Source organism: Lycium barbarum, chromosome 4 (genome assembly GCF_019175385.1).
Source record: "Lycium barbarum isolate Lr01 chromosome 4, ASM1917538v2, whole genome shotgun sequence".
Classification (NCBI taxonomy): Eukaryota; Viridiplantae; Streptophyta; class Magnoliopsida; order Solanales; family Solanaceae; genus Lycium; species Lycium barbarum.
In genome coordinates, this window is record NC_083340.1 from 131,109,372 (window position 1) to 131,181,460 (window position 72,089).

The window sequence follows — 72,089 nt, forward strand, 5'->3', positions numbered from 1 at the left end:
ATCACACCAACATGGTATTCTCATTTTTTGACAATTTTTTATTCATTTCTCTACAAAATTTATATCTATATCTATATCTATATCTATATCTATATTCTATATATATATATATATAATATAAAGCTAAGCCAAAGAAGAGTGATGTGGCACCTCTCTTTGGCCAAGGATCCTATTTATCTTTTTTCTCCTTTTTCATTTTTTTATTTATGAATTATGTTAAAAAAAATTACTCCTTTAATTCTCTTAATCATATCTTAATTCTGTTAAATGTGCTACATTTAACTCTCTTAATAACATTTATCATGCAGACGGTTAGATGCTGCTAAATGACTTCAGTATTGTATTTTAATTTTATTTTTCTTACCTTTCTCATTTTCTTGACTTTTTAATTGATTTGTTTTCTCTTCCTTTAAAATTGATTGCTTATTTATTGTTGTTTGAAACGGTTGAGGTGGCAATGAGGAGTTGTAATTCTTGAGGGCAACTAATTGTAGCATTCAACGAGGAAACAAATGGTTATTTTTAGCCAAAATAAAATTTCTCTTAACCCACTCTATAAATTGGGATTCACATACACACACACAAAAAAAAGACCAGTTCATATCATTGAAACGACAAATTAGAAAAGAATAATCGACACCAATGTTTGGTGATAGCGGAGACTGCAAAATTTTCCTTCTTCCTCAACGTTGGTACTTTTATTTTTACGTTTAATTATGGATAGGTTGTGGTACTACTATATCGGATTTTTCATTTACCAATTGCAAGCTATGTTCCTACCCTATAGATTATTTTTCTTGCTCTAAAAAATAAGTTAAGTTTATCATTTTCTCGACTTACTTTGTTGTATTGTATTATTTGTTATTTTTTAAATTTTGGGTCTATTGATTTATTGCAGAGTTGAATGACAACAAAATATAACTTTCGTGGCAAGTTTATAAGGATTGCTGGTTATTCTTTAGTGTGTGTCTTGCCTGACGTTATTTATTCAGAACATGCACTATTTCGGAGGTTCAAGTTTGGACGTTATTTGTGACGAACATGAAAGACATGCTCTACCACAGTATTCATAGAGAACAAATTGGATGATTTCACTAGGTCAGAAGGATGCATATTATGGTAGGATGAATCGTTCGGAGAGACATGTGAATATATATTGTTTATGAATTTGCCAACATATCACTTGGTCCTATCACTAACCGATCAAAGGAACTTATGTATACATGTGATTCGTTCTCTTTAGAGAAGAATTTAGAATATATTGCTTTTGGAATATATGAGAAAATAACTTGCAATGTTTTAGTTCCTGTATCATGAATATCAATACATTAATTAATTTATATAGTATTATTTTTGTGCTAATATTCGTTAAATGTTTCATTTTCCTTTTACTAAATGTGATCTTCCTATTCTTTTTTCTTAGTGATACAAAAAAAAGATGTTAGATATACACACAGTGAGGCTGAAAATAATAAGTTAATGAGGTAATTTTTTACTTTGAGATAATTTGAAGAATCTTGACATCCAGAAGGAAGAAAAAAAAAAAGAGAAAAAGAAATAGAGTCCAAAAGTAATAATGATTTTCATCACCCAATAAACTCATTTTTTCTCCACTAAAAGAAAATAATGAATTTGATTAAAAATTTTAGTTTCAATTATCATTAAACTTATGTACACAAATATGCATTTAGAAATAGGAGTTTGGATTGTTGCTTCACTCTCTCAAAGTATTCTATTTCCTGCTTTATCATTCTTTCTCCAACCTATTAAAAAAATTCTTTATTTCCTTTTACACTTTAGTATTGAAACACGATTTGTTTTGATCCAGATAAGGATCAATTATTTCTCTAAACATTCGCTTCTATGTCACATTACAAGGACTAAAATTATTTACAAACATGTTATGTCTATTTTTTCTTTCTTATTAGTATTTTAATTTGTTTATTTCAAATACAAAGTATGTATCCTTAAAGAACAAGACTTCACCGTGCAAGTTTAAAAATTTTGTGTTGCAAGGGCAAGAGATGGTGTTCCTAATGATGTTCTTTTGCCAATCCAAAAGTTTGTATTTCATTTATGTAAATTTTCTTCTTCTCAATAGACAAATAAATTATAATTTGAATGTCTTTATTCGAATAAATTTTAAAATGAAATTTATGTAAATAAATTAAATTGTTGTTTAATGTTAAATTTTTAAAATCTTTGATAATCTCTCTTACCGAAATAACACTTAAATAAGCCTCATTAGAAATATACAATTCATTATATTCACATGAAAGTATATGTTCTAATTAAATTAAATTTCTGAATTAACCCAAATGCACTTTATTTATACTCCTAAGTCTTTTTCTCTCATAAAAAGATATATATATATATATATATATATATATATATATATATATATATATATATATATATATATATATATATATATATATATTACATCAATTCGTTTTAAGACTGCTAATGGTTTTTCACAAATTTGTTTTTGCATTTAACGACCGCGCGAAGCGCGGATAAGTATACTAGTTTTTAAATAATTTCCCATTCTACAATAATTTCCCACTCTACTCTTGGTAACAAGTTTTTATTAAGACATAAATGTTATGACATGTTTAAAATCACAAGTTGAAAAGTTTCATAACCATACATATGTTATGGCATATTTAGGACATCAAGTTTCAAAAGTTATTATTTATTTTACTCCTAGCCCATCAAAATGAGTCACATAACATGAAATTGATGGAGAGAAAAAGGAGAGGTTTCCACTTGGCCTTAACCGAGTTTTTCATTTAACTTTATGAACTATTAGACCCATCGCTTTGTTTCCTATAAATCATAATTACCTGCAGGTTATATCCAAAAGTTACAACTATTGGTCATGTTGCAATTAATACCTATAGTAAAATTAGCAGGCGTGCTTCAGCATTAAGTTGGTTAGTGTATATAGAGGTCTCCATCAATTATATAGCATCACTTTTGCAAGGACTTTGAACAAGAAGAAAGAATTAAAAAAATGAAGTTAGTAAGAAGTCAAAGTCAAAAGCACAAAAATGGGGCAGAGTCAAACGAGAACAAGCGTGCTTTAGATTTGATTGCTTCTTAATTGGGTTTCACCGCGAAGAGTGTGTTTTGGTATGGAGGTAAAATATTTTCCGAATATCTCATACTTGGGTGATTAAAATTTGCAAAATATTTTCTCTAGGAAATAAGTCATCAAAAATGAGAAAAATAACTTCTTTAATGAAGATAAGAAAACAAGTTTCACAAGTAGCATTTCAAGTTCATTGTCATATTTGCACCCCTTAATGCCCTCAACCCTACCCCTTGACCACTCCATCCCCTGCCACCAGGGGCGGATATTTAGGGTATTTTGTGGGGGTAGTGAGGTTCCCGGGAATTTAGTAACTTTTATTCAGATCTTATATTTATATTGAGAATCCACTAAATATTTAATAAATTTCTAGTTGGCAACCCAGTATAAAATGAGTTGTTAGCTCAGTGACAAAGGTGTATGTACCCTAATTAAGCATTGTTGCACCCACCTTGACAAGGGTTTGAATCCCTTGACCACCATAATTGACTTATTTTTTTTATTTTGGTTTACAAAATCACGCAAGGCTTTACTTGTCTCTTTTTTCTTTTTTAGTTTGAGATCGTTGGGAACCCATAAGCTTGAAATCTTCAATCTGCATCAGTCTGCCACCCACGACCTCCTACTTCCCACCCCCATCCCACATATATAGTGCTTATCAAAATTATATATAAATGCTTTGGGGACAAATTCTTCTTATTTATTTACTGAATATTAAAAAATACATAGGAAAATACTATTTTTCTCAAAAAAATATTTTCCATCCTACCAAACACCCCAAATGTGAATATCCTTATAGATTTATTGAAAGGTTGCTTGTTTCTTGCGTGTCATATGACATATGCAAACATTATGGAAGCGTGCGGAATAGTAATGCAGCTTTTCCCTCCAAATGACGCCACAAGTTTTAGCAGATGTGCATTTTGACCCTTCAAGTGAGTACTCATTCTTTCTACCATGTCAATATCACTATATAGATTAATGTGAATTTACATATTGACAAATCCGTTAAAATAACGTCTAGATTACTACAAGCAATGCCGTTGGCTGGGTGCTAATCAAGAACAAGGGTTGTTGACATGCTATGGGATATTCTGAATTTGAATGTTGTGAATGTTGAATGAGTTTATGAGAAAGTAGATACTAAAATGTATATCTAACTCACGATATATGCGCGCGTGCGTTATATATATATATATGTTTACCCAGAATTTCGATAACAATTAAATTTGTAAGTGAGGTATAGGATATGTGGATGAACTTTAATCTATTTGGTTGGTATGAAATGTCTATGGATTTGTTTGTAGTTATGTATATACGTGTTTGTGCATTGTGAATGTGTACTATGATTGATGATTTATGCCAAAATATATATTAAGTAATATATTGAAAGGATAAGCAAAGCTAAGGAAGAACACCACAAAATAAAGACCAATATCTTTGAGAGAGAGCTTCTATATATTTGACTATTACAGTGTTGAGATCTGAAAAAAGCTAACTCCAAAAAGAGGAAGAATGTCCTCTATTTATAGGTATGCCTTATGGGCCATGAATACAATACAAAAGCCTTTATGAATAAAGAAACCCTAAAAAAGATAAGATAGGACCGTACAGTCTGACACCCGTACAATCGTTAGTGCAAATGGCATAACGGTTTCTTGATGCGTGGCAACCTCGCAATCGGATAACCGGACCAACGGACACGTTGATTTTGGTTCGGCGTATCCGGACCAACGGACACGCTTTTCTTGTCTCGGGTCAATTACATCCGGTACGACACCCTGGTGTGAAGAAAAGATCGAACATGCTTGTGCTCATTTGGACTTACCCTCGGCTCCGGTCTCAGGGATCACACATTGACCCGATTTTTACCCTATACAGATAGTCCCCACACTTTTCGGATCGTAACTTTATTGGAGTAACGGGAAATGGATAAGTCCCAAAACCGGTAGTTCCACAAGCTCGTTCTTATCTTCAAATTTGGCGCGAACCGTTATGTCACGTCCTTCTGACTTCGGCCACGTGTCTCGCCTCGAGTGGTTGGCCTCGGGAACCGCCTTAACCCACATCACTTCAAGTCATATCCCATTAATTCTGGGACACGTGTCGCCTCTCGATTGGTCGTTCTCTGTAACTGCTACAGTGGACCGTCTATATAAGGCCCAAAGCTGCTCATTTTTCACTTTACATTTTCACTTCTCATTCTCTACTTTTTACTTCTTACCTCTTTGATCATAAGCCTCTTTGTTCACTTCTTCATTTGTTCTGAATCTTCAAGGTTTTTTGCATCAAGGTTCAAATTGAGTCTCCAATCCTTCTAATGTTCCTCTTTCATTGTTTAGTTCTTGTCTTGAAACTTTCATCTGCCTCTTCAAATCCTCAAATTTTCATACCCATTCTTTCATCTTTAAAATGTCAGCCAACACCGATTCTGCTTCCCAGGACATTCCCTCGGTTTCTTCTCCGGGTGCCTAGCCTATTTCAAAACCCAAAGGTAAGACCTTTGTGGAACCGACTGCCCTGAACATAGTACCGTCCAGACCCAATTACAACCATGAATTTGACGTTGAGAAGCCGGTACAAATCGCGGATAGGGGTTTCGACGTGAGGCGGTATCCTTCATCAATTACAGAGGATATCCTCCCTCGGGTCCGGGCCGATTGTGGATGAGATAAGCATCCGATGCAAGTGTTCACTCCGGGACCCGACGAGTCCATTACCGACAACAAAGAAGGGTTCCTGTACATTTACACGTATCCATTCACGCTCAAACTTGATCATCCAATTGATCCGGTTATTCTCGAGATGTGCCGGACGTACAATGTGTGGTTAGCCTAAATCAGGCCAATCATCTAGAGGATCGTGGCCTGCCTCGCCTATTGTCTAACAATGCCAACAAGGAATTCACGTTGGCACATCTCATCCGATTGTATAGCCCTCGGATCTTCCAAGGAGGCGTAATAAAAGTCACCAAACGAGGTTGGAACCCAATTCTTTCCAAACTCGAGGAGGATAGAGGTCGAGGATGGTTGGAACGTTATGTCCGGGTAAGGACAGCAGACATTGTTCTAGTTGATTATATGCCCTTTCCGAAAAAGTGAAATAATAGTCGTAAGTTTCTCAGTTATCTTCCCTCTATAGTTGTCTTTCTTCTATACTTTGTCCAAATTTGCTTTCTTTCATGCATATGTAAATTTTTTATTTTTTTTAGACGAGGCATGGATACCTTCAGCTGTCCGGAACCTCCCCGAGTGGGTCGAGTAAATCATTAGCCAACACTTTTACGGTGAACGGACATGGGCGGACCTGTCCCGTGTTCCGGAGAAAGAAACTACTATTCCACCCTCGTCTAGAGCGGAGGAAGGAACTGCTATTCTGACCCCGAACACAGGTGAGGAAGAAGATGTTCTTTTTCTGATTCCTCTAAGGTCCATTGAATTTATCGACATTTCAGGTGATGCTTCACCCGAAGCGGCACCCTTGGTGAAGAGGCCTAGAAGATCTGGCCCATCGTCGGACACCGAGGCTGATCAAAGGGCTGGATCAGCCCCGGATAACGAGGCTATAATGGTTACAAGCTCACTGCCTAGTACCGACCAAGTTACTACATCCGAGGCACCCGCATCTACCGAGGTTGCTGGAGCCGTTCCGGTTTCTCCTGCTCCTGCATCGAGGTCCGATAACCTGGATGACATGTTCTCGGATATCCCTCCTGCAACCGAGAAAGCCGCCGGGTTTGTCCATCTTCCTATTCCTCGGGCCACAAGGGCGGCTAGCCGATTCACTGAAACGGGTGCGAGGGACACCCTTGTAGGTATTTTCCCGGCCCCTAGTGTAGAACCGAGAAGGACGAGGTCGGTTGTGGTCACCGTCCCCGAGGATTGTAGTTTTTTATCCCGCCATGTGGGGGTTGCAAGTTATCTAAGGCCTCTTAATTCGGATTCGAATAAGGAAAAATGGCCAGGGTTCCTTGGCAGTGCCTTATAAACGAAGGCATGCATGCAGGCAACCAGGTAAACTTTATGCTCGTCTTTCCATAATATTGATGTGCGATTTTGAATTCTTCTGTATTCAATTTCTTAACTCGATTTGCTTCTTCTTCTGCAGAATGTTGTGCTCGTTAATGAAGGCTTTGTCCGTGCCCAACACGAGGTTGATAACTTAAAGGGCCAACTGAATGCCCAGGGCTGAGAAACGAAGAAGTTCCAACTCCTCCTGTAGGAGAAAGAGGATCGACTAAGTCGGGCCGCTGCTCTTCCCAACCTTCAATCCGAGCTCGAAGCGGCAAAGGCCGAAAATCTTCGCTTAAAGGCCGAGTTGGTCGATATGATTGAAAAGAATCGGCTTCTTGAGGCGGATAATATCGGTCTTAATCGAGACAATGCCAATTTTATTATGAGGCTTGGTGAACTCGAGGCCACTATTTCCCAACTTCGGAGTGAACTTGACTCGTTCAAGGCTGATGCCGTGAGGATGGCAGAAAGGCATCACTAGCTTGAATTCGAGAGTGCCAATGACAAGGAGAAACTGAGGGTGGCAGAGGAGAAAGTCGAGACTCGAGCTTGGATCAGTGATGAACTCAAGATCAAGCTCGAGGAGGCTACTGAGGCCAATGATTTGCTTAAGGTTGAGTCTGAATCGGCTAATCAAATTCGAATAGCTCTTCTTGAAGTGAGATCCGAGCTAGAGGCTAGATTGAAAAGAGCTGAGGCTGATCTAGAAGAGTCTCTTAAAAATATGGAGGCTGCCGAGGCTCGTTCTACGATTCTGATCGGGTATGAGCGGTGGGAATCTCAGAGGGTTACCCTCGAACAGGTTGAAAAAGGGTTAGGGGACCTCCAGGCCCAGATACTGGAAGCCAAAGAAGTCGAGGAGAGGGCCAAGAAAGCCCTTGATGCCGATTCTAAAGACTCCAAGCAAATGGTTTCCGAGAACTCCGGTTCCAACCACACCGGGTAGATTAGGGCCTGTACGAGTCTTCATTTTGTTTTTTGTTTTTGACTTGTGTGAAAAGTCTAAGTGTAAAGCCTTAGTTTATATATGAAATGCATATTTCCCTTTTGGCTGTTATTTTCTTCATTATTTTATCCGAATGTATGTTATGACATTTGCCGTAAATTTTTTTCCCGTAATAAATAATCAAGGTTCAGAGCTACCTCTTTTGTCCGAATTGCGGCTGCCTTAACTCATTGATTATTGGCTTTTACTTCGTTCGGTAGGTTTTTGACCGAGGATTTTATCGAATGGTTTGCCCGAGGGGATTATTTATGCTTCGTGAATTCAGACGTCTTCGAATCACATTGGGCATTTTGGGTCGAGGTTTTTAAATTGTTTGAACCTTTTCCGACCGTTTACTTATAATAGATTAGGTTCGGATACCTGAATCCCTGCCTTTGTCAAGTTTTGAGACGGCAGTCCCCACTCGAGGGTGTTGCCTTTGTCAAGTTTTGAGGCGGCAGTCCCCACTCGAGGGTGTTAAAAGATTTTGGGCTCGGTTCATCTCGACCTTGCTGCCTTTGCCAAATTTTGATAATAGTTCCCGGTATAGTGTATTTACTACAAAGATGTGTCTGAGACGTATGCTTTCATAACACTTTTTTATATATAGCCAGTGTTCGTACATAAAATGCGGATTTCATCCGTTTCCTTATGTTTTTCCCGTAGCAAATACTAACTGGACATGACTCGTTTTTGATCATTTGGTCCTTACATTGAAACCTAACACAGAAGGTCTGGGTTTACACAAAAATAAGAGGCATAAAATTTTGAAGACCTTTCCAGGATAACACTTAAGAGTGTTTCTTCATCTGCTTTGGTGCGTTGAACTCATTCTACCTTTCCGGGATAGGCCTTGATGTGAGTATGATAGTCCCCTAGTGTTTATCCGAGCAGCATGATCGGGTAAGCACTATTAAGTCTCTACTCGAGGGACAGACCCTCCGTTTCCGGGTATTTTGCCTTGTTTTCATAAAGTAACACGTTGTACTTGTTGCCTCGTTAAAAACCTTGTCGGAAAACCCACTTCGAGACAAAACTGTACTAAGGAAAAGAATGCAACACGTGTTTTCAGACCTAACTTCATTCCCTCGGGGCTTATTTCGGTACCACTTCTGCAAAAAAGGATAGGTTAATAAAAAATTATCACAAAGGTCACCGTCCCATACCTTAGCAATAGTATTTCTTCAAATGAGAAACATTCCAGTTATTGCGCATCCGTCGCCCACCCATGGATTCCAGTTAGTACGACCCTTTGCCAGTTACTCCGGTTATCTTGTACAGGCCTTCCTAGTTCGGACCCAACTTCCCATCATCGGGGTTCTTGGTATTCAAAGTAACTTTCCGAAGTACCAAGTCCCCTGTTGTGAAATGTTGAAGATTGGCCCTTCGGTTGTAGTACCTCTCCATCCGTTGCTTTTGAGCCGCTAAACGGACCAACGCATTTTTGCGTAGTTCATCCGCCAGGTCGAGTTTTACGGCCATAACCTCCTCGTTTGCCCCGCTGGTGACGTATTTAAACCGGAGGCTCGATTCGCCAACTTCTACAGGAATCAGAGCTTCGGCCCCGTAGACCAACAAAAAAGGTGTTTCTCCCATGCTCGATTTTGACGTAGTTCTGTAAGCCCATAATACTTCCGGCAGTACTTCCCTCTATTTATATTTCGATGTTTCAAGTCTTTTTCTTAGATTTTGAATTATTATTTTGTTCGTAGATTCCGCTTGTCCGTTTGCACTCACGTGATATGGAGTCGATACTATCTCCTTGATCTTCAACCCTTTGAGGAAATTATTGACTTTGCTGCCAACGAACTGAGGGCCGTTATCACAGGTTATTCGGTCAGGATGCCGAAACGATAGATAATATAGTCCCATATGAAGTCAATGACCTCCTTTTCTCTAATATTTTTGAAGGTCTGCGCTTCAACCAATTTTGAGAAGTAGTCAGTCATAAACAGAATGAAACGAGCCTTACCTGGTGCCTATGGCAGAGGACCGATGATGTCCATTCCCCACTTCATGAACGGCTAAGGTGATATCACCGGGTGCAGCAACTCCCCGAGTTGATGAATCATCGGGGCATGCCTTTGACACCCGTCGCATTTCCAAACAAAATTCTTCGCATCATCCTCCATCCGGTTCCAGTAATAACCGGTTCTGATAATTTTTCGAACCAAGGCTTTCGCACCGGAGTTATTACCGTAGGTACTGGAGTGGACCTCTCTCATCACATAATCTGTCTCTCCGGGACCCAAACACTTGGCCAAAGGTCCGAAGAAAGATTGCCGATACAATTGAGCGTCTATTAAGCAGAACCGAGCTGCTTTGGTCCGGAGTGATCGTGATTCTTTTGGGTCGCTCGGGAGCTTCCCATCTTGCAAGTAGTCGATATATCTGTTGCGCCAATCCCAAGTTAGACCCATTGTGTTTATCTCGGCCTGCCCGTTTTCTACCGCCGAATTCATCAATTGCATTACAGTACCGGGGTTGATTTCCTCCGCTTCAACTGAAGAGCCCAAATTGGCCAATGCATCGGCTTTGTTATTCTGCTCCCTGGGTTAGGGGTGGGCACAGTTTGGGCCAATTCGTAAACCAAACCGTTTGGTTTGGATATTTGGATTATGGGTTGGACTTCGGATTTTATTTTTAAAATTTATGGATTTCGGATTGGATATAGATTTAGTACTATGATTTTTGGATATCCGAAAATTCAAAAAATTTATACCCTTTGTCTAGCTCCAACTATATCATATGTGCCCAGTACTAATAAGTCTAGTTTCTAAAGGTCCAATAGATTAGTACCTAAGGCCCTACCTATTAAAATATTAATCCAATATGCAACTCTCTACTATCAAATATAATACAGGGTTTTCTTACTTCTCAAGTCTCAAAAGTCTCATGTTAGTGTCACGCACGGCAGAGTTCTTTGTTATTTTTTCAGATGACTACTTAGATTTTATTTTGTTTATTTTCACTTTTGCAGAATGCTTTTATTTGGTATCAATTTACTATGTTGTTCATGACTTGGATTTGTTAATAGTAATTTGAACTGGAAGGCTTTTTTACTGAGCAATTAAGATTTGGATTTACCTCTGTGGAACTAACACATGAATTTCGTTCCTAATAAGTTTGCCTTAAGTCAAAAGTTAAATCTGAAAATCCAAAATATCCAAACCGAATAATCCGAAATCGAACTTAAAATATCCAATCCAATCCGAACTTATTTGGATTGGATTTGGATTGTAATTTTTTCAATCCGAAAACGGAATATCCAAACCGAAAATTTCATATTCAATCCGATGGCCCGAACGCCCACCCCTACCCTGGGTACGTGTTGCATGGTCCATTCTTTAAACCGGTGTAGTATCACCTGAGTTTTCTCCAAGTATCTTTGCATACGCTCATCCTTGACCTCAAAGACGCCATTCACCTGGTTCACGACTAAGAGAGAGTCGCATTTTGCTTTGATTATTTCGGCTCCCAAAATCCGAGCCAATTCCAAACCTGCAATTATAGCCTCATACTCGCCTTCATTGTTAGTCAATTTTATAGTTCTAATCGATTATCTAATGGTATCACCGGCGGGGGTCTTAAGAACAATGCCCAACCCGAAACCTTTTAGGTTCGAAACCCCGTCTGTGTGTAGAGACCAGATACCCGAAGCCTTTTCCGAGGTTAGCAAAAGCTCTTTCTCGACCTCGGGAATCATGACGGGGGTAAAGTCTTCCACAAAATCAGCTAAGATTTGAGATTTAATAGTTGTTCTAGGCTTATACTCGATATCATATCCGCTAATCTCTACGGCTCATTTGGTCAGTCTACCTGATAACTCCGGTTTATGCATGACATTTTTTAGTGGGTAAGTAGTTACTATATATATATTGGATGGCATTGAAAGTAAGGTTTTAGCTTTCTTGATACACTTACCAATGCCAAGGCCAACTTTTCGAGGTGTGGATAACGAGTCTCCACATCCCCTAAAGTCCTACTCACATAATATATTGGGAATTGCGTACCTGTTTTTTCTCGGACCAAAACAGGGCTTACCGCTACCTCGGACACGGCAAGGTACAGAAACAACTGTTCATCTGCCTTCGGTGTGTGCAGCAGGGGAGGGCTCAATAAGTACCTTTTTAATTCCTGCAAAGCCTTTTGACACTCCAGTGTCCAGATGAAGTCATTCTTCTTTCTCAGTAATGAGAAGAAACGGTGGCTTTTATCCGAAGACCTGGAAATGAAACGGTTCAGAGCTGCTATCCTTCCGGTGAGCCTCTACACGGCCTTGACGTTGTTCACCACCTCAATATCCTCAATGGCTTTGATCTTGTCCAGGTTGATTTCAATTCCCCGGTTCGACACCATGAAGCGCAAAAATTTGTTTGATTGGACACCGAAGGCGTATTTCTCCGGGTTAAGCTTCATGTTGTATTTGCGAAGTACATCAAAGGTATCCTGCAAATGTTTTAAATGGTCCTCTATTTCCAGGGACTTGACTAGCATGTCATCAATATAAACTTCCATTGTTTTCCCTATCTGTTCTTTGAACATTCCATTAACTAGGCTTTGGTAAGTTTCTCTGGCATTTTTTTATCCCGAATGGCATGACATTATAACAGTATGTCCCGTATCGGGTGTTATACCCCATTTTAACCGGGTTGAAGCGGAGTATAACATATTGGTGATTCCTAAATTGCTTTGTTTTAAGGAGTCGCCACCTAATTGATTTTTACGGTGAATTAGGACACCTAATTATTAACTAAGGTAAAGTTAAAACTAAACCTCTGTTAATGGTCTGCTTAACCAGTGTGATTCTAGGTAAGGGTTCTATATCATCCTAAAGGGAAGGAGTTAGGCATCCTTTAGAATTCGTTAAACACGGTTATCCGGGCCAAACTTAGGTTAATTAATCAATGTTGGATATAGTATCAAATTTTAAGAAAACATTGTTTATGCGGATAAGACTTGTAAAATATAGCAATTTATGCAAAAGAGAATTTTAATTGTCATTTTATAAAAAAAAGACTTCAAGTAATAAGGTTGTCAAAATGGGACTAGTAATTCGCATAAGATGGATTTTTAGAATGCTATTTGAAATAGAAGTTTATAAATATTGTTAAGATTTAAAATAAAATACTAAATGAACTTATGAAGAAGAATATAATAATTTGTATAAAAGGAGGCTTCAAATGCCATATAATTTGTAAATATTATTAATGTTGAAATATAAGAAAAATGATGTTTAAAATGAAATTTGTAGAAAATGTAATAATTCACGTAAAAGAAATTGCAAATGTCATACGAAAATAGCTTATAAATGTTGCAAAGATTTTAATTAATGATGCTAATAGAACTCGCATGAAATGTATAAGCAAAAAAAAGAAAACGCGGATTTGCGTAATGCTTTAACAAATATTTGAAACAAACTAAACGATGATGTATTGATTGACTTTGCTTTTTAGAAGTTCAAAGTATTCTTTAATTCCTATTTGCATGTTAGTGATGTTTCAAAATTCTCAAGATAACAATATGTGAATCCTTTAATTTAGAAATGTATGGTCATGTCATTTGTTTTTGCAAATTAATTATTTCAAATAAAAAGCATGAAGAGAAGGGAATAATTTGTGAAATTGATTGTTAGTTCTCTCTTAAGTTAACTACCCATAGCTAAGGTTAATCCACTAATTCCTCTAAAGTTCATCTAAATTAAGAAAATAACACAAAAAAAAAAAAAGAGTTAATCATACAATACAAATTAAATGCACAAAATAAATAGAGGAATATATAATTTAAATAGGCTCGGCCCATTTTGAGACTGTTGTTTGCTGTTGGGCTTCGGCCCAGCAGTCCCTTTTGGATTTGGGCCACTGCTGGGCTTCGGCCCAGCAAATCTTTTATCACTGGGCTGCTGCTGCTGCTGTTGGAATTGGGCCTGATGGAAAATGACTTGAGAGCTGAGTGGTGTTAGGCTTTTAGCCCAACCAAATGCAGAGGAAAACGAGTCCCTCGGACTCGTATACGATGATTATGCATGAAACGAAAGAAAAGATTAGTGTATAATCAATATATAAGGCCATATATAATATAAGCTTCAAGCAAGTGAATCAACATCTTGTATACATACTATGTATGCCGGAATAAACACCATGTAGACATATTCGCGCAGATTTCAGTTCGCGTTTTGAAGTGTTTTAAAAAAAAGTGCACCTCATACTTCGGTATACCTTGAATATACGAGTCCCATTATACCCGGAGGGCACCATGAGGCTGTATACTTCAGGTATACCTGAATATATCATTCTATAATTGGACATAGAGCATTTAAAAGAAACAATACAAACCAGTCAAAACTCAAATTCAATTATCATACTATATTCTTATCTCTCAAAGCAATGCAAAATTTGAGGAATAAAACAGGATACTGATAAGGTCTGGTGTTTATGATCAACAAGATATCCAAAGGGAGATGCAATGCCGCAGACAAACAGGCAGTTTCATAATAATGCCAAATCAAACAGAGACCATTTATATCGTGAGAACTAACCTCAATAAGCATTACTAATATTAAACAGGAAGCATATCACATATTACAGGCTTATAAGCATTCATACCAAACTATTATCCCTTATAGGTCAAGCTGTATTCTATACCAATTTCGAATCAGTTGATAGCAAACAGGCAGTATTCATTAAAATATCACATCAGAGGCACTCCAATTCCAGGGGATAGACTACATAGCTAGACTGATCCATTTAGGAACTTAAGCACATAAACAAAGTCGATCTATTCATATTCATACCACCCCTGCAACCAAACCTCCTTCTAATCGGATAACCTATGACTAAAGTCTGCCACGAACTCAACATTGTGTAAAGAAAGCAATACTGACTAGAATAGAATCAAAACCCAAATGAAACACTTTATGAATCAGGTCAATTTCTCAATATGCGAGATTTTGTTTTTAGACATGTCTCGATTGACAGATATCAGTTGAAATAAAAAAAGAAAACAAACATAAAATCCATGCTTATCACAGTTCACAGCAGAAGCAGTGACCAAATGAAATAAGATTCCTTTGGAAAAGTTGCTTAGTTCTTAGGCAGTTTTGACAAGGAACAGAGACAGTGGAATCAGATAGCAAAACAAAGCTAAGAGAGCCCTATTACAACTCAATATACTAATCCCAATTGAGCCTATATTTAGACTTAAGAAGAATATTTGATAATGCCTTATCTACGATGGCAAAGAATACTCAAGCAGCAGCAATTTTCCCAAATTTGTTAACGCACTTAAGAAATCATTCTGAAATACTGCCATAAACACTCAAAAGAGACAACACACACAAAAGACAAGACAAACAGATTTGTAGACTGGATTCACATTTAACAGTGAGCAGGGTTGAACTAACTGCCTAGCAACAGAGGAAAATATCAGAGAAGAAAGGGAAGGCATAATATGACAGGAAACAAAACAAACAGAGTCTTAAATATTAGGCAGGATGTTTTGACTAAATGTACCACTAAATTGTAGGTAGTTAATTCCTCAATATGACAACTGAGGGAAGAAACATTTGGATTAAAAAAAAAACATTTTTTAGTAAATAAGAACTGATGGTTTGGATCATTCAGTCAAAAAAAAGAAATGGGGAAGAAAGGAATATAGACAACAGAGCCAGTTCATTATGGTTTCTCACTATGATGGACTCCTGATAAACATGTAACCAGGACAGAAATGTATCGCTTTTATACAGGTTTAAACAAGGATCAACATATGTCTTGATTTCGAATATGGAACGACTAAGTTCATGACGCGTTAATCAAGCTAAAAAAAAACGAGAATTAAGGGATTAGTCGGGGCTCAAAGAGCCTCGGACACCCGGTGCTTAATAAAAAAAAACGAGAATTAAGCTAACTAAACTGGGACAAACACAATAATCTTTATTATCCAACTAAACAATTCTCATCCTATATAACTATAAGATACTCTAATTCAAACAGTAATCCAGACAGGCATTAAATATACACTAATAACGTACTAACAGTGTACTAAACATAAATTAAAACGAAATTTAAAGGATAGAAGCTAGGGATCACACTGACCTTTTCTAGGTGCAGCGAAATGGGGGTTCGAATCTCCGATATACCTCGAAACTTGCTGAATCGGAATTTGCAAGGTTCAGATTCAAAACACGACCAATGCAAACGAAGACAAAATGACCGGATTTCGACTCGATGCTCAGAAATAAAACCAACGAACTAAATATTGCTTAGGTGATTTTGCTACTGTTCTTTTTGGGGTTTTTGAATCTCCACAAAAAAAATCCTCCCCTTTTCCGATCTGATTTTTTTTTCGATGGTTCTTTTTCCCTTTTTATTTTCTTCGATCCCCTCCTCGATTCCACTCTCTTTGTGTCCCCCTTTTCTTTTTTTTTTGATTTCTGATTTTTTCCAAGGGGTTTTTGACCACGAGAAATTTCGTTTCTTTTTCAGAAGATTGTGGTCCGTTTTCTGTTCGTGTTGTAGCGAGGAAATCTTTAAGTTTTTCCTTCCTCTCAGAAAGGTTTCAAGTGACAAAAACTTATTTTTTTGTAGGGGGGTTTTTCCGTTTTTTCTTCCTCCCTCCGTTCGTTGTTCTTATACTAAAAAAAGGAAGGAGGAGCGGGGGCGGGAGAGAGACAAGTGGGAGACAGGGGTGAGTGGGAAGCGGAGAAGAAGGAGGGAAAAGGGGGAAGTGGGAGCGGCGGCGAGAGGAGATGAAGGGGAAAAGAGGGAGCGGGAAAAGGGGGGTGCGGCGGTGGGAATGACGAAAATGAAGGGGAAACCCTAAAAGGGTTTCCCTTATTTGGCTGAAGAATGAATTGGACCCGGTCCATTTGTGGACCGGGTCAAATTTTAGACTGGGTATTAAAAGAACGGACTATTAAATTAAACATGGACTGATCTAAAAAAATTGAGATAAAACATATGGTCTAGTCCAAAAAATATTAGGAATTAATCGGACTTTGATTTGTGGTCCGGTAAGTCAAAATACGGACTGAGTGCAAGAAATAGTTTGGCTTCTAAATTTGAATAAGAGACACATTTTGATTGACGATGTACTAAGGGTGCCAGAATATCACCTAATACGGAAATATGTAATTATAAAAAAAAGATCCGGGTAAAAATTATATGATGTCGCAAATGACCGTGCTATAATATTTAATGACAAACGCTATCATTTAAATGTGCGAAATAAATGCGATGTGTGTGCGGAAGTTGGTAGAAACGTCGAGAAATGCAAGTTTCAATAATACTAAATAATAGTAGCAAATAAATAGCGGTAGTAATACTGCTAATAATGATAACAATAATGATAATGGTAATAATGATAATACTGATGATAATGGTGATAAAAAATAATAATAGATATAATAATAATAGTACATAACAAATATTGATAATTAATAACAAATAACAATAAGAATAATGATAATAATTAATAATAATAATAATAAATATGGTAGTAATTAATAATAAAAAAATGACAATTATTGATAATAACAAAAATGATAATAAATTAATAATAATAACAGTAATAGTGGTAATAATAAAATAATAATGACAATAATAATAAGAAATAATAATGATGATAATAATAATAATAAATAACAATTATTGATAAAACAATGATAATAATTAATAATAAAAATAACTATGATAATGATGATTAATAATTAATAACAAAAATAACGCTGATAATAATGATTAGTAATTAATAATAATAATAACAATAATAATAATAATAATAATAATAATAATAATAGTAATAATGGAAATAACAAGAATAATAATAATTAATGATAATTAGTAATAAATGATAATTTAAGAATAATAATAATAATAATAATAATAATAATAATAATAATAATAATAATAATGATAATAATAACTGCAGTAGAATAAAAACGTGGGTGTTAATAAAAGACTAATAATTATAGTAAAATTTAAATGCATATTTTTTAATTTCTCAAAATACCAGAAGTATAAATAGGTATTTCGGAGGAGAGGCGGGACAAAATTGGGTGTCAACAACTTGTCCCTCTTTGCCTGGTAATGATGAAAGAATTTTCGGGCAAAGACGTTGACTTAGTAGCCTATTTTGTCCCGGCTAAAGGATTGTAGAGGACTAAGGGTAAAGAAAATTACGGCCGAACTCTGGTCTCTGAATCGCCTACATATCTCGGGTTGCACGAGAATCAGGCCGTGTGTAGTTCTGGGAAGACTACGACACCTATGACTGGCAACTCATGATTTGATGCGAATCTTCGCAAAAAATATTGTTCCAGTGTCGAATTATGATGACACTGGGTATTGTGATAGAACCCTAAAAATTGATTGTGCTGGAATGTGAACGGGAAATTTGAATTTGGAGCCGAGTGTTCGAGGTAGATCTTTGACCCTTGTCGAGAAGTCTGCTTGTCCTTCCCGACGTATTGCCCCAGTTCGCTGCCGAAGAAATAGTTCCACGTTGCGCTAAAGCTCCTGCGAAACTAAAAACTAGATGAAAATAGTCAGTAAGAATAAATATTGAAATATAGCGACGCAAGTGCGGTGCAATGCGGCTGCGGGCATATGCAGGGCATTAATAAAATAATAACAAGACAGGGCAGGTGCGGTGCGATGTCTTATGCAGAAATTTAAAAATGGCGGTGCATGGCCCATGTAACATATGGAAGGCGGTGCTAAGGGCGGTGCGCAACCCATGCAGAAATTTAAAAGGGCGGTGCATGGCCCAGTAAATATGAAAGCGATGCAAAGGGCGGTGCGCAACCCATGCAGAAATTTAAAAGGGCGGTGCATGGCCCAGTAAATATGAAAGCGATGCGAAGAGCGGTGCGCAGCTCATGCATCATATGAAAGGTGGTGCATGGCCTTATGCAGAAATTTAAAAGGGCGGTGCATGGCCCAGTAAATATGAAAGCGATGCGAAGAGCGGTGCTCAGCTCATGCATCATATGAAAGGCGGTGCATGGCCTTATGCAGAAATTTAAAAGGGCGGTGCATGGCCCAGTAAATATGAAAGCGATGCGAAGGGCGGTGCGCAGCCCATGCATCATATGGAAGGCGGTGCATGGCCTTATGCAGAAATTTTAAAGGGCGGTGCATGGCCCAGGCAATATTAAAGCGATGCAAAGGGCGGTGCGCAGCCCATGCATCATATGAAAGGCGGTGCATGGCCTTATGCAGAAATTTAAAAGGGCGGTGCATGGCCCAGTAAATATATGAAAGCGATGCGAAGAGCGGTGCGCAGCTCATGCATCATATGAAAGGCGGTGCATGGCCTTATGCAGAAATTTAAAAGGGCGGTGCATGGCCCAGGCAATATGAAAGCGATGCAAAGAGCGGTGCGCAACTCATGTATCATATGAAAGGCGGTGCATGGCCTTATGCAGAAATTAAAAAGGGCGGTGCATGGCCCAGGCAATATGAAAGCGATGCAAAGAGCGGTGCGCAGCTCATGCATCATATGAAAGGCGGTGCATGGCCTTATGCAGAAAATTAAAAAGGGCGGTGCATGGCCCAGGCAATATGAAAGCGATGCAAAGAGCGGTGCGCAGCTCATGCATCATATGAAAGGCGGTGCATGGCCTTATGCTGAAATTTAAAAGGGCGGTGCATGGCCCAGTAAATATGAAAGCGATGCGAAGAGCGGTGCGCAGCTCATGCATCATACGAAAGGCGGTGCATGGCCTTATGCAGAAATTTAAAAGGGCGGTGCATGGCCCAGTAGATATGAAAGCGATGCGAAGAGCGGTGCGCAGCTCATACATCATACGAAAAACGATGATTAATGCAGGTGCAGTGCAATGCGGCTGTAAGCACACGCAGTGGCAAAAAATAAAAGCAATGTATTCGAAAGCAATTCAAAATATTTGTGCGTCGATATATATTTGAAGAAAATAATTTGCAAGATTAGCTTATGGTGATCGCCGAAAGTTATTTATATTTGAAGACATAATTGATAGAAGAATGCTCAAACCGTTTGACGCGCCATCATTTCAAGGTCGTGCCTATTTCGCTCCTGCAACTTGGCAACCTGCGTCCAAAGAAAATTTGTAAGTTTGGGGAGGGGGTTGATTCGCGTTGACTTGGGGATCTGGCTCTTGCGCTTCGTGCCTCCAGCTTCGTGTGGACTTGTAACCTCCGCTCATTTTAAGTCTTGGCCGACTAGTAAACAGTCTGATTAGAATCACATTATTTCGAAAAAAAAATAAAAAAATAGATATATTAAACTATATGTATGGTGATAAATAATTTTGCTGAACTCGGAACTGTGACACATTGTGAAACAAAGCGAATGCCCCTTTTCCGAAGTTTTCTTCTGCCCGAAGACTCTGTCGAACAATATTCTCCCGAGTCTGTCGATGTTGTCTTACGGTGATCCCTTTTTAAAAAAAATTGTCCCAGTTTCTGGTGCAAGGGATGTTGATCTTTTCAAAATGGCGAGACCGAGCCTACATAGGCTGCCTACGTATCCCACTAGGGGAATCAGGTCGAGCATAGTTCAGAATACAAAAAGGATATTGAGGTTTTGTGAGAATGTGACCGAGGCCTATGCGGGCCGCCTACGTATCCCCCATGGGAATCAGGTCAGGCGTAGTTCATAATACAAAAAGGAATAAAATTGGAATTTTGAAGTGATGTGACCGAGGCCTATGCGGGCCGCCTACGTATCCCCCATGGGAATCAGGTCAGGCGTAGTTCATATTACAAAAAGGATATTGAGGTTTTGTGAGAATGTGACCGAGGCCTATGCGGGCCGCCTACGTATCCCCCATGGGAATCAGGTCAGGCGTAGTTCATAACTTACATGCGGAAAAAATATTTGAGAGAAATTCTATCTTAAAGACCTAACCCGATATAGGCTTGTCATGCATCCCGCTACGGGAGAGTAGTGCTATTACATGGAAAAGTGTTGAAGAATATTTCATGCAAATAAAAGAAAGTTTCTAAATATAATATCTCTTGACGGCATCTGCGTTGATAGCTTTCGGCCAAATTTCGCCATCCATTTCTGCTAGGATTAATGCTCCTCCAGTCAATACCCGATGAACCATATAAGGTCCCTGCCAGTTAGGTGCAAATTTTCCTTTGGCTTCATCTTGACATGGGAATATGCGTTTCAGTACCAATTGCCCTGTTTTGAATTGCCTCGGTCTTACCTTCTTGTTGAAAGCTTTGGCCATTCTATTCTGATAAAGCTGTCCATGACAAACGGCATTCAATCTCTTTCCGTCAATGAGCATCAATTGTTCGTATCGATTCTGCATCCACTTAGCGTCACTTAACTCAGCTTCTTGGATGATTCTCAAAGATGGTATTTCTACCTCAGCAGGTAACACCGCCTCTGTCCCATAGACCAAAAGATAAGGTGCTGCCCCCGTTGAAGTTCTCACAGTAGTGCGATAACCGAGGAGAGCTAACGACAGTTTTTCGTGCCAATGCCTGTAATTATCGATCATCTTCCTCAGTATTCTTTTGATGTTTTTGTTGGCTGCTTCAACTGCCCCATTCATCTGAGGGCGATAAGGAGTGGAATTGCGATGAGTAATCTTAAATGTCTCGCAAATCTCCTGCATTAGATCACTGTTAAGATTAGCTCCATTATCTGTTATAATTGACTCTGGGATTCCGAATCGGCAAATAATGTTGCTCCGAACGAAATCTGCTACCACTTTCTTCGTTACCGACTTGTGCGAAGATGCTTCCACCCACTTTGTGAAATAATCAATTGCTACCAAAATGAACCTGTGTCCATTCGACGCGGCTGGCTCGATAGGACCAATGACATCCATACCCCATGCTGCGAAAGGCCACGGAGAACTTGTCACATTTAATTCATTTGGCGGAACCCGAATCAAATCACCATGAATCTGACATCGATGACATTTCTGCACAAAACGGATACAATCTGATTCCATAGTCATCCAGAAATAGCCTGCGCGAAGGATTTTCTTGGCCAGATTAAAGCCATTCATATGAGGCCCACATGTACCGCCATGCACTTCTTCAATCAACCGAGCCGCTTCTTTAGCATCAACACACCTTAATAATCCTAAATCCGGAGTCCTCCTATACAGGATTTCTCCACTTAGGAAGAAATGGTTTGCTAATCTCCGAAGCGTTTTCTTCTGAACACTGGTAATGCCTTCCGGATAGTCTCCTGTCTTAAGATATTTGTTAATGTCATAGTACCAAGGTTCTCCATCAGGCTCTTCGTCCACATAGAAGCAATATGCCTGTTGATCGTGCACATTTATCTTGATAGGATCTATGCGATTCTTGTCCGGGTGCTGAATCATAGAGGACAGAGTGGCCAAAGCATCAGCGAACTCGTTCTGTGTCCTTGGAACGTGTTTGAATTCCACCCTGATGAATCTCTTACATAAATCTTTCACGCAATGCAAGTATGGCAGTATTTTCCCGTTCTTAGTGGTCCATTCGCCTCGCACTTGATGAACCAGTAAGTCTGAATCGCCTATAACCAAAAGTTCCTGTATATGCATATCAGCGGCCATTCTGAGGCCAAGAATACAAGCCTCATATTCTGCCATATTATTGGTACACGGGAACTTGATTTTGGCTGAAATGGGATAGTGCTGTCCTGACTCTGAAATCAAAACTGCTCCAATGCCGACCCCTTTAGCATTTGCCGCCCCATCGAAAAACAGTCTCCACCCTGGGTACTCTTCTGCGATATCTTCCCCGATGAACAACACTTCTTCATCCGGGAAATAGGTTTTAAGGGGTATGTATTCCTCGCCCACAGGATTTTCTGCAAGATGATCAGCTATCGCCTGCCCTTTGACAGCCTTTTGGGTAACATACACAATATCAAACTCGCTCAACAACATTTGCCACTTAGCTAGCTTCCCCGTAGGCATAGGCTTCTGGAAGATGTACTTGAGTGGGTCCATCCTTGAGATGAGGTAAGTAGTATATGCAGACAAATAATGTCTCAACTTCTGTGCAACCCAAGTCAAAGCACAACAGGTGCGTTCCAATAACGTATACCGTGCCTCGTAAGGTGTGAACTTTTTGCTTAGGTAATATATTGCTCGCTCTTTCCTTCCCGTTTTGTCATGTTGACCTAATACACATCCAAACGCGTTCTCCGATACGGACAAATACAACAGCAAAGGTCTTCCAGCTTCCGGAGGCACCAAAACAGACGGGCTAGACAAATATTCTTTGATTTTGTCAAAGGCTCTTTGGCAATCTTCAGTCCATTTGGTAGGAGCGTCCTTCCTCAATAACTTAATTATTGGTTCGCATATCACCGTTGATTGCGCCATAAATCGATTGATGTAGTTGAGACGCCCGAGGAAACTCATCACATCTTTCCGACTCTTTGGGGCAGGCAACTCCTGAATGGCCTTTATCTTCGAGGGGTCTAACTCTATGCCCCTTCTGCTCACAATAAAACCCAACAACTTCCCTGCAGGAACACCGAATGCACATTTTGCGGGGTTCAACTTCAGATTGTATCGCCTCAACCTGTCGAAGAACTTTCTCAAATCCGTCAGATGGTCTGAGCTCTTTCGCGACTTGATGATGATATCATCCACATAGACTTCAATCTCTTTATGGATCATATCATGGAAGATGGTGGTCATGGCTCTCATGTACGTGGCCCCTGCGTTTTTGAGCCCGAAAGGCATCACCCGATAATAATACACCCCCCAAGGTGTGATGAATGCTGTTTTCTCTGCATCTTCCTCGTCCATCAGGATTTGGTGATATCCCGCGTAGCAGTCAACAAAAGACTGCAACTCATGCTTTGCACAATTATCAATGAGCATATGGATATTTGGAAGGGGAAAGTCATCTTTCGGACTGGCTCTGTTGAGATCCCGATAATCTACGCATACCCTAACCTTGCCATCCTTCTTTGGCACGGGAACGATATTGGCTAGCCAAGTGGGGTACATCGTAGTTCGAATGACCTTGGCATCAAACTGCTTGGAGATCTCTTCTTTGATTTTTAAGCTCAAGTCTGATTTAATGTTTCTTTTCTTTTGCTTTATCGGAGGACAGGATGGATCAAGAGACAACTTATGCGAAACAATGTCAGTGCTCAATCCGGGCATATCATCGTAAGACCAAGCGAACACATCTATATATTCCTTCAAGAGTTTGATCAATTCTTCTCTCTGCGACGGGGTCAAATGGACACTGATTCTCACTTCCATAATGATTTTTGAATTACTCAAATTTATAATTTCCGTTTCATCCAAATTTGGTTTCGGCTTATTTTCAAAATACTCGAAATCCTTAGTTAATCCCTCGGGTTGCATATCCCCTTCATATTCTTCAGAATCTTGCTCGGCATTTCCTACGGGCTTGCTTGTTTCATTATGTGTCACATTCACAGTATTGGCAGATTTGTTAATTTGATTGCTGAAAAATAAGAGAAAATTAATTAAGCAAAGACGGAAAAAATATAAATAAAAGCATGGCTTGAAAATTGCATTTGAACTTCAAAGTTTAGAGGCAAAAATAACAAAAGCATAGACACGATTCAGGCCTCAATTTCAAATCGTGTCTGTTTCATCAAATGCTGAATACAATTAGTCTACCAAGACTCCCGGAGAAACGGGGGCGGGTTACAAATCCAATTGTTCAAACGACATCCTGGCTCTGCATCCCGGATAGTCGGGTCTTCAGAATACCCATCCGAAACCATACTGCATTCAGTTTCTTCTTCGGTGATGAATAAGTGTTTAAAACTTTCCAGGAGTTTGTCTTCAAGCGTTTCCTCTGGTGCTTGGGCAGCGGAAGCCTTAAGAAATGACTGATTCAGGCAAGGAACAGGCTTTGGCAAGGGAATGTCACTTCTTCTTTTGAGACTAGCCGAAGCAATCTCTTCGGGGGTGGGCTCATATCCGACACCGAAAGTATGCTTATGACCGGGCAGTTGAATTGGTTCCACAATTCCATTCAAGTTCGGACCAAGGCCTTGACCGGGTCGGAAGCCATTCTTCAGCATCTCCCACGCCACCATCATAAGTACTTGTGGCAATTCCATTCTTTTCGCTTGAGCAGTGCACACATTCCCCTTAATATGAAAAACCGATCCGTCTAGCCTTTCCACACTTTGAATAGGAGGAATTGAACATTCCGGGTATAAAGAATTGTTGCCTTCTCCATGGATCACTATTTCTTGGTCATTCCACACAAACTTCAGGCTCTGATGCAAAGTGGAAGGAACCGCGCCGGCCATGTGGATCCATGGTCTCCCGATCAACAGGTTGTAACAAGCAGATATGTCCATTACTTGGAACTTCACAATGAACTCCACAGGCCCAATCTCCAGAAACAAATCGATCTCTCCAACAACATCTCTTTGGGCTCCGTCAAATCCTTTGACACTAACTTGACTGTCACGGAGTTTCCCGACGTCTATCCCTAATGCTCGTAGAGTGGCAACAGGACATATATTCACAGCAGAGCCTCCGTCGACCAATACTTTGGAGATGAACTTATCCCTGCATTTGATGGTGATGTTCAATGCTTTGTTATGCCCCAAACCTTCAGGTGGCAACTCGTCGTTATGAAAAGAGACCCGGTGGGCCTCAAGGATCTCCCCTACCATAGCCGATAATTTCTCACTGGAAGTCTCGGCCGGAACGTAGGCTTCGTTCAGTATTTTCACTAGAGCGCTCCTATGAGCTTCAGAACTCATCAATAATGCGAATAAGGAAATCTGAGCTGGCGTTTTCTTCAATTGTTCTACAACAGAATACTCCTTCGTTGGCATTTTTCTCCAGAATTCTTCGACTTCAGCTTCTGTAACGGCCTTCTTCGGACCATTTTCCTTGCTTGACGCCCCTCGTGCTATCTCTTCGGGGGCATAGCACCGTCCAGACCTAGTCATTCCGGTGGCAACGGCTTCCACGACTACTCTTCCTTTCCCTTTGTCTCTTTTACCAGATTGATAATCCCAGGGGACTGCTTTGGTGTTGCGAGAAGGTGTTGGGGCAACGAAAGTTGTGATCCTGGGCCTTGGGGTGAGCACTTCGAATGGGGCCCTCTTTTGAACCGTGATTATTGGAGCAACACAAGCCGACGATTCAACCTCCTTCCTTTCTTTAATTGGCACGATAGTCCCCTCCAGATTGCAATCTTCATCAAGGGTGATCATGTGCACATTTGCATCGCCATGATTCGGCAGCGGATTGTTGTTTATGTTCGGGGGAGCTTCCTTAAGCTGTATGACCCCTTCCTTGATCAACGTCTCAACTCTATCCTTGAGAGCAAAACAGCTTCCGGTATCATGCCCTGCAATTCCTGAATGATATGCACAATGTTTAGTCCCGTCATACCATCCCGGGATGGGATCAGGAGTTCTTCCTTGAATCGGTTGGAGTATCCCTGCCATTTTCAGCCTCTCGTACAGTTGGGCTAAAGGTTCGGCTAATGGTGTGTAAGTTTTGGTTGGTCTTCTTTCGACATTCGGGCGTGGTCTAGGGGTGTTTTGTGGGCGATTTGGTGAATGGTACTGGGGTTGCGTTGCGTAGGTTGGACGGTGTTGTGGTGGGTTTTGGTAGGAAGGTGACCGGGGTGAGTAGTATGTTGGTTGAGTATGATAGACCGGAAGGGGGGTAGGTGGGGGTTGGTAATAAGGCTGAGGTATTTAGGTGTACTGGCTGTAGTGCGAGGGCTGGGGTGAAGAATATTGGCGGGTTGATTTTGGGGTGGGTCTTTGATCTTGGATGGCCATGACCGGGGATACTCCGTCTCTCTTCTTCTTAGCAGGGTCCGCCTGAATGGCCTTACTTGTGGCCTGCAAGGCCGCAAGATTTGTAACTCTTCCTGTTTTTATCCCTTCTTCTATGAAGTCCCCCATCCTGATGACTTCAGCAAACTTCTGCCCAATGACACTTAACATTCTCTCATAATATGTGGGGTCCTTTAGAGATTGTACGAAAAGCATCGTCATTTCACTCTCTGCCATTGGAGGCTGGACTTTTGCTGCTTCTGCTCTCCAGCGCATAGCGTATTCCCGGAAAGTTTCTGTTGATTTTCTCTCCAGCTTCATCAAATAAAACCGGTCCGGGATAGTCTCAGTGTTGAACCTGAATCTGTCCATGAATTCCTGGGCCATATCTCCCCAACTGTGCCACCTCTGCGGGTCTTGGTATGTGTACCAATCGAGTGCCTCTCCAGTTAAGCTCCTTATAAATAGTTTCATTCTGATAGCTTGATTTTTACCCACTCCGACAAGCTTATCGCAATATGATCTCAAATGAGCCCGAGGGTTTCCCTTCCCGTCGAACATGTCAAACTTCGGCACCTTATATTCAGCAGGTAACTCAATGTCCGGGTGAATGCACAGATCTTCATATTCAAGTCCTTCACATCCCCTGTTGGTTTGGATGTTCCTGACTGCTTCCCTCAGACTGCGAAGCTCTTTTGCCACATCTTCGTCCGCTCTTGCCCTAGCTTCCCTTTCCAACTCTTCATAGGGGTCAACTTCTGGATGTTGCAAGGCCTGCGCCTGGGTAGTGAAAGGATGAGCTTCTGCCGCATACTGTGTGTTATGGCTGGCAATATGCGCCAATGGTGTATGGTGAACTGCTTGGTAGTTTTGGGTATGTGGGTTAATTTGGGTAACTGCAGGTTGAGGAATGTAAGGAGTAGCGAAAGGTTGTGAATTGGTTTGTTGGAAGTTAATTTGCTGGAGGTTGGCTTGTTGCTGGTCATTTGGTTGTGAAGTAGTTTGTTGTATGTTGGCTTGTTGCGGGATGGTTTGTTGTTGGATAGTTTGTTGCGGGATGGTTGGTTGCGGGTGGATCTGGTGTGGAATGGTTTGTTGTGGATTTGACTGTTGTGAGGCGGATTGTTGGTTAGTTTGTTGGGGGTTGGAGGTATTTGGATGGACTGTGTAAAGCGGAGGGTTTGAGGGAGAAGGTTGTGGAGCGGGTGAATCGACAGGCGAAAAGGATGGTGGAATTGTCGTGTTTGTCCTTTGCTCAGGGTGAGGGGCGTTCAAAGTGATGGACAGATTGGTGAGATTCCGCAGTCGCTCAATTTCGGTCTGCATATTGGCCATTTTCTGCAACAATTGGGCAATGAGTTCATCATTTCCCCCTCCTGAAGCCTCAGGTTCCTCTCTTGGAAGAGTGACGAGTCCCAAGCCAGTCTGTTCGGATGCCCCTGAATCATTCATATTACCGGATGTTCGTGCTTTTGATCTCGTGAAGTATGGGTGGTCTGCCAGTTCACAGTCAACGCGAATCAACCTCTGGGGGATAGTAAAAAATAAACCTTTTAAGAATGAAGAAAGCTGTGTTAGTATGGTCCGAATGATTGCTGTTTAAAATAATATGGAGATTTAGCCGATAATGTTGAAATAAGCACATGTTGCATAGCAAATAAGCACATATTGCGTAGCAAACATACATTGAATAGCAAACAAAACATATTGCAAACAAACATATATTGAATAGCAAACAAAACATATCGGAAGGAAATCAATGCGTCCTATTATGCAAGGGACCTTTTGTGCCAAAGGTAGGCCTAGCGTGGATTTGAAGGATAACATATGTAGTCATGTGTCATTCCAGTGTGCTATTAATTGAAAACCCAAAACGAATACAATCCCAATGCAAAAGAAATTATTACAATCGCTATTGAACAAGTTAACTAAAATGAAGATGGCCCTTCGTCGCTCTTGAACCTCTTGGTTGCCCGAATTGACTGATCGATCTTTCGGCGATTTTGGGCAAGGTATGACATAGCTAGAACACCCCCTGTTTTGATGCCTTCTTTGATACAAGTATCGCCCTGTTCAGCCAGAAGTGTATCCAACTCTTGCATACTTTGCTCGTAACTAAGTGCTTGCTGCTTCCAATTCTCTGCTTCCCTTTCCTTTTCCTTAAGTTGCGCATGATGCTCGGCTTCAGAAACAAGACTTTTCTTACGCAATTGTCGGAGTAATATGCATACTTCGGCTTCCCCATCCTTAATCCGATCTTTCAAACTAACACCGGGTTTGATTGATTCCTCCAAATCAGCGGCCAGCCATTCCACATAGTTATCCTCGCACCCAGCTTGGTATCTATTTGGCTCAACTGAATCTGTTTTTGTGGTCTCTTTCAATTTCCACATGCGAATAACCTCTTTTGCAAAAGGAATTTTCCCTTCTTTGTAGTCAACACAGTAATGACTCATATCTGCCACTAAAGGTATGTTTTGCTTCCTCCCTGATTGTCTCAAAACTCTCAGCGGGGCGTAAGGCTGCAAACCTCGAAGTCCTATCAAGACCAAAAATGGTACGATCTTCGTTCGAAACACCAAAACCTCAGACGGAAACCAACTGAACATCCATTGCATCGAGTCATCGTTCAAATGGCTAAGAAATTCTACCCACTCTTTCACACACTTTGGTTTCTCAAATGATTTTGCTGTCAAGATAGCGCCTGGAACATGACCCAGAATGTGATTCTCACCCGTCGGCTTCTGAAATGCTAGACCCCCGTTGACTTTCTGAAGATGTTCTATCAGCCAAATTTGCAGAAGAAAGTTGCATCCTTCAAAATGCTTATACCCGCGCTTACAACGCCCTAATGCTCGGTAGATATCTGCCACGACCATAGGGACCAGAGTGTAGTGTTTCCCGTCGATGCCACCAAAAAGAGCCTTAGTTACAATAACAAGATGGGTGTGAATGTCTTTTGTGGTTCCTTTAGGAAATACTATAGTCCCTAAAAAACATACTGCGAAAGCGAAGCACCGTTTCTGCTTCCAAGAGTCATATGAGAAGAATTCATCCTGATGATCGACGAAACTCCTTTGATAACCGAATCTGTGATACAAATACTCGAGTGGTATCATAGACTTCTGCAAACATTCCACACCTTTACCCTCTCTGAACCCGAAGCTGTCAGCAAATTCTTTTGGTAAAGGTTGCCTCGGAATAATCATGCCACAATTTTGCCATTTTCTTGGTTTACGTAATAATGCCACATTTTCTATATAGCCTCCTATTTCCTCTAACAACGGAGTCATCTCAATGTTGCCAAATCTAAACACGACCCTCTTTTCATCCCAAAACACAGTTGCAGCCTCGATGATGTCTCTGCAGGGCTGGATATCCATCAAAGACGGTAAGTGTCCCAATGCTCCACGTACAACCCGCTGTCCGTAATCCCCCAAATCAACCCACCATGCTGTTAGTTGGGAAGGGACGCTCAAAACCATGCTGAATCTCGGGTAGGCATTGTGTTGACTCATGGTTACCTGTGTTCACAAATGGTTAGTTCTACCTAAATAGCACATGGTCCACATAACGCACATTCATCCTTCAAATTAATGCACATAACGTGATAACCGTCGCTCGGGGTCGTAGACCCACCTGGACATTTTGGAAGAGGTTGACTAATGGACTTAATACACCCTGGGTATCAAGCCTCCTAGGTTCGTGCATGCCCTTAAAGGGTTTTGGCTTAGCTCTATCTTAGGCTGACTAGGAGTTGTTTTCCTATGACGCAAGGCTCCCCCAAGCGGACAACTTGGGAGTGGAAAGTCCGTGGCCGTCGACTGCACCGCTGATCGACTAAATCCACTAGACCAATCCAACTAAAGGGGTAATTTAGTAGTGCACGGGCGCAAACTGCGAAGCCGCTTTAAGTGTGTGAATATGTGTGAGTTTTCCAGGAGTGGAAGAAATATGAGCGGAATGCCAATTTAAGGAAAGCAATAACATACATATTACATAGAAAATTTACATAATAAAACAATCATTTAAGAACATAAAAGAAAAAAAAAATAAAGCAACAATAAAGGCAAAAATAAAGAAAACAACCACACATCCAATAAATTTAATTATTAACCTAAGTTGTTATGGTTAAGAACCTAAGGGTTTCCCCAGCGGAGTCGCCAAGCTGTTATACCCCATTTTAACCGGGTTGAAGCGGAGTATAACATATTGGTGATTCCTAAATTGCTTTGTTTTAAGGAGTCGCCACCTAATTGATTTTTACGGTGAATTAGGACACCTAATTATTAACTAAGGTAAAGTTAAAACTAAACCTCTGTTAATGGTCTGCTTAACCAGTGTGATTCTAGGTAAGGGTTCTATATCATCCTAAAGGGAAGGAGTTAGGCATCCTTTAGAATCCGTTAAACACGGTTATCCGGGCCAAACTTAGGTTAATTAATCAATGTTGGATATAGTATCAAATTTTAAGAAAACATTGTTTATGCGGATAAGACTTGTAAAATATAGCAATTTATGCAAAAGAGAATTTTAATTGTCATTTTATAAAAAAAAGACTTCAAGTAATAAGGTTGTCAAAATGGGACTAGTAATTCGCATAAGATGGATTTTTAGAATGCTATTTGAAATAGAAGTTTATAAATATTGTTAAGATTTAAAATAAAATACTAAATGAACTTATGAAGAAGAATATAATAATTTGTATAAAAGGAGGCTTCAAATGCCATATAATTTGTAAATATTATTAATGTTGAAATATAAGAAAAATGATGTTTAAAATGAAATTTGTAGAAAATGTAATAATTCACGTAAAAGAAATTGCAAATGTCATACGAAAATAGCTTATAAATGTTGCAAAGATTTTAATTAATGATGCTAATAGAACTCGCATGAAATGTATAAGCAAAAAAAAGAAAACGCGGATTTGCGTAATGCTTTAACAAATATTTGAAACAAACTAAACGATGATGTATTGATTGACTTTGCTTTTTAGAAGTTCAAAGTATTCTTTAATTCCTATTTGCATGTTAGTGATGTTTCAAAATTCTCAAGATAACAATATGTGAATCCTTTAATTTAGAAATGTATGGTCATGTCATTTGTTTTTGCAAATTAATTATTTCAAATAAAAAGCATGAAGAGAAGGGAATAATTTGTGAAATTGATTGTTAGTTCTCTCTTAAGTTAACTACCCATAGCTAAGGTTAATCCACTAATTCCTCTAAAGTTCATCTAAATTAAGAAAATAACACAAAAAAAAAAAAAAGAGTTAATCATACAATACAAATTAAATGCACAAAATAAATAGAGGAATATATAATTTAAATAGGCTCGGCCCATTTTGAGACTGTTGTTTGCTGTTGGGCTTCGGCCCAGCAGTCCCTTTTGGATTTGGGCCACTGCTGGGCTTCGGCCCAGCAAATCTTTTATCACTGGGCTGCTGCTGCTGCTGTTGGAATTGGGCCTGATGGAAAATGACTTGAGAGCTGAGTGGTGTTAGGCTTTTAGCCCAACCAAATGCAGAGGAAAACGAGTCCCTCGGACTCGTATACGATGATTATGCATGAAACGAAAGAAAAGATTAGTGTATAATCAATATATAAGGCCATATATAATATAAGCTTCAAGCAAGTGAATCAACATCTTGTATACATACTATGTATGCCGGAATAAACACCATGTAGACATATTCGCGCAGATTTCAGTTCGCGTTTTGAAGTGTTTTAAAAAAAAGTGCACCTCATACTTCGGTATACCTTGAATATACGAGTCCCATTATACCCGGAGGGCACCATGAGGCTGTATACTTCAGGTATACCTGAATATATCATTCTATAATTGGACATAGAGCATTTAAAAGAAACAATACAAACCAGTCAAAACTCAAATTCAATTATCATACTATATTCTTATCTCTCAAAGCAATGCAAAATTTGAGGAATAAAACAGGATACTGATAAGGTCTGGTGTTTATGATCAACAAGATATCCAAAGGGAGATGCAATGCCGCAGACAAACAGGCAGTTTCATAATAATGCCAAATCAAACAGAGACCATTTTTATCATGAGAACTAACCTCAATAAGCATTACTAATATTAAACAGGAAGCATATCACATATTACAGGCTTATAAGCATTCATACCAAACTATTATCCCTTATAGGTCAAGCTGTATTCTATACCAATTTCGAATCAGTTGATAGCAAACAGGCAGTATTCATTAAAATATCACATCAGAGGCACTCCAATTCCAGGGGATAGACTACATAGCTAGACTGATCCATTTAGGAACTTAAGCACATAAACAAAGTCGATCTATTCATATTCATACCACCCCTGCAACCAAACCTCCTTCTAATCGGATAACCTATGACTAAAGTCTGCCACGAACTCAACATTGTGTAAAGAAAGCAATACTGACTAGAATAGAATCAAAACCCAAATGAAACACTTTATGAATCAGGTCAATTTCTCAATATGCGAGATTTTGTTTTTAGACATGTCTCGATTGACAGATATCAGTTGAAATAAAAAAAGAAAACAAACATAAAATCCATGCTTATCACAGTTCACAGCAGAAGCAGTGACCAAATGAAATAAGATTCCTTTGGAAAAGTTGCTTAGTTCTTAGGCAGTTTTGACAAGGAACAGAGACAGTGGAATCAGATAGCAAAACAAAGCTAAGAGAGCCCTATTACAACTCAATATACTAATCCCAATTGAGCCTATATTTAGACTTAAGAAGAATATTTGATAATGCCTTATCTACGATGGCAAAGAATACTCAAGCAGCAGCAATTTTCCCAAATTTGTTAACGCACTTAAGATATCATTCTGAAATACTGCCATAAACACTCAAAAGAGACAACACACACAAAAGACAAGACAAACAGATTTGTAGACTGGATTCACATTTAACAGTGAGCAGGGTTGAACTAACTGCCTAGCAACAGAGGAAAATATCAGAGAAGAAAGGGAAGGCATAATATGACAGGAAACAAAACAAACAGAGTCTTAAATATTAGGCAGGATGTTTTGACTAAATGTACCACTAAATTGTAGGTAGTTAATTCCTCAATATGACAACTGAGGGAAGAAACATTTGGATTAAAAAAAAAACATTTTTTAGTAAATAAGAACTGATGGTTTGGATCATTCAGTCAAAAAAAAGAAATGGGGAAGAAAGGAATATAGACAACAGAGCCAGTTCATTATGGTTTCTCACTATGATGGACTCCTGATAAACATGTAACCAGGACAGAAATGTATCGCTTTTATACAGGTTTAAACAAGGATCAACATATGTCTTGATTTCGAATCTGGAACGACTAAGTTCATGACGCGTTAATCAAGCTAAAAAAAAACGAGAATTAAGGGATTAGTCGGGGCTCAAAGAGCCTCGGACACCCGGTGCTTAATAAAAAAAAAACGAGAATTAAGTTAACTAAACTGGGACAAACACAATAATCTTTATTATCCAACTAAACAATTCTCATCCTATATAACTATAAGATACTCTAATTCAAACAGTAATCCAGACAGGCATTAAATATACACTAATAACGTACTAACAGTGTACTAAACATAAATTAAAACGAAATTTAAAGGATAGAAGCTAGGGATCACACTGACCTTTTCTAGGTGCAGCGAAATGGGGGTTCGAATCTCCGATATACCTCGAAACTTGCTGAATCGGAATTTGCAAGGTTCAGATTCAAAACACGACCAATGCAAACGAAGACAAAATGACCGGATTTCGACTCGATGCTCAGAAATAAAACCAACGAACTAAATATTGCTTAGGTGATTTTGCTACTGTTCTTTTTGGGGTTTTTGAATCTCCACAAAAAAAATCCTCCCCTTTTCCGATCTGATTTTTTTTTCGATGGTTCTTTTTCCTTTTTTTTTTTCTTCGATCCCCTCCTCGATTCCACTCTCTTTGTGTCCCCCTTTTCTTTTTTTTTGATTTCTGATTTTTTCCAAGGGGTTTTTGACCACGAGAAATTTCGTTTCTTTTTCAGAAGATTGTGGTCCGTTTTCTGTTCGTGTTGTAGCGAGGAAATCTTTAAGTTTTTCCTTCCTCTCAGAAAGGTTTCAAGTGACAAAAACTTATTTTTTTGTAGGGGGGTTTTTCCGTTTTTTCTTCCTCCCTCCGTTCGTTGTTCTTATACTAAAAAAAGGAAGGAGGAGCGGGGGCGGGAGAGAGACAAGTGGGAGACAGGGGTGAGTGGGAAGCGGAGAAGAAGGAGGGAAAAGGGGGAAGTGGGAGCGGCGGCGAGAGGAGATGAAGGGGAAAAGAGGGAGCGGGAAAAGGGGGTGCGGCGGTGGGAATGACGAAAATGAAGGGGAAACCCTAAAAGGGTTTCCCTTATTTGGCTGAAGAATGAATTGGACCCGGTCCATTTGTGGACCGGGTCAAATTTTAGACTGGGTATTAAAAGAACGGACTATTAAATTAAACATGGACTGATCTAAAAAAATTGAGATAAAACATATGGTCTAGTCCAAAAAATATTAGGAATTAATCGGACTTTGATTTGTGGTCCGGTAAGTCAAAATACGGACTGAGTGCAAGAAATAGTTTGGCTTCTAAATTTGAATAAGAGACACATTTTGATTGACGATGTACTAAGGGTGCCAGAATATCACCTAATACGGAAATATGTAATTATAAAAAAAAGATCCGGGTAAAAATTATATGATGTCGCAAATGACCGTGCTATAATATTTAATGACAAACGCTATCATTTAAATGTGCGAAATAAATGCGATGTGTGTGCGGAAGTTGGTAGAAACGTCGAGAAATGCAAGTTTCAATAATACTAAATAATAGTAGCAAATAAATAGCGGTAGTAATACTGCTAATAATGATAACAATAATGATAATGGTAATAATGATAATACTGATGATAATGGTGATAAAAAATAATAATAGATATAATAATAATAGTACATAACAAATATTGATAATTAATAACAAATAACAATAAGAATAATGATAATAATTAATAATAATAATAATAAATATGGTAGTAATTAATAATAAAAAAAATGACAATTATTGATAATAACAAAAATGATAATAAATTAATAATAATAACAGTAATAGTGGTAATAATAAAATAATAATGACAATAATAATAAGAAATAATAATGATGATAATAATAATAATAAATAACAATTATTGATAAAACAATGATAATAATTAATAATAAAAATAACTATGATAATGATGATTAATAATTAATAACAAAAATAACGCTGATAATAATGATTAGTAATTAATAATAATAATAACAATAATAATAATAATAATAATAATAATAGTAATAATGGAAATAACAAGAATAATAATAATTAATGATAATTAGTAATAAATGATAATTTAAGAATAATAATAATAATAATAATAATAATAATAATAATAATAATAATAATAATAATAATGATAATAATAACTGCAGTAGAATAAAAACGTGGGTGTTAATAAAAGACTAATAATTATAGTAAAATTTAAATGCATATTTTTTAATTTCTCAAAATACCAGAAGTATAAATAGGTATTTCGGAGGAGAGGCGGGACAAAATTGGGTGTCAACATCGGGTAATAAAAGAGGTTTTCTCTTGGTCCTTCGGATGCATCCGGATCTGATTGTACTCAGAGTAAGCATCGAGAAAACTTAACATCTCATGCCCGGCCGTTGAATAGATCATTCGATCGATGTGAGGCATTAGAAACGAATACTTCGGGCATGCTTTGTTCAGATCCTTATAGTCAACACACATTCTAAATTCATTACCTTTCTTTGGCACCACCACTACATTAGCTAGCCAGTCCGGGTATTTTACCTCCCGGATAGAGCCTATTTTTAAAAGCTTTGTTACCTCATCTTTTACGAAGGCATATTTTGGCTTGATCATTGGTCTCCTTTTCTGCTTCATCGGGTGGAATTTCCTATCGGGGCTAAGCTTATGAGTCGTGACTTCTGGTGGTACGCCTGTCATGTCTATATGGGACCATGCAAAACAATCGGCATTAGCTTGAAGAAATTTAATTAACTTGTTCCTGAGCTCCGAGGTTAACCCCGTGCCCAGGTATACCTTTCTATCCGGTAGATGTACGAACAAGATGACTTGTTCCAGCTCCTCCACGATAGATTTGGTTGCATTCGAGTCATCCGGTAATACAAACGATCTAGGCACGCCGAAATCGTCCTTTTCACCAGCCGGATCCAATCCCTTCTGCTCCGCTTTTGAACCCGTATTCTTTAATTGCTATTTGGTGTCCTTGCCTTCGATTGATTCATCATCTCTTTGATCCGGCTTTTTTGGAAAAAGAGGTGCTTCCTCAACCGCCAACATTTCCCTTGCTGCGAGCTGTTTGCCTCGGATAGTTTTTATCCCCTCTGGAGTCGGGAACTTCAGCAACTAGTGCAGTGTTGATGGTATCGCTCTCATTCTATGAATCCACGGTCTGCCGAGCAAAGTATTATACTTCATATCTCCCTCGATGATGTAGAATACCATCTGCTGTATGGTGCCATCAATGTTGACCAGCAAAGAAATTTCACCCTTCGTGGTTTCGCTTGCTATATTGAACTCGCTGAGTACTCGGGCTACCGGTATAATCTGGTCGAGTAGCCTCTGTTGTTCTACTACTCTCCACCGGATAATGTTGGCCGAACTACCTGGGTCAATCAAAATACGTTCAACTTGTGATTTGAAAATTAAGATAAAAATTATCAATGCATCATTGTGCGGTTGAATGATGCCTTCTGCATCCTCGTTACTGAAGGAGATGGAACCTTCGGGTACATAGTCTCGGGTGCGCTTCTCTCGTACAATCGAGACCTTTGTTCTTTTCATCACCGGCCCTCGTGGAGCATCCAATCCCCCAATTATCATATTGATCACATGTTGAGGTTCCACCGGCTCGGCTTGTTTGTGACTCTCCTTTTCTTTGTAGTGGTTTTTAGCTCGTTCACTCAGGAATTCTCGAAGGTGGTCATTCTTCAATAAAAGAGCCACCTCCTCCCTTAATTGGCGACAATCTTCAGTTCTGTGCCCATGGGTCTCATGCTACTCACACACCACGTTTGGGTCCCGTTGACCCGGGTCCGACCTTAATGGCCTTGGCCATCTAGCCTCCGTGATACGGCCGATAGCTGAGACGAGGTCTGAGGTGTTGATGTTGAAGTTGTATTCCGATATCCTCGGTATGTCTTTATTGCTAGCCGAACTCCAGCCCTCACTTCTAAATGACAGGCTCGACTGTTTGACGGGCGTTCTGCCCGTTTATCGCCCCTACTCAAGAAGTGATTGGGGCCGAACCTCTATTTTTCTGACCTGAAGCTCGATTTTTCCGACCTGAAGCTCGATTTTTCCGAATGAGAGTATGGCCAGTACCTTTCCCTCGATGGTCTCTTCTCCGGCTCATAATTTTTCCTCGACCTCTCAGAGCTTTTGCTCATATTTATAAGTCCCGGGGGAAGTTCGAGCTGGTCATCCTCTACCCGAATCTCTGATTCGTACCTGTTATGAACATCTGCCCAGGTTACAGCCTCATACTCCAACAAGTTTTCCTTCAGTTTGAATGAAGCTGTTCAGCTCCGAGGGTTAAGCCCTTTGGTGAAAGCTTGTGCAGCCCATCCTTCCGGAACTAGAGGGAGCTCCATCCGTTCCCTTTGGAAGGGGTTCACAAGTTCTCGTAACAACTCATCGTCCCTTTGGGCTATTCGGAAGATGTACGCCTTCCGAGCCTGCACCTTTTTGGCTTCAACATGGGCTTTGATGAACGTATCTGCGAGCATTTCGAAGGAAGTGATGGAATGCTCGGGCAGATGGTCATACCAGGTCAACGCTCCGTTCGATAGTGTTTCCCCAAAATTTTTCAACAACACTGACTCAATTTCATCCTCTTCGACATCATTGCCTTTTATGGCACAGGTGTACGAAGTCACGTGTTCCTGCAGGTCAGTTGTACCATCGTACTTCGGGATATCCGGCTTCTTGAACCTTTTCGGGATTAACTTCGGAGACGCACTAGGAGGGAAAGGCCTTTGAATCTGGCCCTTTCAGAATCGGTGGAGCTCCCGGAATCTGATCCACCCGAGAGTTATACGTTTCCACCCTCTTCTCCGTTGAATCTACTCGTTTTTCCAAGGTCTCGAGCATCTTCAGAACTTCGGTGGACAATCCTGCTCCAGATCCATTACTCTCGACTATACGTGTTTCATCCCTCCTTGGTTCGGTGACCCTTTTTGACCTTACCGGAGCTGCCTTGTTGTTTTTGCTCTGCAGCTGAGCTATTGAAATCCCCTGTTCGGCTATGGCGGTCCCTTGTTCCTGTAACATTTCAAATATTAAACGTAATTTAATATCATCCGGAGTATCCAGTGTTTTCCGGCCTTGAGCCCGGGATAAAGTAATTGAGTTATGAGTATTCAAGGGATCGGTGGCCGGAAAGGCGGCATTCTCCTGATTCACGGTATTCTGCCGATTGAGGCCTTCTCTCGAGTCAACAAAGTTGTGGTCGATTGGATCTGCAGGTAGGTTTCGTAACCCACTGTTGTTCTCGTTTTCAGCCACAATTTGTTAACATGACCGGAATGTCCGCTGCTTGCCATTTTTTTCCGTTTTTTGCGGAAATTAGCATATTATTCAATCAACGGGTAAAAGAAGGAAAAAGCAAAGATTAAAAAACCACTATTATCCTAGCCCCACGGTGGGCTCCAAACTGTTTACCCTGAATTCGGTAACAATTAAATTTGTAAGTGAGGTATAGGATATGTGAATGAACTTTAATCTATTTGGTTGGTATGAAATGTTTATGCATTTGTTTGTAGTTATGTATATACGTGTTTGTGTTGTGGGAATGTGTACTGTGATTGATGATTTATGCCAAAAATATATATTAAGTAATATATTGAAAGGATAAGCAAAGCTAAGGAAGAACACCACAAAATCCAGACCAATATCTTTGAGACAGAGCTTCTATATATTTGACTATTACAGTGTTGAGATCTGAAAAAAGCTAACTCCAAAAAGGGGAAAAATGTCCTCTATTTATAGGTATGCCTTATGGGCCATGAATACAATACAAAAGCCTTTATGAATAAAGAAGCCCTAAAAAAGATAATGTAGGACCGTACGGTCTGACCCTCATACGATCGTTAGTGCAAATGGCATAACGGTTTCCTGACGCATGGCAACCTCGCAACCGGCTAACCGGACCAACAGATACGTTGATTTTGGTTCGGCGTATCCGGACCAACGGACACGCTTTTCTTGTCTCGAGTCAATTACATCCGGTACGACACCCCGTTGTGAAGAAAAGATCGAACATGCTCGTGCTCATTTGGACTTACCCTTGGCTTCGGTCTCACCGGTCACACATTGACCCGATTTTTACCATATACAATATATATATATATATATATATATATATATGAATGATTTGACCGTAAAGTAATGAGTTCTTTCGAAATCGCCAGCCCACTACTGAATCCGTGCGTCACTATATTGAATTGGTAAAAAAATATATTAAGGTAAGAATTAGTCGATATGAAAACACATATCATACATTTATTAATTTAAGTAAACATTGGATGCTAGTAAATTATATCGAATTGGTGATATGTTATCTTGCAACGAGAGGTCGAGAAAGATGGGAATAAAGGGAAAAGAGAAATAGGAAAGAAAATTTGTCTTCTCCAATCACTACGATGAATCGCGAAACCGGATGTCAAGTTTTCTTTGACACCGTTTTCATTTTATGTTAACATAAATGTTTTCTATAACAACATTTTGCTATAATAGCCTAAAATCTTCAGATCAGGATAACTTTAGATCAGGATAATTAGTGATAATGACAATCCGGTATGGCTCGTGTGTTTTATTTGTTTGGGTTGATATATTAGGCTTTTATGTTAATAACTTAAGGCTTAATTATACAAAACACCCCTATAATATGTCTCACTTTTGATGTATTTTAAAAGTAAACACTTATACCCTCTACACTATGGAAATCATACACTTACACCTTGTTAGTTCAGGTATGAAAAAAAAAAAAAAGTGGTACTTGAAATGTGTTTTTGACTCTTAACTCTATAATATTTACCTCTGATTAAAAATTAGTTTTAGATCACTAATTTTACTAAGTTGTCCTTGCAAATGATAGGAGACAAAAAGTTCATATAATGTGCGTTAATATAATACATACTGAAAACTTTTGTTGCAGCAACATAAAAGAATCAAAATCTTTGGAACACTATGGTAGTAGAAACTCCTTCCAACAAAACCCAGATTTCTAAAACATGGAGTCAAGTGCAACTAGGAAATGGAAAAGTTTGTATTCATACAGAAATTCATGGCATGAATGATCACCCTCATTTGTAGGCTGTCATCCCCACACCGGCTTCTCCACCATATGGTCCAGGGCTACCCTTGGCCTTGGAGTAAGACACATAGTAGAACTTGGAGATTATGCTGGTGAAGAAAATGAAAGCCGCACCAGCTGCAAAAACTCCCTTTCTCACGGTCTCACAAGATAGAGGCTTATCATTAAACAAGAGTGACGATCTATATTTGGTGTGGTACGCGTTAGTAACAGAACCGGCCAACAAGCACACCTCAGCAATGAAAAATGTAACCCTGAAACAAAAGTCGATAGCTTAATTACCATGTTGCCTAAACTTCGAGTCTGACAAGTTTTTTGTAGTATAGTAATATATATGTGTGTTAGCTTATAGTTACCAGCATATGATAAATAAAAGAACAGCACAACCCCTTGAACTACCGGGGCTCAAAGCATTTCCACAACAGAAGCAACGGCTTGCCACCATTATAAGGATTTGACTGACCATGAGAAATAAGAAGGCACCAACGCCAAATCCAGTTGAAATGTCGGAGTCATAGACACAATAGCTATAAACCTGCTCATTATCTGTTTTTATTGTGGCCTATCAATGAAACAAAGACTTTTTAGATCAAAGTGAAACACATATATACTAGTAAAACTTGAATCTAATTCAAAGAGTCTGAAATACTTGTTGATCATAAAATTCATATATTGGAGAAAAGCCAACAAAAAAGCGCGCAAAACTGGTTCAGCAATCAAGAGATCTTCATACTTCAAAAACCTAAGCAAGCACAAGACATTAACAAAAATCCTTCTCTCATGTTCCACCTACATATTGTGACTATCCAATGCAGCAACTATGCTTATCAATTGGCGATGTGTGTAATAAAGTAGGGCACTTTAGCCGAGGGAAACATAATTAGAAGGCAAACCTGCACCTAAAATTGAAGTTTGAATAGCCATAGAAAATTGTACAACAACTACTACAACGTAGTCCCCGATTAGTTGAGCTATACGACAATTGTATATAACATATCTTTGAGAAACTAAAAGACCTATTGTTTCTGTTTTCCAGCTTTGAAACTCAGTGGATAATGAACCTGCCTTTGTACCAATCTCCACATTAATAACAGATTTTTTGCACCAGTTGGACATGGAAAATTGTAAATTTAAAGTATCTATATTCCGCAGAAAGGGCCCTCTTTCCAGGAACTGAAAATTTGTCGAGATCAATTAAGATACATAGAACCATGATCAATAGTGTCTCTTATGTTATTCTCCAGCAAAGTAGTGGATTCTTTCACTTTTGAAATTTTAGTAATTTGCTTCTTCCATAGAAACAGAAACAAAATATGCTCCCTCTATTAGTTCACAGGTAGTCAACTTTTTGTGTTTGGACATTTAATTGCTCAACTTTTTAAAGAAACTTTATATATTTGGGAGTTATATATATATATATATATATATATATATATATATATATATATATAGATATAAAGTCAAAACTATTAAAAGCATGTCTTTAGAAAATCATAATTAAAGAAATATGGTATGACTTTCAAATATCACAAATCAAATAAATGCTAAGAACATGTGTCCTGCCTACTCCTGAAAATCATCATATTGAAGGCTCACTTAAATTATAATTTTCTGGCAGTGGGAACCTACCCCTGGGTATCGGTAATCAAATAGATGTTTATGTAGCAAAAGACAGGAGCGGAGCTACAGCATCATGTACGATTTGGACAAACCTAGCTAATAAGCTTTTCCTTAGATCATGTATTAGAAAATTCATTAGTTATGTATAAATATTTAATTTTAAATCAAATAACTAAAATGTGTAATGGATTCAATGGCAAGTTCCGAACTCATAAATTAAATATCCTAACTCCACTTTTGCACTAGCGGAGCCACAGTACTAACTATAAGTTCGGCAAAATTTCCGTACTTTTGACTCAAACTCATTTATTTGTACAAATAATCTATTCATAACTTAGACAAAAAAAAAAAAAAATTGATTTAGAATCCTTAAACTAAAATTTTTGGTTTCGCTTATACCCCATTTTTTAACATCTAAGATAATATTATATTAATTACGTACTTTGGGCCAACAGATGGCTAAATTTAGAGAGAAAAGCCTTGGAGAAAATCTTTCTCAAAGCAATTGCTTTCTAACAAAATTAAATATTCAAGAATTGAACAGATCAAAACCAAAACGCAAGTAACATATGTAATCTATAATGGATCTAAAACATACAAAGAGTGAGCATGTGAAAATGAAAATAACAGAGGAAATAGGTACATACAGTGCTCCTTCTCTGCTCTGCAGCAACAGCCAAAGCAAAAGCAATTAAATCCAAAACGAAGACAGTGATCATTAACAACTTCGAAGCCATAGAGAATCAAATTGAAAGAATTTTATTCCCAGAAAAATAAAACACACGAAGATTTCTATGTTTCTCTCTGTTATATTATGTTGTTTCAGTTTCACTGTCTGTCTATATACATGTAATAAAAGCCTTTGAGTAATGAAGAAGAAGAGTAAGTAATAAAGATGAAAAGTATTATTCGAGAGAATTAAAAGTGAAGGAACACACCAACAAATGTAACGACGTCTCAACTTTCTGTAACTACCGTAAAATTCTTCTCATTTTCTTTCAACTTTTTTAGAAAAAAAAAAAGGTTTAGGGAGTTAATTAAATACGAATTGAGTATGACAAATGATTGAATTTTCTATTTTTCTGCTAGTACTATGTATGTATGGACAACAATGACAAACAAAATGTATATTTGAGTCATTTTTGGCAAGTTGGATACGCTATATCCATAGATAATATTATATAAAATAAAAATAATATTAAAAATTAATTAAAGTACTACTTGAAGTTATATTTTCTACTTATTATAATTTTCTAAAAGGCTTAACAATTTCTAAAAAGGTATAGGACAGTTCTATGTATTGACGTTCCAAAAAATATTTACATACCAAATCACTTGTAAATGCAATTACAAAATTCTCCAGTTAAAATTTTCATATTCTATTGAATATGCAAAAAAAAAAAAAAAAGGGTAAACCTTAATCACACATCATTAGGGATGTTAACCCCCTTATAGCCTCAAATTCTATTCGACATGGTAAAAGTACTCGTAAGAAAAGAATAAAAAGGAGGATGATAATTAAAATTAAAAAGGAAAATTGCATAACATTTTTCCTCAACTATTTTGGACCGGATTGAGTACTATTGAAGAACTTCTTCTTCTTACTAGTGTTCAATTCTCAAAGAAACATTTAATAATTAAAATATTAGAATTACAACAATTATTGAAGATACAATGTCATTCACACTATAAGGATTTTTATCAATATTCGATTATTTATTCAATTTGGTATTGTTGGAATATGTGAAGAATGGCAAAAATGATTGATAAGCTGCATAATATTCAAGTGGGAAAAAATAATTTATTTTCATTAAATAAGATTAATTTAATAAAATATACATTATATTTATTAATTTTTTAAATAATGTGAAATGAGCTAAAACGATACTTATTTTAGAAAAGAAGGAGTATAACCTTTTTATACTAGTAGGAACTAAGATAGTATTGTATAGTAATTAGTAAGCGTAATTTGTTAGTCTGAAAAATAGAATAAAAAACTTATTTGCTTGTTAAATAAAAATTATTGACACATTGCAAAGTTCTAACGTGACACCAGTTTGATCTAACGGTTGGTGTGTTAGTCGAAGTGTCATTATGAAGATAACGACAGGAGAAGAACAGAATAAGATGCATAGAATATAAAAAGAGGATGTTAGCTAGTTTCCGTTTCAAATGACATATATGATGTGGTGGTGTCCACCGTTTCATCTTTTCCAATATTCCATTTTGTGAACTGAAAATTGTTTATGCAACAAAAATATACCAGGTTTGATCCCGGTAAGGATAATGTCTGGTAGGAGTTTGAGTGAGAGTCGGTTTGTATATATTCGCTTATTGTTACGAATCGATTTAAAGAAGTTGTGTAATTAATTTCACATTAGGAGTCCTTAATCGAAAAATGGTTAGGAGAGAATTCAAGTGAAACTTGGTTAGAGTTGCAAAGGAACTAATAAACAATAAATTTTGAGTTGTAGTTGGAACATGTAGGATATCATCAAGATTGAATCATATATAACCACCGAACTATTACCAACATTGGAAATAGGAAATTTGGAAACATCACCCATCGTAACTTCCTCAGGGCCTTGGTATTCAGAATGAATACCCAAGTTAGCAAGATCAGATGTAAGATGATGTGTGGTGCCATGATAAATTAGTATTTTACCAACTTATTTCTTATTTAATCTTAGATTGTTGTTATGTTTTGATTGAGAAAATAGTGCATTTAATGTCGTTTACTTCCATTTTATAGGTTTATATGATTGAGAAGAGCTTTGGAAGAAACCAAGTGAAAAACAAGTCAAAAAGAGATCAAATTGAAGAAAACGAAAAAGTCGCTAAAACTGCAAAAACGGGACAGATTTGCAAAACTGAAACTGTGGGGTTTATTTTGTCATATTTTGACTTGGAAAAATGGGGTACTACAAAGGCAAGACTTGAAGACATCAGTTTTCATCTTTGGCCATTTTTACAAGAGTTGGAAGTTAGGGTTCATCAACCACACCATTGGAGGAGAAAATTGGAGCACTTCAATGAAAAATTTCTTAACCCTTTCTTCAATTTGTTGCTTTGTATTGTAGATCTAAGTGTGTAGAATTTTATTCCATCACAATCTTGTTTATGGAAATATTCATTTGCAAAATTGGATTAAATCTGTTGTTATGCTTATGTATTGAATGATTTTTATTTCTAATGAAGTGGGTCAATGTTTTTCTATTAACACTTCATGCTTTAATGTGTCTTAATGGTTGCAAACATTACTTGTGCCTAAGTACTTTTACTTTGCTTGAAAAAAAAAGTGAAAGTTAAGAAAAGAGTTAGATAGCAAGTATTTGGGTCATTAAATCTCATCTAATAGCGTGAGCTATAGATAGGAAAGTTAACTTGAGGTTAAATTGATTGTGCTTAATATCACACTCTAAGGCTTGAAAAAACTTAGAGTGAAATTCATTGATTTGGTTGAAAGACTTTCGATGAGGTTTTAGAAATCATTATCTATTAACATAAATCCGCTCTTAGTTGTGAAATCGTGAAATACATTGGATCGTTACTTGAGAGTAAATTCCCTTGTATTCATGCTTGTGGCCACTGATCATTTTACTTGCTTTCTAGTTAGTTTTATCTTAGTTAGTTATTAAATCAAAAACCCAACTATTGAAGAAAAAGTGTTTGGATTAGCGTAGAAAGTGATAATTCCTTATTTGTTTAAATCGCCTTTATATTGTTCCCTGTGAATTTGACCCCGCCTCATAGTTGGGTAAATTATATTGCGACGGCCGTGTACACTTTCTCTTTAAGGAGTGGATTTGGACGTTATCATGCCACTGTCCATTAGCCAATTTTATAGAGATGGAGTTTTTGCTAAATTGGAAACAGGTGGTCCAGAAACTTTGTTGCCATCGTTAATCCTAGGAGATGGACACACACGTGCAATATGACCTTTACCTTCACAATTATGGCAAATGATTCTAGACATATTTAAAGCTTGAGATGGAGCAGAATTGGCATGAGCAGAGTTCTGAAACCCACGATTTTGAGACAATTGGATAAATCTTTGATTGGAGGAGCACCCACAAGACCTCCTCGACCTCTACCACGTCCATGGGTGGTAGAATAAGAACTTTGAGTATACCGTGTTGTAAGTGCAACGACAATAAGGGTTTCATCCATTTTAATTGTCGTGCTTATTTCAACAACAATCCATAAAATACATCAAGAGTAATTTCCTCTTGACGTGATTCAAGTGACCTGGTAAAAGGATAATAGGAAGGTCCAAGTCCCACAAGAACAAATTCTATCAGATCTTCATTGTTAACCGGATGCTGCAATGCAGCCAAAGTTATGAAAAGCACTTCTCAACTTTTGTTGTACATTACGTGAATACATCATAAATATATACATGAGTTTCTTGGAGAATAAGACTTCAAAGTTGTCACTTGCCGAGGACTCCTAATGTGATAACAATTGTCATACCCCATTTTAACCGGGTTGATTTAGAAGTACGACATATTGGAGATTCCTGTTTTGTTGTTTTTAAGGAGTCGCCACCTAATTATTTTATGGTGAATTAGGACACCTAAAGTTTATTAAAGTTATGTTCTAAAGTTAACCCTGTTTAAGGTCTGCGAAACTTAAGATTCTAGGTAAGGGTTCAATTAGTCTAAAGGGAAGGTATTAGGCACCCTTTAAGACCCATTAACAATGGTTAACCGACCGGACTCAAATTTAATTAGGCTAAGTGTAAGTTGTAAAAAAAAATTGTATTAACCTATAAGGTAATCTATTTAAACTAAGACGAGTGAAAATTAATGTTTTTAAAAGTGAAAGGCAAGGACTAAAATGTATTGTGAGGTTTTAACTCCTTGTGGATAAACTTCTTTCTTCGTTGGGTATGCTAATCCTTCTAATCCCTCACAGATAAATACCCACGTTGATTTCTTCTTCAAAACGACTAATTGAGCTTGAACCTTTGTTTAATTTCTAGTTTCTTTTGTTCCTTAACGTTACAGTACCTATTTTTTTTTTTAAAAAAAAAAAACTTCTGCATCCTTTTATTCCTATCCCATCAAAGCTTGGGCTCCTTGATATTTGTCCACTTTTCATAAGTGTTTGTAGCTATTGTTGTTATTGCTATTTTATCAACTTTGCATCTCTCACATGGACTGTTTTACTAAGGAATGGTAACGAATAACATGGCAACCCCTATGTTCTTTATATCGTTAGTCTCTTCTAACGGAAAACATATAATTCAAGATAAAAGTCATTCCAACATAATTAAAGTGAAAACAAGTAAAATGAATGTGATGACCCATAGCCATATCCGGCTTAGATAGAAGGACCGCATGTCTCGTATAATTCGTTGTTCAAACAATGCGAAGTCAAGGAATAGCAGGGGCGTATAGGCTCCTTATAATGGCGGTATCGTTGAGTCCCAAAGTGACTCTTCGGCTCCGGTGTTCATGCAAACAAAGAAAAGAAAAGATTAGAATAAGAAGCCGATTTGGATATGAAAAATAAATGGACGAGATGAAGTCATTAAAGAGAGACCCTCGAAATATCTAATAAGATTTAATGAGAAAACAGGAAAGTAAAAGATTATACTAAGTACACTATAATGTCTATGCATAGACCGAGCCAAATGGAAATCGCTTGTAGTGCGAGAACTCTTTTCCCAGCTCAAACAGAGTACATCAACGTTTTACAGTAGCATATGGAAATCAACAAAGTGTCTAAATTTCATTCAAAAACAATGCAAATTTTGGACTAGGCATGGTAGCATGGAAAAAACACAAGCGGTGTAATCTTAAGACTAAGCATGATGGACTAATTAATCGTTTAAAAAGATAGAATACCCATCATCTCAAGTCTGCACAATAATATTGCGCAAGTATCATATTTCAAGACGTTGAACTACCAAACCAACCATCCAGGGGAAATCTAAATCAGTAACTAGAAATATGCACTGTCATAATCGTGACCAAAACCAAATTAAACACAGGGATGGCAGTTCATACCAGACTATATGGCAACTATCAGACAGGCAACACAAATGTAGCAAAACCAAGTTGAACGAATGGAACACTAAAACGCACAAAAATATAAACTGCTATAAGACAGAAGAGAACGGAGGACTGCTAAACCAAAGCTAACTCATACTTTACACAAAATATACGAACGAGCTTTTAAGTCTACATGACTAGTCCTCCAAGCACACATAAGGCTAAATGACTACAGAATCAAATGAGACAAGATAAATTACAAACCAAACCCATACATGATATAGGCAGATTGTCAATTCATTTAACTAATGGCAGTGTTCAACAACCCTTAAGCATTGAAACTGGCCAAGCTTGGCACATTAGTGATCTATATATCAACCACCAAACAAAAGATCATGCTAACTACCATTAACCAACAAATGAGCAGAGAAAAAAATGAGTGAAAACACATAACTGAACTAAATGTGAGCTACGCTGACACCTCTATTACCTAGCAACATGACAACATAAGTAAGCTTGCCTATATAAACAGGTGGCCAAATTAGCTAATTTTAGACCAACATAACAATCAAACATGTATGAACTGTCATAGACTAAACACGAACAAATTATTAATTAAATTTGAATATCATGGTTACATGAAAAATAACTCTGAAATGAACTTAAACATGATATTTTTTTTGCCATAAGCAACTGACTAAACAAACGAAGAACCAAACAAATTTAAACTTGATGAAACAAGATTCCAATCCAAGGCTTCGAACAAGTTAAATATGCATCACTATTACATATTTTCAGGAACTAAAATGCAATGATCTCAGATATTACCTTTTGTTGGTGCAGTGAACTGGTCGTCGACGGCGTCAAATCTACTCTCTCGTTACGAATAAACCCGAACACGACGAAATCGAAACCAATTAAAGTAATCAAGGCTTCAGATTGGAAAGTAAAAAAAATAGAACGATATGTGGCTATCTTTTAGAACGAGGCTATCTTATCGATGAAGATTTCAATCCCCAAATCTTGTATTTTAACAGCAAGTTCTTCCAATTTTAAAAGAAAATCATAACTTGAGTAGAAATGAAGCTTAAGATCTGTGGATAGGAAATTTGTATATCCCCGAAAAAAAAAACTCTAAGAAAACCCCTTTCAAGAATCTTGATAAATCCTCCAAAATACCGAAAATCCTCTTCAATCCTCCTCCCTTTAACAGAACAATTCGCCCCCCAATTTATAGGACTTTGTTTGGTTTAAAAAAAAAAGATGAGCGTATGATAGAGAGAGTGGGGAACAGAGCGAAGTGGGGGACAGTGGTGAGTGGGAGAGGAGCGGCGGAAAGAGGAAAGGAAAAGGGGGGAGCTGAAGAGCAAGAGAGAGGAGGCGGGGAAAGGGAAAGAAACAGAAGAGAAAAGAAGGAAGCGGAAAATAGGGATTAGGGTTAAAAGGGGAGGGGAAAATGGATGGGCTGGACCGGGTCGGATAATGGGTTGGTCAATAATTCGTTTGGGCCGGTCTATTAATTTAAATATGGGCTGATATAAATGTGGGTTGTTTATTTGGGTAGGGGATAATATTGTATTTGTATTAATGGGCCATTAATTTGGCTGAAAATTGTTGATCCTTCCTCCGCTATTTAATTATTTTTGGGATTCTAATTTAATAACTGGTATAATATATATATTATGTAAATATGATAAATAATTCATATGTAAAAAATAAATATTTCGCAAAGTGTTGTCTTGTAATTTATTTAACGAGTCCAAACCCGAAAATGAGTTGTGATAAAGTAGTGCTTATAATGTTAAAAGATAAAAGTAGCGAAAATAATAGTGGTGAAAATAAAGTATTTAGCTCGTCAGTAAATTTAGAAACCCCGGGTAAATTAAATAGGAGAGGGACAAAATTGGGTGTCAACAGATGCCCCTCTTCGACTGGAGATGATGTAAGAATCTTCGGGCGAAGAAGTTGACGTAGTAGCCAATTTTGTTTGGACCGACGAATATGAGTTTGTAAGAAAGTACGGTTTAGGGAAATGGATGTAAAAAATTATGAGGACCTAAGGAATCATGGAAAATTATGGTTGAATCTTAGTTTCGAGTTGCCTTCATATCTCGGGCTGCACGAGAATCAGGTCATGTGTAGTTCGAAAGTTTTTGTGGATTCATAATCTTGCGGGGGTTGTAGACAGGTGACGAGAACGTTCAAGAATGGAACACATGCTTATAGCCTCCTAATTATAAATGTGGCGCGCAAACACCTTTAAGTAGGACTCTACTAGGCACGATATAAATTCTTCGAAGATGCCCCAGTGTTGAGTTATGGAGACACTGGGGGAATAGAAAGGAATATGAGATTGTGAAAAGAGTAGATTTAGTAGAGTTTTAGCGGAGGATGTGAAAGAGAATTTTAACCCACGTATCACGTGTTTGTGGACATAGGCGGAATTGAGTTCGAGAGTAGATTCGTGACCTTTGCTTGTGAGTTTGGTATTCCTCTTTAGCAAATTTGCCCCAGTTCACTGCGTAAGATAAAGTTCCACGTTGTGTTGTGTCCCTGCAGGTTGTATTTTCTGCCAAAACTGAAATTCATGTCAAAATTAGTAATAAAGTTAAAAAATGTAAAACTATAAAGAGTGTAAATGATAGTAAATATGATTGGGGATATGAAAAATGAAGCCGTGTGGCCAATGTTCTCTCTGGTTGTCTTCAGAGACTTGAATGAATGCGTGATGTGTATGCTGAGGATGTGATAATATCTCTAGTTGCATTTGCAGATGATAGTGATAAGGTCTCCCCGGCTGTCTTCCGGGACTCGATGATAACTGATATCTGCGAATTTTAAGGTAAATTCATTAAAGTGGTAAAGTAGATGATGAAATAAAGGAATGAAGTAAGGAGTAAAATAAGTGTATAGCCGTTTGGCTTCATGCAGGTGAGGCCGTGTAGCCATGCGATGTCTCCGGTTGTCTTCGGGGACTTGATGAGATGTCTCCGGTTGTCTTCGGGGACTTGATGCTATGTCTCCGGTTGTTTTCGGGGACTTGATGCTATGTCTCCGGTTGTCTTCGGGGACTTGATGATATGTCTCCGGTTGTCTTCGGAGGCTTAATGATATGTCTCCGGTTGTTTTCGGGGACTTGATGCTACGTCTCCGGTTGTTTTCGGGGACTTGATGCTATGTCTCCGGTTGTCTTCGGGGACTTGATGCTACGTCTTCGGTTGTTTTCGGGGACTTGATGCTATGTCTCCGGTTGTTTTCGGGGACTTGATGATAATTCCTGTAAAGTTCAGGATAAAGTTGTCAAAATGGGTAAAATAAATGATAAAGTAGAGGGTAATGTCATAGTGTAGCCGTCTGGCTTATGCATGTGAGACTGTATAGCCGAATGATGCCCCAGGTTGTCTTCAGAGACTCGACGCCAATCCTGTAAAATTCAAGATAAATATGTGAATTCTTATTTTAGGGTAGAATGACCCAATATGTCCTATTTTAGGGTGGACGAACCCAAGTATCCTATTTTAGGGTGGAAGAACCCGATATCCTATTTTAGGGTGGAAGAACCCAATATGTCCTATTTTAGGGTGGACGAACCCAATGTATCCTATTTTAGGGTGGAAGAACCCGATATGTCCTATTTTAGGGTGGACGAACCCAAGTATCCTATTTTAGGGTGGAAGAACCCGATATGTCCTATTTTAGGGTGGACGAACCCAAGTATGTCTCCGGTTGTTTTCGAGGACATGATGCATATGCCGTGTGAGGCATTTAAAGAAATTATATCCTATTAAAGGCGGACGAGCCTAAAGTGTCCTATTTTAGGGTGGACGAACCCAAGCATGTCTCCGGTTGTTTTCGAGGACATGATGCATTTGCCGTGTGAGGCATTTAAAGAAATGATATCCTATTAAAGGCGGACGAGCCTAAAGTGTCCTATTAAAGGCGGACGAGCCTAAAGTGTCCTATTAAAGGCGGACAATCCTAGAGTGTCCTATTAAAGGCGGACGAGCCTAAATGCTGTGCGTTTGTGAACAATGATGTTGTCCCTTTGTCGGGCATTTAAAATCAGTAGTGCATATGCAATGCGATGCTTTTGAAAAAATGATGTCCTATTAAAGCCGGACGAGCCTAAAATGTATAGTTATCCTCGGGGTGTGATATTGATGCCTCCAGCGGTCTTGGGAGATGCCTTCAGCTGTCTTTGGAAACTTAACAATGATTCCTGCAAAGTTCTGAGTAAAATGGTTAAAGCTGGTAAAGTATATGATAAAATAATTGATAAAGTATGGAGTAAAGTGGTGGAATAGCCGTCTGGCTCATGATGTTGATGGTATCGTGACAGGCCAAATTTAGGACACGTAATCCTGATTTAATTCGCCTTCAATCTCGTCAACCTACAAAAACAGGTGTATAAAGTTATAAAATTATTTTGATAAAAAATAAATTAAAAGATAAGGTTGGAAGTAAAGCCGTATGGCTTTTGAGGCGAGGCCACAATGGCCCTGATTGATAGACTTGACTGTTGATCTCGCGATTTTAAGTCCCTGCACTCAAAGAAAAATTCTTAGTTTGGGAGGGGGAAGTTGATTCGTGTTGACTCGAAGCTTGACGTTGTTGGCTGCTCCATTCGTCTTATTTGTTTGGATCTTGTGACCTCCGTTCAAACCTCGGTAGATGAACAGTAGTGAAAATGATTGAAAGAAAGTGTTTCATTTAAAAAGTGTATATGTAAGTGTATATATAAGGAAAGATATATCTGTAAGTATATGTACATAAGGAAATATATATGTGTAAATATATGTATGTAAGTTGTAAAATATTTCTGCCAACTTCAGATTGTGACACTTCTAAAGTAATTGGTCTATAATACTTCCTATCTGGTAGCCTCAATCTTGTCGATGTCCAACCGTTCTTTTGCCTATATATTTTCAAAATATGCCCCAGTTTTGGGTTCAGAAGGGTATGTTAAATTTATGTTGTGGTGTGACCGAACCTTATATAGGTTGCCTACGTATCCTTCCAGGGAATCAGGTCAGAACGTAGTTCGTAAATACATAAAATGGTCTAAAGTTTTCTAATAAAAGGGACCGAACCCGATGTGAATTGCCTACGTATCCCGCCATGGGAGTGTAAATGGTAAAAGGTTTGTTGGTTTTCTACCTAAATATGACTAACCCGTATGTTGAAAGTCTACGAATCCCGCCAAAGGAATCAAGTCATGTGTAATTCTCCTTACATAAGGATTTCTGATTTTATGTTATAATGCAACCGAACCCTATATGGGCTGCCTACGTATCCCGCCACGGAAATCAGGTCAGCGTAGTTCGTAATGCATAAGATATTTTAGATTTTTGTTGTAAAGCAACCGAACCCTATGTAGGCTGCCTACGTATCCCCCATGGGAATCAGGTCAGCGTAGTTCGTACTGCATAAGATATTTTTTTTTTTTTGAATTTTTGTTGTAAAGCAACCGAACCCTATGTAGGCTGCCTACGTATCCCCCGTGGGAATCAGGTCAGCGTAGTTCGTACTGCATAAGTTTTTTTTTTTTTTTGGATTTTTGTTGTAAAGCAACCGAACCCTATGTAGGCTGCCTACGTATCCCCCATGGGAATCAGGTCAGCGTAGTTCGTACATGGTTGTTAAAGGAAAGGTTGCAAACTAGGTTGTCTTACCTAATGTCGTCCTTTGAGCTAGCTTTCAGGCTTATGTTATCACCTATCGGCTATTTCATTTCTTTTGAGTGGAATCTCGTCTTGTCCTCGAGTTTCTTTGTTACTCTCTCGGGATGTATGTTGTCTTATTCGCACATTTCATGTCATAATCGTAGAGTTGGCAGATTTGATAATTATAGTAGAAAATAACAATAATAGATGATTAAGGAAAATTAGAAATGCATTCATAGTTTTCACGATTAAGCCTCCAAAAGATGAAGCAAAGCAAACAAAAGTTTTGAGCATGATTCAAGCCTTTAAAAATAAAAGTTCACCACATGTTCAGTCTACCAAGACTCCTGGCGAGTCAGGGACGGAGTACAAGTCCAGTTCTTCAAAGTTTCTCCTGGTTCGGCACCCCGGATGATTGGTGTCTCGGTGTCAACACGAATCAACTTTTGTTGGGAATAAAAATAAAAAGAAACACAATAGTGTAAATGGTGTCAGTCTCACAACATATCTAGGTAAAGTCATGATCACATAGAGTCAAGTCATGTAGCAAATAATTCATCAAATAAAGTCAAACAAGTTGTCAAACAAATGTAAACGATTATATCAAACAATAATAACGCGTCCTAATATGCATGTGACCTCGTTGTGCCAGAGGTAGGCCTAACGTTTGTTTGAAGGGTAAAGTGTGTCATAATACGTCATCCCATTGCTTTGATTAATTAAACAAATTCTATTTCCGCAAAATAAAGTACAAAAGCAGTGTAATATTTTTTACATGTCAAATGAATACAACATGGAGTGTTTCTTATGTCTAAGTAAAGTAAATACAATTTTCTATGTCTAACTCCTAGCCCCATTTGTGATGTCCTTGATCTTCGTCGTTTGTTGTACTCCAATGCAAATCCATATCTGTCATAGAAACGTTAGTCATTCCCTCCTTCCTAAAGTTAAATTAATTAGAGCAAATAGTCAATATTTAGGCACAGTTATCCTTCAAACATGCACATAAAGTATGATTAGTGTCACTCGGGGTCATGAACCCACTTGGACGTTTGGGTAAAGTCATCTAATGAATTTAATACACCAAGGGTATTAAACCTCCTAGGTCATGAAATGTATGCGCTTAATAAAGGGTGTTGGTTTAGCTCTATCTTAGGCTGACTAAGAGTTGGTTTCCTATGACCAAAGGTTCCCCCAAGCGAACAACTTGGGAGTCGAAAGTCCGTGGCCGTCGACTGCACCGCCGATCGACTAAATTCACAAGATCAATCCAACTAAAGGGGTAATTTAGTAGTGCACGGGCGCGAACCGCGAAGCCGTTTTAAGTGTGTGAATTGTGTGAATTTTCCAGGAGTGGACAAATATGAACGGAATGACAGTTTATATCGAACAAAGAGTTTATATCAAACAAACAATTAATAGCATGTAAAAAATAGTTAATAAATAAATAAAGTGATTTCAAATAAGCACACAAAGCCTATTTAAACTAAGTCTGTTATGGTTAGAACCTTTCTACATCCCCAGCAGAGTCGCCAAGCTGTCATACCCCATTTTAACCGGGTTGATTTAGAAGTACGACATATTGGAGATTCCTGTTTTGTTGTTTTTAAGGAGTCGCCACCTAATTATTTTATGGTGAATTAGGACACCTAAAGTTTATTAAAGTTATGTTCTAAAGTTAACCCTGTTTAAGGTCTGCGAAACTTAAGATTCTAGGTAAGGGATCAATTAGTCTAAAGGGAAGGTATTAGGCACCCTTTAAGACCCATTAACAATGGTTAACCGACCGGACTCAAATTTAATTAGGCTAAGTGTAAGTTGTAAAAAAAAATTGTATTAACCTATAAGGTAATCGATTTAAACTAAGACGAATGAAAATTAATGTTTTTAAAAGTGAAAGGCAAGGACTAAAATGTATTGTGAGGTTTTAACTCCTTGTGGATAAACTTCTTTCTTCGTTGGGTATGCTAATCCTTCTAATCCCTCACAGATAAATACCCACGTTGATTTCTTCTTCAAAAAGACTAATTGAGCTTGAACCTTTGTTTAATTTCTAGTTTCTTTTGTTCCTTAACGTTACAGTACCTATTTTTTAAAAAAAAAAAAAAACTTCTGCATCCTTTTATTCCTATCCCATCAAAGCTTGGGCTCCTTGATATTTGTCCACTTTTCATAAGTGTTTGTAGCTATTGTTGTTATTGCTATTTTATCAACTCTGCATCTCTCACACGGACTGTTTTACTAAGGAATGGTAACGAATAACATGGCAACCCCTATGTTTTTTATATCGTTAGTCTCTTCTAACGGAAAACATATAATTCAAGATAAAAGTCATTCCAACATAATTAAAGTGAAAACAAGTAAAATGAATGTACCCATAGCCATATCCGGCTTAGATAGAAGGACCGCATGTCTCGTATAATTCGCTGTTCAAACAATGCGAAGTCAAGGAATAGCAGGGGCGTATAGGCTCCTTATAATGGCGGTATCGTTGAGTCCCAAAGTGACTCTTCGGCTCCGGTGTTCATGCAAACAAAGAAAAGAAAAGATTAGAATAAGAAGCCGATTTGGATATGAAAAATAAATGGACGAGATGAAGTCATTAAAGAGAGACCCTCGAAATATCTAATAAGATTTAATGAGAAAACAGGAAAGTAAAAGATTATACTAAGTACACTATAATGTCTATGCATAGACCGAGCCAAATGGAAATCGCTTGTAGTGCGAAAACTCTTTTCCCAGCTCAAACAGAGTACATCAACGTTTTACATTAGCATATGGAAATCAACAAAGTGTCTAAATTTCATTCAAAAACAATGCAAATTTTGGACTAGGCATGGTAGCATGGAAAAAACACAAGCGGTGTAATCTTAAGACTAAGCATGATGGACTAATTAATCGTTTAAAAAGATAGAATACCCATCATCTCAAGTCTGCACAATAATATTGCGCAAGTATCATATTTCAAGACGTTGAACTACCAAACCAACCATCCAGGGGAAATCTGAATCAGTAACTAGAAATATGCACTGTCATAATCGTGACCAAAACCAAATTAAACACGGGGATGACAGTTCATACCAGACTATATGGCAACTATCAGACAGGCAACACAAATGTAGCAAAACCAAGTTGAACGAATGGAACACTAAAACGCACAAAAATATAAACTGCTATAAGACAGAAGAGAACGGAGGACTGCTAAACCAAAGCTAACTCATACTTTACACAAAATATACGAACGAGCTTTTAAGTCTACATGACTAGTCCTCCAAGCACACATAAGGCTAAATGACTACAGAATCAAATGAGACAAGATAAATTACAAACCAAACCCATACATGATATAGGCAGATTGTCAATTCATTTAACTAATGGCAGTGTTCAACAACCCTTAAGCATTGAAACTGGCCAAGCTTGGCACATTAGTGATCTATATATCAACCACCAAACAAAAGATCATGCTAACTACCATTAACCAACAAATGAGCAGAGAAAAAAATGAGTGAAAACACATAACTGAACTAAATGTGAGCTACGCTGACACCTCTATTACCTAGCAACATGACAACATAAGTAAGCTTGCCTATATAAACAGGTGGCCAAATTAGCTAATTTTAGACCAACATAACAATCAAACATGTATGAACTGTCATAGACTAAACACGAACAAATTATTAATTAAATTTGAATATCATGGTTACATGAAAAATAACTCTGAAATGAACTTAAACATGATATTGTTTTTTCCATAAGCAACTGACTAAACAAACGAAGAACCAAACAAATTTAAACTTGATGAAACAAGATTCCATTCCCAGGCTTCGAACAAGTTAAATATGCATCACTATTACATATTTTCAGGAACTAAAATGCAATGATCTCAGATATTACCTTTTGTTGGTGCAGTGAACTGGTCGTCGACGGCGTCAAATCTACTCTCTCGTTAGGAATAAACCCGAACACGACGAAATCGAAACCAATTAAAGTAATCAAGGCTTCAGATTGGAAAGTAAAAAAAATAGAACGATATGTGGCTATCTTTCAGAACGAGGCTATCTTATCGATGAAGATTTCAATCCCCAAATCTTGTATTTTAACAGCAAGTTCTTCCAATTTTAAAAGAAAATCATAACTTGAGTAGATATGAAGCTTAAGATCTGTGGATAGGAAATTTGTATATCCCCGAAAAAAAAAACTCTAAGAAAACCCCTTTCAAGAATCTTGATAAATCCTCCAAAATACCGAAAATCCTCTTCAATCCTCCTCCCTTTAACAGAACAATTCGCCCCCCAATTTATAGGACTTCGTTTGGTTTAAAAAAAAAAAAAGAGGAGCGTATGATAGAGAGAGTGGGGAACAGAGCGAAGTGGGGGACAGTGGTGAGTGGGAGAGGAGCGGCGGAAAGAGGAAAGGAAAAGGGGGGAGCTGAAGAGCAAGAGAGAGGAGGCGGGGAAAGGGAAAGAAAAAGAAGAGAAAAGAAGGAGGCGGAAAATAGGGATTAGGGTTAAAAGGGGAGGGGAAAATGGATGGGCTGGACCGGGTCGGATAATGGGCTGGCCAATAATTCGTTTGGGCCGGTCTATTAATTTAAATATGGGCTGATATAAATGTGGGTTGGGTATTAAAATGTGGGTTGTTTATTTGGGTAGGGGATAATATTGTATTTGTATTAATGGGCCATTAATTTGGCTGAAAATTGTTGATCCTTCCTCCGCTATTTAATTATTTTTGGGCTTCTAATTTAATAACTGGTATAATATATATATTATGTAAATATGATAAATAATTCATATGTAAAAAATAAATATTTCGCAAAGTGTTGTCTTGTAATTAATTTAACGAGTCCAAACCCGAAAATGATTTGTGATAAAGTAGTGCTTATAATGTTAAAAGATAAAAGTAGCGAAAATAATAGTAGTGAAAATAAAGTATTTAGCTCGTCAGTAAATTTAGAAACCCCGGGTAAATTAAATAGGAGAGGGACAAAATTGGGTGTCAACAACAATTAGATAATTTTTTAAAGTCGATTCCTAACAATCAACGAATGTATACAGACCGACTTTCACTAAAACTCTTATGTGACATAATCCTTACACATACCCTCAAGTTGAGTAGGGAGTGGAACAACTGTTAACTTACGCTTCAAATCTAGCAATCAGACCTTGGACAAAGGCTTGGTAAGAGTATCAGCCACTTGATCATGGGAACTCACATGACTGATAAGGACTTCGCACGAACCTTGTCACAGACAAAATGAAAATCGATTTTTCTATGTTTCGTTCGGGAATAAAAAATGGGATTTGCATTTAAGTAGGTGGCACTATGATTATCACACCAAACAACGGGAAGAGAGTTGGTGAAGCATCCAATCTCTTGAAGGATAAGCTCTGATACCATGTGAAAAATACTTCTTAACTCTTGTTGTACATTACGTGAATACATCATAAATATATACATGAGTTTCTTAGAGAGTAAGACTCCAAAGTTGTCATCGCTAAGAACTCCTAATGTTATAACAATTACACAACTTTTTTAAGTCGATTCCTAATAATCAACAAATATATACAAACTGACTTTCGCTTAAACTCCGACGTGACATTATCCTTACAATCCCTAAGACGGTGGGGCCTCGGAAGGAAAAAGGCAGTGGTTGAATAGTAATATTAATATTGGTAAGTGGAAGAGAGAGTAGCTAAATTATTTTAAACTAGACCCATGCCCCTCACCAAAAAGAAAGAAATCACTCGATTTTCTACCAATCTTCTACTCCCTTCGGTTTATAATAAGTGTTCACATATTCTTATTATTTTGATTCAAAATAACTGTCCACTTACATAATCAAGAAGGAATTAACTTTATTTTTCAGATTTGTCACTATTTACTCAAGGCAATAAATAAGCAAGAGTCTTATCAATTAAGAGTAGTTTAATCAAACTACTTTTTTTTTTCTTTCTAGGAGTTAGTGTTTTCTTATAGGAGTTAATGTTTTCTTAAAGGTGTGAAAGAGATTAAGTAGACACTTAATTTGAACCGGAGAGAGAACCCTAATCCTCGACCGTCATGCTTTCATATTTAATGTCACCCCCTCAATGAACTGAAGTTGCACGGAAATTGAAAATATCAATTTTGTTATAATCTATGAGAGCACCACTTGTGACCGGAGGACAGTTTTGTGACACATTTAATTATTTATATTAGTAAAATTATAAAATCATTTTCATCATTAAAATAATTAAAATCCACTATAAACTTGAATTCAAGTTAGAGAATTTTGAATACCAAATAATTTATTTAAAAAAAAATCCAATAGCTAGTACTTAATGCTACTGTCTACTCCCTCCGTCCAGTTTTACTTGTCACATATTGACTTGACACGTCTAAGCCAAAAATAGAATGGAAAGTTTGCCATATTACCCCTAATTATTGCTAATTACTAATTATTGAAATCAATTATAGCTTACAAAAAAAAAAATGTGCAACCAACTAATTAAGTAATGGGTTCCAAGAATTCATATATTCCCATAAAAAGTTAGTTTTGGAGCCAAAATTTTCATATTAAGCCAAGTTTGACTAGTATAATTTCAAAGTGTTGAAAAAGGAATTGAAAATTTTGACTTATTAATACTCAAGGTAAAATAGGAAAAAAGTGATAAATTATTTCTTGATTTTTTAAAATGGACAAGTAAAATTGGACATTTATTTGTAGTATAATCGACAAGTAAAACTGAACGGAGGAGTAACTTAGCTGATAGCCTCATTCATCTACCTCGAATTTGATACTCTCTCCATTTCATAATTTTTATCCTTTTTTTTTTCAACCAACTTATTTATTTTTTTTGTTTGTAATTTGATTCCATCAGTATCCATTTTGTACACGGAAATTCTTCAACGTCATTCTCAAAAAATTGAAGGATAAATTTGAAAATGGAAAAGGAAATTATTTCAAAATATCTGACCTAACTTTTACGATCGAACCCTTAATGTATTTAGAGCTTGCATATGAATGTTCTTGGGGCAATATTTTTTTAGTTTTAACTTAATATACACGGACAGTGTAAGTTATATTTTACGCGGTCAGGTACTATTAACTGGTGATAGTCAGCTACCATCCTAGTTAATATTCAATTTCTCTTTTTATTTTCTTAACAAGCCTCATTAATTGCTCCCTCCCTTACTCTCTCTCTCTCTTCCATTCTAATTCTTCGACCTCCTCCATCCTAGTCCTCTCTACCCCGGCCCCCTAAGTTCATAACAGATTCAAGTTATTTTTAAACTCTAGAAGCTTAGTGTAAGAATTTTAGAACTTTTGATGCAATTTTGATGGCAATTAAGAAAATCAGAAGTTTTGCATTGAGAAATTGTAATTTAATCTTTTTCAATTTGAAGAAAACTGTATCACTTATATGATGAAATTTGACCCATACTTGCCTGGACCCGCACTTTTCTAACTAATTTTTTTTTTTTTGAACCAAACAAACCCATTAAAAAAAAAAAAAATCAAACTAGGCTTCACGCACAGAATCTGTGCGTGAAAGGGCCAAACTGTAACTTTTTAAGTTTGGTCCTTTCACGCACAGATTATGTGCGTGAAAGGGGTATTTTATTTTATTTTTCTTTTTTTAAGCTATCAAAAATCACATTTTTTTTTCATACTTTGGGCAAAGATTAGTTATGTTTCAAAATCCCAAAATATCAATATTTTATATAGAACTTAATATATTTTTTTGCGTACAATAACGTCGGCTCATTACATCAAGTATACCTAAACATTTGGATCGTCATTTTAGGGGGTTGTAGAGTGCCCCGAAGTAAGTTTTGTTTGCTTGGAAACTTGTCATCTTTAGATCTAAATGTCATATTTTATAGGATTTTGATTTAAGTGTTTTGAAATAAAAATATTATGTTCAAAAATAATTCATTCAATACGAGAGGTTCAACCAACGTATAATATATCTCATTCAATGCTCCTACCAAGGTTTGATCCGATGTTGTTGGCATAAAAAAGAAGTGAGTAAAAAAGAGAGGCTAAACCACCAAGCTAAATTGGTGAATGTTACAAAATAGACACTTTTTATTTTTTATATTGTTCACTAATGTTATCTAACTTGTTTCCATAAATTGAATTTCGAACCTCGAAATTGACATTCAAAACATCATTACCACGGCATTAGCATCTCGAAATAGATTTTTTATCATTAGATTTTTACTAGAGAAGAATGAAATTTTTGCACAAATTTGGGGGAAAATTCAAATTGAATGGGATAACGGGTGTTTTTTAGAAAATCGGCTTGGCCAAACCGCCTTGCGGCTGCTTGTTCGCATAGATCTCGAAAAAATACCCCAAATTAAAAAACAATCGCGTAAATCGGACATCCGAGCACAAAGTTATGACCATTTAAAGTTTCAACAATTTACAACTAGTTTTCAACCTATGCTCCAGTCCTTATTTTTTATTTACGTGAGTGAAGAGGCATATGTATACTTGATGTAATGAGCCGATATTATTGTACGCTAAAAAATATTAAGTTCTATATAAAATATTTATATTCCAACGTTTTGAAACGTGACTAATCTTCGGTCAAAGTATGAAAAAAAAACCTTAGAGATAATAAGTTTCCAAACTTACTTCGAGGCACTTTACAACCCCTAAAACGACGATCCAAACATATATGTATAATTGATGTAATGAGCCGACATTATTTTACGCCAAAAAAATATGAAGTTCTATATAAAATATTTATATTCCGGTGTTTTGAAACTTGACTAATCTTCGGTCAAAGTACTGAAAAAAGCTTAATTTTGAGTTTGATTTCCAAAGAACAAAGTTTCCAAGCAAACAAAACTTACTTCGGGGCACTCTACAACCCCTAAAACGACGATCCAAACGTTTAGGTATATTTGATGTAATGAGCCGACGTTATTGTACGCAAAAAAATATATCAAGTTCTATATAAAATATTGATATTTCGGAGTTTTGAAACATAACTAATCTTTGCTCAAAGTATGAAAAAAAATGTGATTTTTGATAGCTTAATAAAAGAAAAATAAAATACCCCTTTCACGCACATAATCTGTGCGTGAAGCCTAGTTTGGTTCTTTTTTTTTTTTTTTCAATGGGTTAGTTTGATGTCAATTTTTTTTTTTTTTTGGGTTAGAAAAGTGTGGGGCTCACACTTGCCTTGAAGTTTTGATATAATTTTAACGGCTATCGAGTTGATCATATTAAACTTCTGACCATCAATTTCAAAAGTGAGATGAAATAATTTTTTTGGCCTAGTTATCAAAATCAAGAATCATGTTGATACTTTTATTACTTCTCCATCTCTAAAATCTGGAAAAGAAAAATCTCAAATATAAAAGGAGTTTTCACATGTAACATAGCTTTGGATTAGTTCAATGGTGTATACATGTTGTTCATCGCTTCAATGATGTTGAAGAAACAAAATATGTTTAAGAGGAATGGCTAAAACCAAGAAAACGGGAATTCTTTTTATTTTTGGTAAACAAGCGCATAATAAGGCAGACTGTAGAGTCCAAATTACCTTCTACCATTATTTACCTTATATACTTAACTAGTGAAACATTAAAATACTTGAGAGTTTACCTGTAATAGGCTTTAAAATTACCCGACAGGGTAAGAAAGAGCTTATACCATTAGTTGTGTTAGTTAAACTCTTTATTTTTTTTATTTACTTATGAAACACTAGGAAAAAAATCACTTACTTTCAAAGAAAATATTATTTAAGAAAGCACATTTTTCATGAAAAATTAGTTTCTTTCGTATCAAAAACACTCTAAACAAAACATTTTTCTGACATTCATATCAACCATAAAATATTCTCCCTTGGTTCTCTATGTCTGTCCTTTTCCTTTAAATGACAATAACTTTGATCAGTAATATTGAGGATAGAATGAAGATATTGTTGAAATTATTTAATCCTTGAGATTAAGGGTGTGTTCGGTATGGAGGAAAATATTTTCCTAGAAAATGTATTCCTGAAAAATAAGTAATGTATTCCTGAAAAATAAGTGAATTTCTACTTCTTTTCTCATGTTCGTTTGGGTAGGGGAAAATAAGTGAATTTCTTACTTATTTTCTCATGTTCGTTTGGGAGCGCGGGGTTGCAGGGTGGGGGTAGGGTGCAGCGTGGGGGGAGTGGTGCATGGGTTGCAGGAGTGGTTGGGGGGTGGGGTGGTGCATGGTTGTGGAAGTGGTTGGGGTTTGGTAGTTGGGGGGTGGGTGGTGCAAAAAACCCAAAAAAAAAAAATCAAAACTTTTTTCAAAACAATTTTTTTTTTTTTTGGGAGGGGAGGGGAGGGGCAGGGAGTGGGTTGGGTGGTTGGTGGAATGCACTTGTGGACTTGTTTTCCATACGTTTATTAGGGAAGTCATTTTCCCCATTTTGAGTAACTGTTTTTCCTAAAGAAAATGTTTTCCAATTTTTTTGACCAAACGAACATGAAAAAATGGGAAAACATTTTTCGAAAAATGTTTTCCTCCATACCGAACACACCCTAAGTGTGATTTATTTCACATAATGGGTCATTCATCCATTTTTTGTAATTGTTGAATCATTATTCAACCCATTGTAACTCCCCATTTCTACACCTCCTATATACTCCTATGTCTTATTTGTGAGATAGACAACATCAAAAAATGAATAGTTTCTCCATCCGTTGTTTAATTTCTTTGTGAATTTCTGGGCAAATGTGTTTATGCAAACTTCAAACTTCCAGCCACTAGTGCAAGTGTTTGGAAGTGCTGTGGAACCTTGGGAAGTGACCGGTCTTAACGATTTGCACCGGAGTCGGGTCGAAATCGCTTTCAAGGCAGTAGCTTGTCACGACGTAGCGGTGATCTGATAAGTTGATTCTATCCATTTGTTCATTTTACTGATTAATATTGATTATATTTCCAACGGATATATAAAGCTCTGTTTCTCGATTCACATAAGGTTTAATTCACATTATGGAGAATCATTGATCGGAATCTAATTTTATAATCATTTTCTTGTATATATCTTTAAATAAAGTAAAGAAAAGGACTTGAGAGAGCGAATAATATAAGAACCGATAAAGTGATACTTGTATACGGTAAAAACCGGATATGAGTCAAACCGGAGGAACAAGGAACCGAAGGAAGAAGGGAACGAGGGCATACATGAAGACTTTCCCTCTGAACCGGAGGAACGCCTGTCCGGAGCTAATCGGGATGACCATTTGGTCTGTTTCCTTCGTTACCGAGTCGGTCGAGGTCGTTACCCCGAGTATCCGTGTCGTTGGTCCGATACAGCCGTTGCATCGAGCCACACGTCAGTAGCGTCCTGCCATGGTCAACCACCAACCATACGTGTGTCAGGCCGTACGGCCAACCAAATCCCACCAAATCCGCTCAGAGTCGTCCTTTCTCTTATTTTTTAAATGATTAGTATTGTATGAAGCCCATGAAGGCAACCCTATAAATAGAGACCACCCTTCTCCTTGAAGGGGGTTGGATCATTCATTTTCAAGAACACTTGTAACATCAAAGCATATATACAATCTCTCTCTCTCTAAGATCTGATACGGTCCATAGTGACCATTTGCGTTTTCATTGTATTTCCTCAAATAAGTGTTGCATGTCATCTAACAAGCATTAATACTCTTCATCAATTGCGTTGCTACATAACCCCCATATACTCTATTCCCCACGGCATATATTGAGATTCAAACACATATCTTATACACACTTACAAATTCAATTGATTATCCAAATTCGGGGTAAACAGTTTGGCGCCCCCCGTGGGGCTAGGATAATAGTGGTCTTTGGTCTCGATTTCTATCATTTTCATCAAAATAAAAAACATCTCCTGCCCGTCTCTGCGAAAAACGGACTAAATGGCCGACATCGAACAATCTGGCCATGTCAACAAAACCGAGATTGTGGCGAAAAATGAAGGCAGCGGACTACGGGGATTGCCAAATCCCGCTGACCCGAACCTCGTCGATTCGAGGGAGGGACTCAACCGGAAAAATACCGTGGACCAGGAGAATGCCGCCCTACCGGCCACCGATCCTCTAAATACTCACAATTTCGTTACATTGTCTCGGACCCAGGGCCGGAGGGAACCGGATGCACCAAATGACAATGTTAACTTGCGTTTAATTTTTGAAATGCTACAGGAACAAAGGGCGGCGATCGCTGAGCAAGGAATCGCGATTGCTCGATTGCAGAGCGGAAAAGATGAAGCAGAGCCGGGTAAGACAAAGGGTGTTGCTGAAACCAAAAGAAATGAGGAACGAATGGTTGAGAGCAACGGCTCCGGAGCCGGTTCTTCTACCGAGGTTCTAAAGATGCTCGAAACTTTGGCGAAACGGGTAGACTCAACCGAAAAGAGAGTCGAGACATACAATTCTCGGGTGGATCAAATCCCGGGGGCTCCGCCTTTACTGAAGGGGCCGAATTCGAAAAGGTACATCCAAAGGACTTTTCCTCCGAGCGTAGCCCCGAAACTGATCCCAAAGAGGTTCAAAATTCCCGATATACAGAAATATGATGGCACAACGGACCCGCACGAGCATGTGACCTCATACACCTGTGTCATAAAAGGCAATGATATGGAGGAAGATGAAATTGAGTCAGTGTTGTTGAAAACATTTGGGGAAACTCTGTCAAAGGGAGCGTTGACGTGGTACGACCACCTGCCCGAGCATTCGATCACTTCTTTCGAAATGCTCGCTGATGCCTTCGTAAAGGCTCATGCCGGTGCCAAAAAGGTACAGGCCCGCAAGGCCGATATCTTCCGAATAACCCAAAGGGACGATGAGTTACTACGTGAGTTCGTCAACCGGTTCCAGAGGGAACGGCTGGAACTCCCCCCAGTTCCGGAAGAATGGGCCGCGCAAGCTTGCACGAAGGGGCTCAACGTGTTAAGTTCAACTGCTTCGTTCAAATTAAAAGAAAATTTGCTGGAATACGAGGTTGTGACATTGGCCGATGTCCATAATCGGTATGAATCGAAGATTCAGGTGGAGGATCATCAGTTCGAGCTCCCTCCAGTCCCGGTAAAAATGGATAGAAGTTTTGAGAAGCCAAGGAAGGGTTATGAAACAAAGGCCGAATCATCGAGAGAAAGGTTTCGGCCATACTCCCATTCGGAGAGACAAAATTTTAGGTCGGAAAAGTCAAGGGAGAGCCCAAGCCGTTTCTCAGAACGGGGTAGCAAGCGGGTCGAGCGCCCATCAAACAGCCGGGGGCTCTTGTTCAGGAGCGATGCCGGAAGTTCTGCCGGTAATAAGGGTCCGCCAAAGATTTCGGAGTACAACTTCAACGTTAGTACTTCGGGCCTCGTCTCGGCCATCGGCCGCGTCTCGGATGTAAGATGGCCGAAACCTCTAAGGTTAGATCCGGGCCAACGGGATCCGAGCATGGTGTGTGAATATCACGGAACCCATAACCATAGAACCGAGGATTGTCGCCAGTTGAGAGAAGAGGTAGCCCGGTTATTGAAGAACGGTCACCTCCGAGATCTGCTGAGCGAGCGAGCCAAAAGTCATTACAAAGAAAGAGAAGTTCATCGAAGGGCCGAGCCGGCCGAATCCCAGCATACAATCAACATGATAGTTGGGGGTATTGACGCCCCTCGGGGGCCGGTAATGAAACGGACAAAGGTCTCTATTGTTCGTGAAAAGCGCATCCGAGATCACTCAATCGGGGGCTCTATATTCTTCAACGACGAGGACGCAGAGGGCATCATCCAACCACACAATGATGCATTGGTAATTTCTGTACTTATCTTTAAAACTAAGGTTAAACGTATTTTGATTAACCCAGGTAGCTCGGCCAACATCATCTGATGGAGAGTGGTCAAACAACTAGGACTGCTCGATCGAATCATACCGGTGGCCCGGGTACTCAGCGGGTTCAATATGGCGAGTGAAATCACGAAGGGGGAGATCTCATTGCCCGTGAACGTGGATGACACCATTCAACAAACGGTGTTCTATGTGATCGAAGGGGACATGAAATATAATGCACTATTGGGTAGACCCTGGATATATAGCATGAGGGCGGTGCCCTCGACACTGCATCAGTTGCTGAAATTCCCCACCCCGGAGGGGGTGAAAACCATCTGCGGTGAGCAGCCCGCAGCAAGAGAAATGTTCGTGGTAGAGGAAGCGGCGCCTCGGCCTAAGGAGCCGGCTCAGGAGGAAAAGGATGTAACCGGAGGGGAGGTCCCCCAATAGCAATCAAAGTATACCGGGTCGGATCCAGTGCATGAAGAGGATGATTTCAAGGTACCCAGATCATTCGTCATGCCGGATGACTCGGATGCAACCAAGTCAACCGTAGAGGAGCTGGAGCAGATCATCCTGTTCGAGTACCTACCGGACAGAAAGGTATACCTGGGCACGGGGCTTACCCCGGAGCTCAGGCGCAAATTAATTGAGTTTCTTCAAGCTAACGCTGATTGCTTTGCATGGTCGCATATAGATATGACAGGTATATCACCGGAAATAGCAACTCACAAGCTCAGCTTGGGCGAGAAGTTTTCCCCGGTGAAGCAAAAAAGAAGGCCCATGGCGGAGGCCAAACACGTCTTCGTGAAAGACGAGGTAACAAAGCTTTTAAAAATAGGTTCTATCCGGGAGGTGAAGTACCCGGATTGGCTTGCTAACGTGGTGGTAGTGCCCCAAAAAGGTAATAAATTTCGAATGTGTGTCGATTATAAGGATTTAAACAAGGCATGCCTGAAGGACTCATTTCCATTGCCTCACATCGATAGAATGATCGATGCGACGACCGGACATAAGATGTTAAGTTTTCTCGATGCTTACTCCGGGTATAACCAAATTCGGATGCACCCGGAGGATCAAGAGAAAACATCCTTCATCACCCGATATGGGACTTACTGTTATAACGTCATGCCTTTCGGACTAAAAAATGCCGGTGCAACTTACCAATGTCTAGTTAATGTAATGTTCGAAGAACAAATAGGGAAAACGATGGAAGTTTATGTTGACGATATGGTTGTTAAGTCCCTGGAAATAGAGGACCATTTAAAGCATTTGTAGGAAACCTTCGATGTGCTCCGCAAATACAACATGAAGCTCAACCCGGAAAAATGTGCCTTCGGGGTAAGGTCCGGTAAATTTCTGGGTTTCAAGGTGTCAAACCGGGGAATTGAAATCAATTCGGACAAGATCAAGGCCATCGAGGATATCGAGGTTGTGAACAACATAAAAGGGGTACAGAGGCTCACCGGACGAATAACGGTGCTGAGTTGCTTCATATCCAGGACCTCGGACAGGAGTCACCGTTTCTTCTCTTTGCTTAGGAAGAAGAACGATTTCGTTTGGACACCGGAGTGCCAAGAAGCTCTACGAGAATTGAAGAGGTACTTGTCTAGCCCCCGTTGTTGCACACACCGAAGGCAGACGAACCGCTTTTCCTCTACCTTGTTGTCTCCAAAGTGGCGGTAAGTGGCGTCTTGGTCCGAGAAGAATCAGGTACGCAATTCCTTATCTATTACGTAAGTAGAACTTTGGGGGATGCGGAGGCCCGTTACCCCCATTTGGAAAAATTGGCATTAGCACTGGTAAACGCTTCCAGAAAGCTCAAGCCTTATTTTCAATGTCACCCCATATGTGTAGTAACTACTTACCCGCTGAAAAACATCATGCATAAACCGGAGTTGTCAGGTAGATTAACAAAATGGGCTGTAGAAATTAGCGGCTACGATATCGAGTATAGACCTCGAACGGTCATCAAATCTCAAATCTTGGCCGACTTTGTGGCAGATTTTGCCCCAGCTATGGTCCCCGAGGTCGAAAGAGAACTTCTGCTGACCTCGGGAAAGGCCACGGGCATTTGGTCTTCACACACGGATGGGGCCTCGAACCTTAAAGGTTTCGGACTAGGGATTGTCCTTAGAACCCCGGCCGGGGATGTCATTCGACAGTCCATTAGAACTGATAAATTGACTAACAATGAAGCCGAGTATGAGGCTATGATTGCAGGTTTGGAATTGGCTCGAAGTATGAGAGCCGAAATGATCGAGGCAAAGTGGGACTCGCTTTTGGTCGCAAACCATGTGAACGACGTATTCGAAGTCAAGGACGAACGGATGCAGAGGTACCTCGAAAAAACCCAAGTGGTGCTTCATCGATTTAAAGAATGGACCATGCAGCACATATCGAGGGAGCAGAACAGCGAGGCCGATGCATTAGAAAATTTGGGATCCTCGGTCGAGGAGGAGGAAATCAACCCCGGGACAACGGTGCACTTATCAAACACGGCCATAGAAAACGGACACGCTGAAGTATACACAATGGGCTTAACTTGGGATTGGCGCAACAAGTACATTGACTACTGGCGTGATGGTAAGCTCCCAAATGACCCAAAGGAATCACGGTCGCTACGGACCAAGGCTGCCCGTTTTTGCTTAGTGGACGGCCAATTGTATCGACGCTCTTTCCTCGGTCCCCTGGCTAAGTGTTTGGGCCCCGGTGAAACGGAATATGTGATGAGAGAGGTGCACGAAGGAACCTGTGGCAACCACTCCGGTGCAGAAGCTCTGGTTCGAAAGATTATCACGGCCGGTTATTACTGGAACCGGGTGGACGAAGACTCGAAAGTTTTTGTCCGAAAATGTGACGGGTGTCAGAAACATGCTCCGATGATTCACCAGCCCGGGGAGTTGCTCCATACGGTGGTCTCACCTTGGCCCTTCATGAAGTGGGGAATGGACATCGTGGGTCCGTTACCCTGGGCACCAGGTAAGGCTCGTTTCATTTTGTTTATGACTGACTACTTCTCTAAATGGGTGGAAGCACAGGCCTTTGAAAAAATCAGAAAGAAGGAAGTCATTGACTTTATATGGGATCACATCATCTGTCGTTTCGGCATCCCCGCCAAGATAACTTGTGATAATGGCCCCCAGTTCGTGGGTGCTAAGGTCACCAATTTCCTCGAGGGATTGAAAATCAAGAAAATTGTATCAACCCCATATCACCCGTGTGCAAACGGACAGGCGGAATCCACCAACAAGACGATAATCCAAATCTGAGGAAAAGACTCGAAGCATCAAAGCATCATTGGAGAGAAATATTGCCGGAGGTGCTGTGGGCTTACAGAACCAAGTCCAAATCAAGCACTGGGGAGACCCCATTCTCATTGGTTTACGGGGCTGAAGCCCTTATCCCTGTGGAGGTTGGCGAACCGACCCTCCCGTTCAGGTATACCACCGAAGAATCAAACGAGGAGGCCATGGCCGTGAAGCTCGACCTCACGGATGAACTGCGCGAAAACGCGTTGGTCCGTATAGCGGCCCAGAAACAGAGAATGGAAAGATACTACAATCGAAGAGCCAACTTTCAATATTTCCAAGTCGAGGACTTGGTGCTTCGAAAAGTTACCTTGCACACCAAGAATCCCAACGAGGGAAAGTTGGTTCCGAACTGGGAAGGCCCGTATAAGGTAACCGGGATAACGGGCAAAGGGTCGTACCAGCTGGAGTCCATGGACGGGCAGCGCTTGCGCAATAACTGGAATGTGGCTCATCTAAAGAGATACTAG

At 38.6% G+C, this 72,089-nt stretch overlaps 1 protein-coding gene across 1 annotated transcript; it reads right to left on the bottom strand.

Moving 5' to 3' along the window:
• Positions 1-41,025: 41,025 nt before the first annotated feature.
• On the bottom strand, positions 41,026-43,716 carry LOC132636494 (uncharacterized). The gene is made up of 3 exons (XM_060353390.1): positions 43,515-43,716; positions 41,604-41,809; positions 41,026-41,501 (listed from the first exon to the last, which is right to left on the bottom strand). Exons 1-3 carry the CDS (start codon positions 43,602-43,604, stop codon positions 41,237-41,239), a joined length of 561 nt encoding a protein of 186 aa, XP_060209373.1. The 5' UTR covers positions 43,605-43,716; the 3' UTR covers positions 41,026-41,236.
• Positions 43,717-72,089: the final 28,373 nt, after the last annotated feature.

What these genes read in the sequence shown, in the direction of transcription:
- LOC132636494 (XM_060353390.1), bottom strand. Translation starts at nt 43,604, where the DNA reads ATGGCTTCGAAGTTGTTAATGATCACTGTCTTCGTTTTGGATTTAATT. An exon ending in CAGAGCAGAGAAGGAGCACT is followed by an intron (nt 41,810 to 43,514) that starts GTATGTACCTAT and finishes TTTCATTGATAG; the next exon opens with GCCACAATAAAAACAGATAA. An exon ending in CTTTTATTTATCATATGCTG is followed by an intron (nt 41,502 to 41,603) that starts GTAACTATAAGC and finishes CTTTTGTTTCAG; the next exon opens with GGTTACATTTTTCATTGCTG.